The sequence below is a fragment of the Brienomyrus brachyistius genome, chromosome 23 (genome assembly GCF_023856365.1).
Source record: "Brienomyrus brachyistius isolate T26 chromosome 23, BBRACH_0.4, whole genome shotgun sequence".
NCBI classification, from domain to species: Eukaryota; Metazoa; Chordata; class Actinopteri; order Osteoglossiformes; family Mormyridae; genus Brienomyrus; species Brienomyrus brachyistius.
Window position 1 is genome coordinate 19,170,236 of NC_064555.1, and position 68,284 is coordinate 19,238,519.

The 68,284-nt window shown below is 46.9% G+C and overlaps 2 protein-coding genes across 4 annotated transcripts; both read right to left on the bottom strand.

Annotated features, from left to right (window-relative positions):
• Positions 1–6,714: 6,714 nt before the first annotated feature.
• Positions 6,715–15,162, bottom strand: LOC125719188 (palmitoyltransferase ZDHHC18-B-like). Of its 2 annotated transcripts, XR_007385033.1 has the most exons (11): positions 13,902–15,162; positions 13,302–13,462; positions 12,930–13,079; positions 11,958–12,095; positions 11,294–11,345; positions 10,699–10,801; positions 10,470–10,582; positions 10,128–10,236; positions 9,583–9,633; positions 8,068–8,241; positions 6,715–7,986 (listed from the first exon to the last, which is right to left on the bottom strand). XR_007385033.1 is itself a non-coding variant. In XM_048993742.1 (10 exons), the coding sequence occupies exons 1-9, from the start codon at positions 14,132–14,134 to the stop codon at positions 9,592–9,594; spliced, it is 1,101 nt and encodes a 366-aa protein (XP_048849699.1). In that variant the 5' UTR covers positions 14,135–15,162; the 3' UTR covers positions 6,715–8,241; positions 9,583–9,591. The 2 variants fall into 2 exon arrangements, 1 of the variants encoding a protein (XP_048849699.1); XM_048993742.1 differs by having other exon boundaries at positions 6,715–8,241.
• A 2,737-nt stretch (positions 15,163–17,899) lies between these two features.
• Positions 17,900–50,578, bottom strand: LOC125719020 (AT-rich interactive domain-containing protein 1A-like). 2 transcript variants are annotated; one of them, XM_048993430.1, is made up of 20 exons: positions 49,321–50,578; positions 36,809–37,027; positions 36,250–36,690; positions 35,418–35,534; positions 27,700–27,940; positions 27,422–27,511; positions 27,108–27,263; positions 26,563–26,938; positions 25,816–25,958; positions 25,631–25,731; positions 25,335–25,544; positions 24,965–25,169; positions 23,946–24,078; positions 23,693–23,868; positions 23,208–23,349; positions 22,918–23,040; positions 22,679–22,778; positions 21,771–22,581; positions 21,140–21,270; positions 17,900–21,063 (listed from the first exon to the last, which is right to left on the bottom strand). In XM_048993430.1, exons 1-20 carry the CDS (start codon positions 50,245–50,247, stop codon positions 19,234–19,236), a joined length of 6,672 nt encoding a protein of 2,223 aa, XP_048849387.1. In that variant the 5' UTR covers positions 50,248–50,578; the 3' UTR covers positions 17,900–19,233. The 2 variants fall into 2 exon arrangements, with proteins under 2 accessions (XP_048849387.1, XP_048849386.1); XM_048993429.1 differs by having other exon boundaries at positions 22,918–23,043.
• Positions 50,579–68,284: the final 17,706 nt, after the last annotated feature.

The window sequence follows — 68,284 nt, forward strand, 5'->3', positions numbered from 1 at the left end:
AATCGTCCTAACTGGTCCTCTATTCTGGTGCCCCTGCAGCTGTGTGTATAAAACAGACCAATTAACCAAAAGCCACGAGAACCTGGTGAATAGGTGAAAGTATACAAGGTATCTCTCAGGAGCTGCTCGTGTTTGCATCTGGTGGATCCCAGAATGTATCCCATTATCACAACTGCTTATCCAAAACAGGATTGCAGTTGGGTCATTCTTTCCTACAGCAATGCGTGTTGTGAACATGCTGGGGAAAATAGCAAAAACCTTCTGCTTAGCCTAATGTTATGGCACAGTACACTGGCCTTAGCTGAACTGTTTCTTTCATTAATGCAATCATTTGGACAGCAAGTCATCTCAGTTGTTGTTTGGTGTTAGCAACACTCACTAACTACCAAAGAAATCTAATACCTGCAAGACTGTATGCTTCGAAAACCAAAGTATTTTATCCTTGTCCTAAGGGGCTACCTGTAAAGCCTTCAATTAGGTCTGGCAGAGGAACAAGCCTCATAACCTGACCATGGTGTGAATTGCAATGCGTTCTCGTAAGTTTAAGGAAACGAGACAAACATCCGTAAGGTTTCATTTCTCTATACTGATTACAGATACTGGAACAAAGGGAATTTTATCATGTGTCATCTACACCTGAAAGTCAGAAAACAAATCTGTCTCCCCACTGTCCCACAAAAGCACATCTGTAAGGTTATTTTGAGTCCCAGTGATATGAGGGACTGTGGGGGTGGGAGCTATAGATTTAACACCATGGTCATTGAACAGCATGCGCCCTAAGGGCTCGGGTGAGAGCCTGAGGCCGATGTGTGAGCATCATGCTCTGAGGGCCACGCAGAAACCTTTATCCTCACCCCCACTGCAATAACAGACAGTGCTACGCTGGGCCAGCATGCAGCACCAGGCCCAGCAGGAAGCAGCAGTGCTGCAGGGAAAAGCCCAGCTGCAGACAAGCTCATAAAGCTGGCATATGCTGCGACAGTAGCTGGCCCTTGACCTTTCTGGATGCCCTTTTCCCCACCGGATCCCAGATGTTACAGCATCTGGCTGCTGGCTGCCACTCTAACTTCCAAGCTGTTGCTAAACCCTGGCTGGGGCAGGGCACGTGCTATTATCAATCTGATGTCACCTGGAGGAGACTCTCGCGGGGGCAATGACACAGAACTCTTGGGTTCATGTCCATGTTCTCCCAACACTAACCGTTAGCCGCAAGCTAAAGGAACATTCGACTGAGATGTGCATCGGCACTGCGGCAGCACAACATGAAGCAGCCTATTTGCCAATATGTAATTTCCCTCTGCGACACTTAATGCTGTTTGTTTACAACTTCCCACGGCAGTGTTAAAAAGGTGCCACTGTTTGTTCCTTGATGCCCATCGAACGCAGCCACCGTGCAGTGACGCAGTCAGCATGCCCCGCTGCATTCCTCATTCCGTGTCTATGGCACCTCTTCCATAACAGTGCCAGACGTACAGAAGTACTTTTTTTGTTGGAATACAGTACTTGTGCATTATTTATATGAGTGATGCTTTTCAGTGAGTGAGGTAAGGTATTTTCCACAAAAATACTGAGTACCTTGATATATACTGTACTAACCAAATGTCTAGCAGGTTTTGGTTACATCTTTTAGACACGTCTAAACAGTGTACAGCTGTGTCTGCAGCTGCTGTGAGTTTAAAGTCCAGATTATGACTGACCTGAGACAAATTAGTTATCTGGTGATGCTGCCTTGTGACCACAGTGGCACGATGTGTCGCGTGTTTCCTCCACAACAGGGAGTGAAAGCAGATGCTATGGAAATGTGGCGCATAAATGGAGAAAAACAATGAATTTGGCCTGAAAAACAGTGCAAAGACAACAAGAGTGACAGTCACCAGGGCAAAGGCAGCAAAGAACATTCAAGCTAACTGGAAAAGTTCTTTTGCCTGAGACCAGGAAATATACATGTCAGGTGTCACCTGCCGAAATTTAAGTCTTATTGGCGTAAACAGAAAAAGCAAAGAAGAAACAAGATAGTTTTCTGGGAAAAACCCAACCTGCATGTCGGTGTGCTATTGAAGTGCAAGTATGCGAACTGGTCTGGCAGCACTTCCGACTGATGGGAAATGTTTGCTTTTTCTAACAAGCCATTTGCACAACGTGCAAACCCTGCAGTCTTCGCCGTGAGTAGGAATCCTGTGAAACAGGCCTGACCAAGTGCACGATGTATGAGATCAACTCTGCAGGAATTCACCGTTCCCACAAAAGCATCCAATAATAATCACATGACATAATCATACTACATTTTAAATATAACGTCAGTTTATCTTTCTCATGCGATGGCAGTGATGTAAAAGCAGGCATCCCACCCAGTGGGGAAGGGGCTGTAAGGGCCATTGGAGTGCAGTGGGGGGGTGTCTGAAACAAGGTCCTGCTTTCTACAGGTAAGGATGTATTTGCACTCATTTCTGATGTTCAGCTCATGTGTTCCTAAGTGCTTTTTTAGGTGCTGTGTTGTGCAGTGGTACACGAAGCTGCCATTCACCCCAACACACACACTACTCTCTACCACAGGGGGCACATTAGACAGCTGCCCCCACCTCCCGAAGTTAGCTATCTACATATCACTACACAATTCATAATAATAACTTGTTGTTAAAAGAACAATAAAAATAATCCAGCAGACTGATGTCCTTTCTGACTGGTCAACATATGACTGTATGGCCCACTGAGTACTTAGTATTCATCTTCATCAGCATATGTGTAGCTTCTGAACTCCGGCCCTGTCAAGTGGGCACACACTGCAGCATTTACCTGTAACACTGGTCTACTGACACACATTTAATTATTGTTCTGATAAGATGTAGCACTGGTCCAGTTGAAATACTTTGTTGAAAAGTACAACTGTATCCCCCCACCCCCCACCCCTCTCTAAAGCTGGCATGTAAACTCAGCACCCCGCTGACTGCCACTCAAATTGCCCCCCACAATCACAGCCAAGAAATGGGACCCAGATGTGTGGGCCAAGCAGGAGCCCTATTACCCTCATTTACTGCATCCCAGCATTTGAAGTAAAAGCGCAGGCCTTTGAAGCTACCCCTATATCCCAACTTGTGCCTCATGTTTCCATGGAGATCACTGGCCTCCTATATTCTACGTTCGTAGGATACGTTAAAAGCTGATAGGTGACCATGGAGCTACCTGGATAATCTCTGCTTGTGGTGCTGCTGGGACAGCAGAGTCACCTGCTGGGAGCCACACGGTCCCACAGACGCTGACGCTGCACGTTCCACTCAGGAATCAGAGGCTCATGGTTCCCATCTCTCTGACTCCGTTCAACGGGGAACGACAGGAGCACAGTGGTTCAGAAGCATTTTAAAATGAATTTGAGGAAGCACTTCTTTACACAGCGTGTAGAGTATGGAATAGTCTTCCTGCTAGTGTAGCCTCCACCATTGTCACTCAACCATGTTTTTGTAATTCCTATGACATTATGAGTCAGCTGGTTGCAGGTCTACCAAGGAGCCAAAAATGTTAATCTATAATTACCGAAGACAAGAAATGAGACCAGCACACTTTCGATAACTGCTAGAGGGCCGGTATAAATGGGCCCAACGCGTGAGGGCTTTGGGAGGGGAGTGTAATTTGTGGGTGAGAGAGTGGTGGGGAAGTAATTAATAGCAAATGTCTTAATCATGCTAACTTATACTTGGGTTGAGGTTGCAGAAATCAGGCCAAAGAGAAAGTCAATAGAGATTAATGGGGTGAGAGAGGATATCACCAGGAATAGACAGGATACAGATTGTGTCCCGCAGTCCTGTCTGTTCCCTAGTCTCACGGTACAGACACACAGATACAGAGCATGACCACAGAAGTCAATGTCCTACTGCCCAAAATCACTGGGAGGACCGATAAGGAGCGACGTGCTGCAGCAGTGTGGAGCCACGGGAGCAGCTGTGTTTCCGCACTGGGTAATACACATATGACTTCACTTAATGACAGGGTGATTCAGGGCCTCTGCCCAGCCAGCCACTGTCAGCCTTTCCATCTACACGCCACCCTGGCTGCTGCTGACTCTTTACAAGAGGAGGGGAAACCCTCCAGCAATCTGCTTGAAAATTGGGGGAGTGGGGCAACAGACAGTAAGCGGAACAGACAGTCCTTCGTGTGGGTAGGAACAAATATCACTCTCAGCAGTGCCTCCTACTGGCAGGGCAGCATATTTCTGCAATAAGTGCCAGGTTTGCAGAATAACAGCCTCAAAGGCTGGTAGCTTGGCAGGCCTGCTGAGGGGGAAGGATCAGGCAGTAGGCAGAATGCTCAGGCAGCAAAGTGCATCTCACCAGTGGATCTGACATAATCCTGAAACCTAAAGCCAGCAGCACTGGGTCTGAAGTTACTGTGATCTTGGCTGCCAAGCTTCCATGGGCAATCAGCTCTGTTTTGAAGTTTCCTACGACCTTTGCTATCAGGCATCAACGAATGTAACACATTTAATGTACCTTCTGAGCTGCTGTGTCATCATTATGGATCTCAGTTTGGAAGTTTCTATGCAGGCAAAATACTGGTCTATGTGAGGGGCCAGAAAAAGCTGCAGGCATCCAGGGATGGGCGGGGTTCCCCCTCCACAGGCATCCTGGGATGAGCAGGGTTCCCCCTCCACAGGCATCCAGGAGTGGGGCGGGGTTACTCCTCCACAGGCATCCTGAATGGGCGGGGTTCCCCCTCCACAGGCATCCTGGGATGAGCAGGGTTCCCCCTCCACAGGCATCCAGGAGTGGGGCGGGGTTACTCCTCCACAGGCATCCTGAATGGGCGGGGTTCCCCCTCCACAGCATCCTGGGATGAGCAGGGTTCCCCCTCCACAGGCATCCAGGAGTGGGGCGGGGTTACTCCTCCACAGGCATCCTGAATGGGCGGGGTTCCCCCTCCACAGGCATCCTGGGATGAGCAGGGTTCCCCCTCCACAGGCATCCAGGAGTGGGGCGGGGTTACTCCTCCACAGGCATCCTGAATGGGCGGGGTTCCCCCTCCACAGGCATCCTGGGATGAGCGGGGTTCCCCCTCCACAGGCATCCAGGAGTGGGGCGGGGTTACTCCTCCACAGGCATCCTGAATGGGCGGGGTTCCCCCTCCACAGGCATCCTGGGATGAGCAGGGTTCCCCCTCCACAGGCATCCAGGAGTGGGGCGGGGTTACTCCTCCACAGGCATCCTGAATGGGCGGGGTTCCCCCTCCACAGGCATCCTGGGATGGGCAGGGTTCCCTCTCCACAGGCATCCCCTTGGAAAATGCTGATACTTTAACTCCTCAGGAACTTTACTTAGCAGTTAAATCTATTGATATTTTCCAAGGCAGAACCTCCTCTAGCCTCAGATTCATTAAACATATTATTTGCCAAAAAGATCACAGCAGAATTAAATCTGGCAGGGTCTATGGATTATGGAAATACAAACCAATATTAACACACAGTATAAGCGTAGTTTCTGTTCCTTCTTACTAAAGATACATTTTGCACAGAATTTATTGTGAAGAGGACCATAGCTTCTATGCAACTGGTTATGCCCTGTGGTTCTGTGCATGCCTGGGGGGGGGGGCACCCTGTGGTTCTGCCTTACATGAGAGGACACTCAGAGACTGTAACACTCTGTAACTTGTTGTGGCTTAGAGGTCACCAACCTTTTTGAAACTGAGAACTACTTCACAGGTACTGAGCCATACGAAAGGCTACCAGTTTGATACACTCTTATTAAATAACAAATTTGCTCAGTATAATAAACATGTTTTAAATGCTTTTTTTTAGGATATTGTCATTTTCAAATCTATATAAATGCAAGTGTGATTAAGGTAGAATAGCAACAGAATAAAATGAACTTTTAGACGCTGCTCACTGGTGAGTTGTGCTGTTTTTAGAACAGGTCAGTGGGCGACTCATGTGCTGCTTGGGGGCAACCTGGTGCCTGCAGGCACCATACTGGTGACCCCTGCTCTGGCTTAAGTGAGAGAACAGTCAGAGACTGCAATGCTCATATCCTCCTGTGCCGTTTCACTTATTTGCTTTATTCTGAATCCTTGGCAATACCAAGGCCCTTCGCAGAGGCTCTTTCCTGCAGTCAGTGCAGTACTTTAGTAGGGCTGCTTTTCATTCGAATATTGACTTGATCTTTTTTTTTCCACAAAGACTGAATATTTCTGAAATCAAATATCCCGCAAAGCAACCCTCATATCATCCTAATCCTGTAAAACAATATTTAAGATGAAACAGCCAAGCAGATGATTTAAGTAAATAGTTTGGGATCCTTCTGTTAGTTCATTTTCCTGGTGACTGAATGTGCAGGAATATTCTCTGAGAGCTAAGATGCCACTTTACTGCCCTCTACTGGAAATCAAAACTATCACCACACCAGAAGCAAACCTTGAGTATTAATTGAATATCACTATTGCAGGAAAGCTAAACAAAACCATAACCTAACGTAGTCCTATTTTTGTCAGACTGATATGAAAAGATTGTTTAACAACCCGGCTGGTAAGCGATGTGGCACTCAGGTACCCAGACAACGTCGTGCTTTGCCTGTTTGGTCTAAGATTGGTTCTCAAAATAGTAGCAGTATTGCAGTTAATGAGTCTGAAAGGTCTGGAACAGCAAACAATGTCCACAAATGTCCAACTAGCCTCCCTGATTCCAGAGGTTTGTTTTTGCTAATGTGGGCAAAGATGACAACACTGGGAGCTAGATAAGCAAAAGAATATCATGTTCGTTTGTTTATTTAACACTGGAATTAACAAGCCCTTAGGAAACAAAAAGGAAATTAACAACAAGCACTAGCAAGTTTAGTCAATCCTGCTCACCAGTTTTCACAATGGATTTTGGGAACAATTTTTCAACACATCTGCTAACAAGAACCTCCAAAGAGCCGGAAGAGGTGAGCCTACAGTCCGGCCTCATACTGAATAGGTATGTGCGGGGCCACCTCTCCAGCACCGACGTTATGGTACCACGGTCCGTGACATGGATGTAAGGGCTTCTGGGGTGAAGGCGACCAGTGTTACCTGGTTTACATGGTTCTGTGCAAGTTCTGCAGTTGGCAACAAAAAGTAAGAGGAACACTCACTGGCAGAAGAAAACTGGTTGTATCAATCATTCATTCATTCATTCACTCAGGTTACACAAAGTCTGCATGAGGAACCAAACCTGCCAAACATACAGGGAACCTGCAAAGACCGCAATAAGACTTTGCACCCACATTATGGCAAATAGCCTTGTAATAAATATCAAGTATTACAATCCCTGTTTCCTTGTTTTCAAAAGGCAAACTAGGCCCAGTGAGGGACCCGGATCCCAGAGATAGGTCCAAATGCAAAGCACTGAAGGGTCAAGGGAAGGTAGATGTTGCAAGAGGTCCACCAGGGAAGCTGCAGCCGGGATAACGTCACCATGAGAAAGGCTGGGCTGCCCTTTCACTGCTATTTTATCACATGAGCTAGTAGGCCAGACAGATACCTGACCTTCCATGGAGGATGTCAGATCTCAGCTGGATTTCTAAAAGCTCTACAGCTCAGGACACCACAGAACAAATAATCCGCTCTTCTCCTGTGCTCTTGTTGATTATGGCCAATAATTTATCACAATCCCTGATGTGATTCAAGGGGTGTGAACAGATCCTTTGATGAGAATCCTTGTTTTACCTCGATTCACAGACCATAAATGTGGTTCAGATGGTAATCAAGTCTGTCCTTTCCGTCCTGGAAGTGACTGTAATGCTGAACCATCCAGTCCTGGAGATCTGGTGAGTTGGTAACTTTCCAAAATAAAGCATTGCAGCTTGCAAAAGACTCTGCTCATTTCCACCTGCTCACTGACTCCGGGTGCTGGTTTGGGCCTGCTTGCTGGGTTATTGCTGGGAGGATGGGGCCCAAAAGCACTTGGAGGTCCAGATCGGAGATGAGCTGTTCTTGTCCGGAGATGAGTCAAAGCTAACATGACACGTCCCTTTAGTAGAACAAGGTCTGAGACACAAAGACAGGGCTTTAGAGAGCCACAGTTCAGGTCATGGGCACTGCGAAAATGCCCCGTGTTCCCCCACTCACATGCTGGTCCCGTTCCAAAAGTGTGCAATCTGTATTTTGGCAATATCTGCTGTCCATTATGCAAGTAATCCTGAGAAGATTCCCACATTCGAAAGGAGCACCCAGGGTCTCCACCTTGGGCTGAGGGTGCTGGAGGGAGCAGCAGGTATACCACAGAGTGCAGCAAACACGGGTCTTTAAGAAGAGGAAAAAAAATAACACACACGTACAGTCATAAATGTTTAATCGGCAGCAACACTTAACAGGTTCTCAGGGAACATGCAGGGTATAAAGTAACACCATCTTAAACAGAATGGTTGTGCAGTAACTGGCACCAACGGTTCTACTGAACCGCACAGAGGAGCTGGCAGGTCGTTACCGCAAACTGCAAGACGAAGTTGCTGCTCTGTGAAGGTGACCAGGTCACTACTGCCAATCACAGCAGCTGCTGGGGGAGCTGTCAAACTGGGGGCTAAATTTCTACATCATTTAAATCAGGTTTCTCCCCAAAATATAAACGCCCTTATAATTAACCAAAACACCGCCAAAAGAAATTCTGAACAAAACCATACCCCTCCCCCCAAAAAAACTGGATTTAAGGAAGACAGGAAACAAACATTTAATTTTGTGCAAAAACTAATCTTTGCCTCAAACAGGAATATGAACACCTATGTAAAACATTTACTTTTAATGGTACATGCACTGAAACTTGTGAATGCCAAGAAGAAAAGGTGACAGACTCGCTAAGGATTTCTAAGCTGGCCATGACCCTGCAGTCAACAAGAACTGCACAGGCGGCAGCAGAATGTCACGTCTCACCACTGCCGATATATCGGCATCTTGAATGAAAGCTGGTTTCTCATTTCTCTGTGGTTTATTGTTTTACTTTGAAGGACACCCACATGAAGGTACTGCAAAACGATTTCCATTTGTAGACCACTGTTAGGGTCTGTGGACTGAAATACTTTAAAACGGAACTTTTCCTCTGCCACCAAACACAGGTGTACCGCGAACTCCCGATTTCGGCTCCGTATTTCAGCCATACCTGAGCAACGCTGACAAAGCATCACTAACAGGGCCAAAAGCGTGACCAAACCAAGCTGTCGGTCACCACCACCTGATTGGTCGAAAAGCACGGAGGTACCGGTGTTCTGCGCATGAATTGTCTGAAGGAAAGACTGTATATTCTATACAGTTTTCATTGTTACTAGTATCACACATTGTGATGTATTAATGAATTCCGAATCATTCTGAACTTCTGAATTTCCAGCCTCATACCTAAAAAAGTACCATAGAACAGTTGAACAGAATGGATTTGTAATGCAAATTTACACACGCTAACTATTCTCAAGAATATGCTAGTGGATAACTGCAGTGGAAAACCGAAACAAGCTGGACTCTAGTGCTGTAACTAGTGTCTCTTCACCGTACGGCTCGGTTTCTGTATGTCAGTGGGAAGGTGCCATTAGTGGGGCCTGCTGAGGTAGCAATAAGTCAAGTCATGCTGGTTTACTCTAAGTTACTCAAGGCTCTTACCTGCTGAACTCATCCAGTGCAAGATACAGCAAAATCCTGACAACTGTCCTCCTGTTGGAGGGTGACAGGTTAGTCCTTAATGCAAGATCAGCACAGACAGCTGCCCCTGGAGTTCCTACAAGTGTTTTTCCAAATTAATTTAGACATAACTCAATATATATGCTTTCTAAAGTCTTCAGATCTGAAGTACAGGCAATGAAGTTACCATTTGAATTTAATATCAGCAATTTAAACAGTCTGACTGAAAACATTTACTACTAACCTAACATTCAACATTAGCCTGAAATAAGATCATTTCACAGTGAAAGAGCAGAGATGTACTCTACACCTGAAAACGTCATGGAGTGAAGACCTGGGAGAAGGTGTGAGAGTGAGTAAATTAGAGACAGGAGTGGAGGAAGATAGAGTTACAAAGAGAGACAGGGACACAGAGGGAGAGAGCGAAAGAAACACACGGTTAAGCAGTTATGTGACGCAGCAGGCAGGCTGAGAAAAGGAGAGCAGATGAGGGACATTCTAATGAGGAGAAGGAAGTCACACCTTACCATACTGATGTCGGTTTTGGCTCCAAAGCCAAGGAGCTCAATCTCTGGGGGGGCAGGAGCTGCTGCAGGTGAATCCTCTGCAGGCAGTAACCCCCTCCTGTCAATCAAGCTGCGGCAGCCATAAAACACAAGAGCAGGGCAACCTTAGGGGGAGGGAGCATCACTTCCTCCTGGGGGCACAAGCAGACAGACGCGCGCCACCCCCATCTGCTTTGGAGGACTACATCCAGAGCTGGCACCCATATTAACTGCTCTGCAAAAGAGCTGCTGGCGTAACCATACAAACTGGATAGGAAGCACATGGCTGAAGGGGGCACAGCAGCTGAAGAGAGCGACCATCACCTGGGAGGAATGGGCCCGCAGAGCACGGCACAGCAGTTGGTGAAGATGCTATTGTAGCTGTAGGGATTCCCAGCACTCTGGAGTCCACTGTTCCCTGACCAGGATCCTTTTATCTGCATGTGGGAACCAGACATGCACAAATGGAGAAAGGCAGACACATGCGAGTGCCAGGTGTGCTGAATCAGAAGCACCAAATATTACACATCTTGGGATATCTGGTAATACTCACATCTTCATTGGTGGTGAGATTAGAGGCCACAAGGTAGGTATGGAACCCTGAAAGGCCCAGAATAGACCAGACAGAGAAGAAGCACACAACCAGCTCCAGGGCAGTAGAGCAGAAGGCATTAAGGACTGTGGAATGCTTTGGCATCACCATCATCATCAACCACCATTTAGACCAGTTTTACGTATATATGCATGCAAGCACGGTGGCTCAGAGATTAGCACTGTGGCCATCACACATCCAGCTATGTGTGTATAAAAATATGACAGACCTCACGATGTGATTAAAAACCTGGTTATATTGACCTTGTGGGGACATTTTTTCCAGTCCCCACAAAGGGAAACCCAATTTAATAAAAATCTATGGCTGTAATTAATGACATCAAAAGTCTTATTTTGTTTGGTTCCTTATGGTTAAGGTTAGGGCTGGGTAGGGGTTAAGATTGCCAAAGTTAGGGTTAAGTCCATGGATGGAAGGCCCCCACAAAGATTTGACAGTAAACATGAGTGTGTGTGTTTGTCTGTCTGTAAGGTGTGGACTGCCATCCTGCCTCAGGCCCCAGGCAGCAACTGGCACAAACTGTGGGTATGAAGGATATCTGGCTGGGCTCTCCTGGAGGGCAGAGATCACACCTTTTCCACCCTGGGAACCTGAGGCAGGAAGATGCACGTTAGTCACGAAACTCTGAAAGACAGTGGGGCATCATGTGGAGCTGGGTGGCTAATAAATGATCATGCAGCTGGGCTCACATTAGAAGGGGCATCTAGAATATGTCAGCACTGTGCAGAACGCCTACATAGGCACTCTGTGGAAACTTGGCCAAAAAGGTCTACTGGTACCCCAGAGAACACCTGCCTCTGAAGGCTACTCCTTATTGCCTCTGTAATAATTAGATCTTCACTGAAGGCTGAGAGCAGTAATTAAACAGCTTCTTTAGGGAAACCTCCTAGGACTCCAGCAGGAATCCCAGCAGCCACTGGGCCTGGCAGCATCCGCACATCATTCATAATGCAGAGCCCTGAGCTGGCACACAGGCCGCTGGCTGCCAGGAACAACAGTTATCAGTGTCACTCCTAAGTGCAGCAGGAAAGACAGTGAAAGAGGACGACTCTTCAAATAAGCCCAGCCAGCAGAGCCGCTGGACCTGGACTGGCTGAACCAGCACGAAACAGCACCCAAAAGATTCCCAAAGTGGGCTCACGATAGCAAAACAAGGCATATAAGCAGAGGACCGAAGAACCAGAGTGAAAGCGGATACTTACGCAAGGCCAGGTGTGTGGTCACACAGCCGAGGACGAAGGCCGTTAGGAAGGACAGCGACACGATGAAGGTGTAGAAGAAGCGGTAGTTCCGCCGGCCAACACAGTTTCCCACCCAGGGACAGTGATGGTCAAACCGCTCTGGGCCGAGAAAAGGTCAGAGACACTACCAATAGTGACCCACTTCACCTAATAATATTAAGCACTTGAATATAGGATACAAATAGGGTTAAAAAACAGATTCTTGTGACAGGAAATTATGAGAACGCTGCTTTGAGTTTGTTTATCATCCTTCAGAGCTGAGAGAGAAAAAAGACTACGCCAAAGAAAATTAGATGCTGTCAGAATGACTAGTGTATTCCCCGAACAACCAATCATCCCCCCGACCACACCTAATCCCCAATCCTTAATCAACCCCCAACCTCTACAGACTCTACCCACCTCTCCAAAAAAAATCATCATTAAAGTCCAACTTTGAGTGCCTTGTTTCAGTGTACTCGGGATTGCCAGATCCGTGTCTGTGCCTGTCCTTTCACGTGCCACCACTAAGTGACACTGCTTCAGTGTTGGTATGATGCGTTTCAAAACGAAAAACACATAGATTTTTATCCATATGATGTTCAATGTCAAGTGTCAAGTCAACCATCCCTTTACTGCCACTAAATCGGCATTGCTTCAGTTTTGAGGGATTTGCCTCAAAATGAAATATGTTCCAGACCTTATCCAATACAAAGGTCTGGTGAAGGTTGAAGAAAAGATCTGCCAAATACATTGAGTCAAAATCAAGAGTCTGCAGAGGCAGACCAGTCTTAAAATTGCCCAGGAAGACAATAACATAGCTACCCAACAAATGTGCAAGAAAGCAAAATCAGTACAGAGCAAAATATGTGGCGTGGAAAGAAATACTGGCAGAGGTGAGGGTACACTATCAAAGCTTTTACAGTAAGAAGATTCCCAAACCACTCCCCTCCTCACCCACACAGTTGTCACACAGGCTGCAGTGAGAGGTCCGTGGAGGCCGGAACATCTTGCAGGTGAAGCAGTACTTCAGCTTGACCACCTGCTGGTTGATGAGAACCTCCCGAACTCGAGGTGGTGGACGGTAACTGGAGGAACTGGAATTGTCTATAGATACAAGACAAAAAAAAAGGAGAGAAGTCAGGTCAAGAAAGGAAGGGAGACGGGTTCAGAAAGCGAACAGCAGAGCTACTCAAATAAACCATGTCTGAATCCCTCCCAAGGTAATTCATAACCAATGCAACTGACCAACACCCAGACTCTGCACTACAGCTGTGTAGATCTGTCCACCTGAGCAGGGAAAGAAAGGATTTCCGATAAGGTGCTCACCTATCTGCTTCTCGATGTCGGCTGCCTCGTCCGGCGTGGCCCTGGGAAGGATGCCGGGGTCACTGAAGCTGGTCTGGAGGAGGGAGATGACCACAAAGGTGAAGAGAACTCCTCCAATCACAGGGATGCAGCTGGTCACGTGCTTCACCAGGAAGGGGCAGCTGGGGGCGGGGCCAAGAGGGAAGACGCTTGATTCGAGAGCCATCTAATGTTGCTCTAAATGAATGAATGCACACTTGCCGGTACAGCTTTGCTGGCACTCCTTAACCCGCATACAAAAGCAGCTACTTCAAAAGCTAATGTGTTCAAAAAGCTTTACAGGTCGAGTCTGGTTTTGGTTCTAAAGGGAAACACACTGGGCGCCATAGTTACCTCCAGGTATTAATACAAAATACTTGAGCGTTTAGTTTGAAAGATCAAAACCCCGTATAACAGGATGAGCACATACTTAGTTTGGTATTTTACTAGTCGCCCTCACACTATGTGTATGCAGGTACCAGCAGCCGAGGTGAAGCACGTTACTCCCGGACCGGCACTGGCCCCAGATTAACGACGGAATGAAAGCGAGCCGAATGAGCGCGTGGTAATGGCAGCACTTACTCAAAGATGAAGAACAAGCTACTAGTGAATAGGATAAGGAGAAGCGTCAAGGGGAGGACGCCACTCTGCCGGGCGATCATGATACGGCCGTCGCAGAAAAAGCGGTTCTTTCCCGGGAAAACTTCCCATTTCCTGCGGACTCGTTTCGGTTTCTTCTCGGCGCATTGAGTCGGCGGTGGTGTCGGTGTCGACAGGGCTTGCGGGTCGATTTGCCGATATTCGCAGTTTTTCATCGTCTAAATATATTTGTTTGTCCCAGTCAAGTGCGCTTAGTCGCTCACACACGCGCCGCTGGATGCTGGACGTCCGCAGATCGGCTAAAGCGCAGCACGCTCAGTTTCCGAAGTTACTCATTTATTGATCAAAAGAAACTACATCTAGGTCCCAAGCCAGACGGGACTGGTTCTCACAATTAATACTGATCGTTAAGGTAAACACGGATAATAGCAATGACGTGTCCAGGCTACATGAAGCAATTAACCAGTTTAACTAGCTGCAGAGGCAGTTGTAACCAAATGATTACGCTTTCTGAAAACCTATCTGCATTAACAAAGCCTATTTATTTAAAAAATAAAGTCTGGTAACGTGAGTCGTTACCATGTCTACGTATAAAGTCATTGAGGAAATTGCTAGCTCACGCTACCCGGCCCCAGAGCAGCCTCAGCTTTGTTTACTAGCCAGCGGGCTGCCGGTTCCGGGAGGCGCCGGTTGGATTGGTCACCTTACTCCTCATTAGAGGGACACCCACAGCGACCCGATAACATCTCCCACCTCGAACGGCTGCCTAAGCCCTACCGGAACACATATATCCTGAATAATGTGGTGAATCAGCACAAAAACAAACATAAGTCCTGCCTAACAAAACGAACAGGTCTGCGGTTATTCGCCTGACTGCAGAAGCAGCTAACATCCAGCTAGTTTCCCACTACAGCATAGCCAGCCTGCTAGCTAGTATCGTTCGATGATTCCAGATCATATAGGTAGTAAATGTGCTCCACTGCGATCATTTAGCTTCCCCACTAAGTACTCTCTGCACATACGTAAGCAGTATCTAGCTGGATCGTTTTCTGCCCTGGCTGTATTTATTTAAAAAAAACAGCAAAATACTAGCTAGTTAACTAGCTGGCCTTCACAATTGTTGGTGAGGTCTTTGTGAAAACCTCCAAGGGACAATGCACTCCTTAACACAGCCGGTGGCTCAATGCAGGTTCTATGCCGTCCAGGCTCCTTGGTGATTCGCTGCCGAAATAGGAGCAGTGATTTACGACAGCCACATCTCGTTTACGGCGTGTAGTGTGCCGTTCCGATTCTGATTGGATCTTCGGGAGATGAGCGTGCTGATGACGACGACCATGACGTGTGTCTTTGGGGGCCAAAGAGGTAGGAGGCAAACCTGTGCCAATGAATGAGCTGTACGATTTATTATTGTAGAATCGAACTTTATGGATATATATTATTCTTCCTAAGCTTGTCATCAATTTTAAATTTAATTTGAGAAAATCCCTGTAGAAATATTCTTTAGCGCTTTTCCACTGTACCAATTAAGTACCATACTTTCGGTACTTTCCCTTTTTCATTGACTTCTGGTCGAGTACCGAAAGTGCCAAACCAGCTGCGGTACTTCGGTGCTTTGGGGTGAAACTTGAAACACTACCTTTAAGTGATCAGTTTTTGCGATATATCATGTTCATGAGACATTGGCACAGTATTGCATATTTAAAATTCAGGTGTTAGCGATATTTTGTCTAATGCAGACTTGAGGGAATGTAAGAATCTTATCGCCGTTACACTACAAAAAGCTTATTTCTAGCCTCTCCAGGTTTTTCGTTCCACATAACTTTATGAATCAGTACCAGTAGTTGTCAATGAGTGAAATCTCCCTCTCAGCAACCTTCGTGTGAGAATAGTCATTGAGCCTCACCAGATCACGCATGGCATTTCACAATGAAGTTCTAGTTGCTCTTTGTTGAACGCCCTTAAAATAACATCATTCTGAAAAGGGTTTAATAGCCCTATAACTTCAGAAAATGGAACCGTGAGCAAGTCAGTCTTCACAGCAATTAAATAACATATGCCCGTCTTCCAAATATGATCACAGGCAATCATTTTAAATGAATTGTCATAGGGCAGGACGGTGTTGCAGTGGTTAGCCCTGTCGCCTCACGCCTCTGGGACCTGGGTTCAAGTCTCTGCCATAGTTCCATTAGTGTGGATTTTGCATGTTCTCCTTGTGTCATCGTGGGGTTTCCCCTCCATGCTCCAAAAGCATGCTGAGGCTAGTTGGAGTTACCAAATTGCCCGTGTATGTGTAAGTGACTGGTATGTGTGTGCCCTGTAATGTGTTGGCCCCACATCCTGGGTTGTTCCCTACCTTGCACCTGTATCTTGCAGGATAGGTTCCAGACTCCTGTGACCCTCAACAGGACACTGAAAATGGATGAATCGTAATAAATGAAGATGTGATTAATAATGTGTATTTTGTACAGTGTGCATTGAAAGTAACATCAACTTGATTTTTATCAGTGTAGTGACACGTGGCCCTGTCACTGCTACACAACATAATACTCACTATGCTGCTGTACATAAAAAAACTGCAGCCTCAGAAAACATTCAGAGCACAACAACAAATGGTTTTCGGTAATGCAATAATCTATGCGATGCATTGACCTTCAAATACTGTATTTGCAGTATTTAAATCTTCGTTACGACTTGTCCTGCAATCGCATTAATGTCACACGACGATATAAACATTAATTTTCAAAATTGCAATTACAGAAATAAGTTTACTAACCACATTTGCCAAAAACTCCCGTTAGCAATTTACAAAAATGAAACCGTACAGTTGCACGGTTGCAGCTCGGCTTTTGCGAACGTGGCCCCTGTCTACCCACGGCACGTTACGTAAATATTTGTAGCGACGCACCGCTAGATGTCAGTGTAACGCAAGCTGAAGCTGGGATTATTGTAATTTTACAGCTAAAATCGTTAACGTATATTAATAATAAGCCCCCTCCAAGCAACTGCTGGACCCCATATTCACACATCTTTAGACATTATGCTCCAACTGCTGAGAAATCCATACGTGACATTTAAATTAAGTTTATATCCCAGATCCACTGGTTGCCACAGTTTTTGCATTTGTGTAAAATAGTAAGGCTAAACCATTTTACAATATCCAAATAAAATATATGTAAAAAAGTGCTGTGTACAACACGTTTCAGGACAGTTATTAGACTTCAATAACATGAATCTGTTATTGATTTGGAGCATGGTAAAATCGCTTTGAATACAACATATCCAGTATTAAAATATAAATGAAGATACGGCGCACCATCTCTGTATGCAATAACGGGCGAAAGCAGTTTTCAGGACGTTTACTATAAAAAGGTGAACTGCATGGCTGTTTTCTAACCTTGACAGAATGAGGCTGCGTGTGATTTTGATGACGTCGAAAGGCATTTTAATTTTTGTCCCATACTTAAGTGTGGGCAAGTTATATTATAAATGAAATGCTAACTGACTTAGTAAGGTTTTTTGATTTTAGGTTATTTAGAAAACAGTTTATGACACACTTCTTCATTAAACAGGATTCTTATCTGCATTACAAAAAAATTATCAGGGCACTTTTCAGGCGAATGTAACTTTCAGTCACTGAATAACCTAACGTGGAGCTCTGGTACATCGAAAGGTCGTGTAAATAATATTTTTAGAAATTGTGGAGATGTCTGAATTTGACTTCTGATATAATTTTCTCTCTACTAATCCTACAGAGCTACAGCAGCAAGCACTATGCCCTTTATCAAATCATTTGATGTAGAAATCCCTAAGCAACACTTAAAACTACAATTACGACCAGAACCTTTCTAACCAATCACTTCAATACAGTAAGTTCTAACAAACCATCCAAATGAAGATACAAGTGAGAGCTGCTAACCCATCAGCGAGATTCCACTGCACATCCTGATATCAAATTAATAAAACATCACAAACGTCTTACGAAGATTTAATGTACATTTATTCTTAACACGTGGAACATATAGTATAAAGATTTCATACTGAATAAATGATATTCATTAAGCCAAAAAGGAAAAAGGAATTTACATCAAGTTTTTAGCTACATCATCTGTAATACAAATATGCAGAATTTATCTCACTGGGTGGGGGGGATTGTGTTTCTTAATAATGAGCTGAAACCTTTTCCTTGTGTCTGGAGAGGAACTAAAAGGTGTTGAGCCTCGTCGCCCAGAGGAAGCAGCTGGCTATGGGACAGCGGTCCACCCGCTGGGCACTGGGGGGATGGGCAGGGCCCAAGTTAGCACATGGCAGGGCGGGATGCAAGGCTTTGACTTATGTGCAACCTTTTTTATTCATCAAAAGGAAAAAAAAAGGGGGAGAAGAGTTTCAGAAAGTGAGAAAAAGCGAGAGTGTAATGTACAACAATGTATATACACTGCAGCCTGGACTGCATCTAAAGTTTGAAAACCAGTCCTAAAGAGGTGTTTTTCTTTTAATAAGGGACAGTTCATACAGTTGAGGGATGAAGAGTAGAGGTCAGGGTGTTGTAGGTTCACAATACTTTGGGGGGAGGAAAGCCTTGTTCTCTCATCAACGTTAACTAAAAACATTTTTTTTTTAAAACTACAGTTCTGTCTTGGAGCCAATGTTTCTCAGTGTCGAACAGTGTTATTACAGTATGCTTACACTTGTGTGGGTGTACAGTACAGAAATGTCTTACAGTCTTCTGTACAGGCCTCCCATTCAACCACATCTGCTCTCAACCCATTACCTGGATTCTGAGGGGCAGAATATAGATCTTACAAGTTTCAGAATTCATACCACAACAAAGTCCAGGAATCAGTTCTGCCTCCATTAATGAACCTTAAATCCCCCCCCCCCCCATGACCCCTGCAGGAGTGCCTGCAGGAGTTATCCCCCAAATTCACTGTAAACGAGACAGCAACTTTGGTAACAGTTTGGTTTTTGCAGGTTTTATTTATGTATTTTATTAAAAATGTCCTTCCTAATAGGCAGCTCGCTCCCCAAAGCCAACATTACTGGTTCCAAGTCGATTGCTTAAACCATGAGACAGTAATAATCTTCCCTGTTCTAAATATCCAGGTCTGAATCCACAGCTACTTTGTGACATCCTTCCTTTAGTGAGAAGCGGGGACAGAGAGATCAATGGAATTTGAGGTGTTTTGCATAAATAATAATACATGGAAAAAAATAAAGCCAGTTCTGCTCATAGCCGTCTCCGTTCACACATGACAGTAAAAGTGGGGGGGTGGGGGGAATGAGAGGGCTGAAGCCCCAGCTACCCCTTCCACTGGGGTCACGACTGGCCAATCAGAAAGAGCACGTCACAGATGACGTGTGACACCAGCGAGTTCATGAGCGGCGATACGGACAAGTCCAGCAGCCGCGACTCGTACAGCGTGAACTCAGAGCGGTTCTCCTCGAGCCGGGCCATGGCGTGCAGGGCTCGTGCCGCCCGCCGCATCATGTCCACACTGCTAGGCTCAAAGGGGGCGCCCTGGCTCTGGAGCAGTGCGCCAGGGCTCTGTTGGAACTGCGCCGCTGCCAGGCTGTCCTCCAGGAAGCCCAGCAGGTTTCCCACGCTGCCCTTCTGCACGGCGATGGCGCGTGCCGCCAGGCTGTCTCCCTGTGCCAGGTTGGCCAGGAGCACGACGGCCATTTCACGGCACACAGGCACCTTGCGCTCACCCACCAGCCGCACCAGCGAGCCGTAGAGTTTCTCCAACCGGCTGAAGGGCGGCGTAGCCAGAATGAGGTCGACGTTGTTGTCCTGGATGCTGAGCTTGCTGAGGGTCTCAAGGACCAGTCTCTGGGGGGAGAGCGAGCCATTCATGCCTAGAGTGGGGAAGGGGTCCTGGGCCTCGGCCGATGGGCACACGGCCCAGTGGAGCAGGCCATCCAGCAGAGGCAGGCAGATGCTCTCTGGGTAGACTGAGAGGTCCAGCTGGCCGGAGATGTTGGCCAGTGTGACCAGGCAGTTCTCACGCAGCAGCTCTAGGCAGTCCCACCACCACTGGTCCAGCTTGGGGTGGGCTCCGTCCTCCCCGTCCTCGTCCTTCTCGTAGGTGAGCGGCGCCTGCCTGCGCTCAGGGTGCCGGTGGTGCAGCAGCAGCAGGCGACCCAGCATGAGCAGCAGCCCCGGGTGCCGGGACATCTCCAGGTCGTTGCTGGGTACGAAGGACAGGCTGCGCAGCACATTGGAGACGCAGACACAGCGGCGGGCCAGCGCATCCTGCCAGTCCACCAGTGTCACCAGTGGCTCCTCGTCCCGGCTGTGTGGCTCATCCTCCAAGATAGTGATGTGACTCTGCTTCTGCTGGACTGAGCCCGTACTCAGGAGGAACTTATCGTTCTCCTGGTTCCGGTGGGCCTCAGAGCCGGCCCGGGAGGACAGCATGTCGTCCACCGTGGCTGTGGTGCTGGCTCCAGCCCCTATGGGGCTTGGCTTGGTGGACTCTGAGTACGTAGCCTCCTTGGGATCCATTACAGCTTCTGCCACAGGGGGTTTGTTCTTGGCCACTGTGGGGGTGGGGGGCCGCCTGGAGGAGTGCAGTAGGTCACCACGGCTCTCGAAGTGGGTCTGGATATGTGCTGTGGTGTCGCCACCGCCCGCACTCCAGTGCACCAGCCCACTGTTGAACTGCTGGCATCGGCCCAGCTTGCCAGACCGCGCCACCATAAAGGGATTCTTCTTGCGTACCAACTTGATAGGAAACTTGTCAAATTTGCTTGCTTGCTTTGGCTTCTCCGGAGGACTGGAAGGTCCTAAGGAAGATGCTGTTGAGCCAGGCTCCTTTGCAGAAGGCCCTTCCTCCATGGCCTCCTCACCCTGCAACCTCTCATCTTTCTCCTGCTTGACATCCCCTGGCTGCTGCCTCCCAGCTGCCTCGTCATCCTTCTCCTCCTCCTCCTCCTCCTCATCATCATCTTCTTCGCCCTCATCCTCCAGGTTGCCCAGCTCCAGCTCCTCAGTCACATCCTCCTCAGAGCCCTCGTGGTCCAGGGCATCAGGGTCTAGGAGGGTGCGCTGCCCAGGATCACCCACCTCATACTCTCTCAGGATGTCAAAAATCTCGATGAGGCAGCGTCGGAAGTACTCCACTACCAGCTCCAGGAATCCGGGGAGCTGGGAGCAGGACAAGATCAGAGGTCAGTCATTCGCATGACATAGACACACGCACTCGAGAGGCTCCAGAACGCACCTGGTTGAGATTAAAGGTAGCAATGCTGCTGTCATCATACAGGAGGATGTTGATGGTGTCCAAGGCCCAGGTACTCTCAGCTAGCAAGCCAGATTTCAGTGACATCATGATTCTCCATGCCTCTGGGGTCCCTGCACACAACAGTCAGCAATCAGAAGCTGGCAATTTTATCATGACAATCAGCACAACCACCAGTTAGTTGTTGATGAACTCGGCTGGCTACAAGACCACATGTCAGGATCAAGTATTAGGATGGGGTGTTGGGGCCGAGTATGGGGACAGTGTATCAGGACCGAGTATATAGACGGCATATTGGGACCGAGTATTGGAAGTAAGTATGAAGACCGAGTATTAAGATGGCATATCAGGATCGAGTATTGGATGCGAGAATCAAGACACAGTATTCGGACCGCATATCATGACGGTGTATCAGAAGCAAGTACTGGGAAGGTGTATCGGGACCAAATATATGTATTGGGACTGAATACTGGGACGATGTATCAGAAGGGCACATCAGCACTGACTATTAGGATGCCGTATCGGGACAGAGTATTAAGACAACATATTGGGACTGAGCATGGGGACAGCATATCAGAACGGTGCATCAGGATGGAGTATCGGGACGGCGTACCGATGTCCTTCATGGTGAGACGCCGGCGGGGCTTGAGGACGGGCTGGGTGGCCTCCACTGAGCCAGAAGGGAAAGAGACATCACGGCGAATGAGGGGGGGAGGCCCCGTTGCCTGGGAGAGGTGTGAGGCAGGGACCGGAGGACCAGCCTTCTGCATCTTAATGCCTGAGTGCATGTAGGGGGACTTGCTCGGGGAGGTCCTGCTCTCCACAGAGCGGGGCATGGGAGCGGGACTGGACACTTGCGGAATGTGGTTCTGCATGGGCTGCGCTGGCGGGTAGCTGGGCTGCATGGGCCGGGTCATGGGGGGGCCATACGGGGCTGGCCGCGGGCCACCATGGCTGGGCCACTGAGTCTCGTGGTTCACCCGCTGATCAGAGGGCATCATCTCCTCGGAGCGGTTCAGGCCATGGTAGCCAGGTCCCGGCCCAGGGGCAGTAGGACCTTGGCGGTTGGGGAAGCCGGGGTAGCCCATCTCGCCACGCCCCTGCCACATTGCCCCCTGAGGGCCATCTGGGGCAGAGGGCATGGGGCTGCCCATCATCTGTGGCGGCATGGGAGGCTGGGAGTTGGGCCCGGTACTGGGCTGAACCCGGTCCCGGCCAAACGGGAAGGGGAACTGGGCCTGTGGGCCGGAGGGCCGGCGCTCTGAGCCTGGGTACGAGTTATACTGGTTGTACATGTCAGGCTGGCTGGAAGGGGCTGGCGCCTGGGGACCCTGCTGCTGACTGCTGAAGGGAGTGCTGTACATGTCGCCGTCGTGGCGCTTGGCTGGCGGGCCATAGCCACCATCCACCGGTCGCTTGTAGCCCTGCACAAATGCACATGCGCAAAGACAGCCAGTTAACATGCGAGCACAGCAAACAGCACTGGAGCTCCAGGCCAACGGTGGAAGCAGCCTCACTCACCGGCTGCTGCTGCTGTGGATACATTCCCTGCTGCTGGTTGGGGTAAGAGCCACCAGGAGGTGGTCCTTGGCTAGGATACTGATTACCATAGGAATCATGCCTGCAAGGAAAGGCAACAACTTTGCTTAACCAAGGCACACTTGCGTTATCGTCCTGTCAGACAAACCTCGGCAGCTCGTGCCAGACACAGGCATAGTGCACATGAGCCTCCTGACTGTAGAGTAGCAGCCATCACTGACCTCTGCTGCTGCGGGGGGCAGCGGCTTGGAGAGTACATGCCCGCCTCAGTGTTGGAGGGCATCATGTTTGGCTGCGGTGCTCCCGGTCCAATGGGGCCATCTGGGCCAATCCCAGGGTCCTGTCTACTTAGGAACCCAGAACAAGGGCATGGTCTCATCAGCATGCCGTATCCACGGACAACACCTGCAGCCGCATCTCATACAGACGCACGGGCACGGACGCAGACACGCATGCACAGACGCAGATGCACGCAGGCATAGACACAAACAGGCACATACACAGTACCCACCTGCGATCGTAGCCGGGACCATAGGGATACTGTTGTCTCTGGTTCATCGGCACACCGCCCATGGCCCCTGGAGGCCCCCGGCCATACTGCTCGCCCATGCTGCCGCTGGGGCCCTGCCCAGAGCCCATGAACTGTTCCCCGGCTGTAGGGACACACAGGCACTCGCTCTGTCACTGGCAGCTCTGCCACCCATCCCACACGGTCATCTGAGCAGCCTCTACTTTAACACAGGGGGAACTATGGTGGTGCAGTTCATTGGACTGGGGACAATTTCATCCAAAGCACAACAGAAAGCAGCACCGACCTAAAGCTAGATGATTTTCTTTTTTAAAAAAAAGCTATTTAGGTGGAGTACTTAAGTACCTACAAAATTCAAACCTGCAGCCTTTAGGTCAGCATTTGGAGTTTATTACACCATGTGTGCACCCCAGGAGCCATAGTGGTGGGCTGCCACACCCCAAAATCACATGTAGGGAGGCCCTCACCTTTGCGCATAGCACCAAAGGGGTCCTTGTTGGGCTCGTAGGGGCCCATGCGACTCATCATGTCTGGGGTACCCATGCCAGGCTGGTAGCCCGAGTTGGGGGTCATGGAGTTCCTTCTTGAAAAAGCAGGGTCTCCGCCATCTGCAAAGGGGTCTTGAAGATTCACTGGCGTGCTCCTGTGGAGGGGCAGAGAGATAGTCAGTGCTGAACAGCAGGCTGCCAGTAGGGGGCGACTGTGCAGTATAGGGCTCACCTGACTCCAGGCATGGGGGCTATCTGACTGTGTGGGGTGGAGGCCGGAGTCGGGGGTTTGAGGTCTCCCCCTTCGGCCATGGAACTGCTGGTGGACTGTGGAGTCTGAGGACCCTGCAGTGAACCGGACCCGGCTGCAGAGGGGCAATAAAAGCACATACAAGTCAAGCAGCACGCAGGCACTACGCGCACCCTCCCCCCCCCCAGACAGGCACTGCCCGCACCCCCCAAGCAGGCCCTACGCGCACCCCCCAGGCAACCACACAGCTCACATGCTGCTCTGCTCATTCTGCATACGGCAGCACTGCAGGGCCACTAGCAGGCAGCTGTATTCACACCAACACAGACACCCCGCCCCCTTCACCGGGGGGGTGTGGCTTGGAGATAAGGTTAGCTTACACGCAGTGGCTCTGCTTCCATTCATCGTTTACAGAGTGAAAAACAGCCCAGTCAGCTGTGCAGCCTTGTGTGTTGTGCCCCCAGCTGACCCCCCACGGGAGTTAAGTATCCAGAATAAAACCACAAGTGCTGCCAGGGTGCCAGGGGCATCCTGGGTGTGTGTGTGTGTGTGGGGGGGGGGGGGGGGGGGGGAATTGCACTGAGGCTGAAAACTAAGTCGGCCTTGCAAGCTCTGCAAATGGTGCTCTCTAGTCACAGACACCCACTGGCAGTCCCCTTTCACACAAAGACCGTGGAGGCAAACAGTACTTGAATGCACATGCCGTGAGACGGTGCAAAAGCACTGGGATGGAAGGCAGCCTGGAGGCAGCAGGCCGTGGGACTCTGCTAATGCATCCCGTAACACCTCAGGGAAATTCCTCTAACAGTGTCAGCAGTGCCACTACTAATGCCAGAGAAAATAGCCCACAGAAAGTGAGAGAGAGCATTATGCTACACCATCACTATCGCCGTCTGTAGGTGCTGTCAATTCATTTACACCATTTTCTCATGGTTTGTCTTAAGGTTTTGCTGTTGACACCGTGGACAGGGCTACAGCTGGACACTGGGCTTCACACCCACCGGGGGAGGGGGGCTGGATCTTGGCCTGGTTCTTTTTGGTGTCCGTGGTGAAGATGTCTGGAGGTGGGTCCTCGCCACGTTCCACTTTGCACTCGAAGGCGTACAGACACTGGATGTACTGCTTCTTCAGTGAGCTGGCGGCGCTGCTGGACGTGCCCACGTTCAGGTTGGTGGCCAGCTCCCGCCACTTCTTGTTCTTATTGACCTGCAAGAGAGTGTTAATGTCAGCAAGTCAATAAGACCAGGGGACAAAGACAAGCCACTTGAGCAACTCGATAGTCACACAGTCTGGCTAGAGCAGACTCCTATAAAATGCAGAGTGACTGTATGCCAGTCAGTGTGAGGCCCCCGCATGGAGACGAACACCCACCTGTGTGAGGCCGCCGATCTCCTTCACAGAGACATAGAGGCGGAACAGGTCAAGCGGTTTGCGGCCCACAGCAGGCAGGTTGTTCATGCCCATGGCCTTCTCCTCGGTGAATGCCAAGTACCGGTCCACCCACACCTTGCGCTCCGGTTCAGGACCCAGCTCATACAAGCGAGTGATTTTCTCATTGGTGGTCGTGGAAGAGCTCGATTTCTAAGACAAATAGAGAGGGTGTGCATGAAGGCAGGGTATGAACTTGGCATGACCTCCGGCGGCACCTGCTCAGTCAGAGGGCTCACCTTCTTAGAGTCACTTTTTGGGGTCCCATCCACTTTGCTGTTCATCTTCTGAGCTGGGTTGAGTTTGACATCCATCCCAAACTCTGGGCTGGGAGCCATGCCTGAGGGCAAAGACACGCATGCATTTATGGGTACAGGGAGCAGAGGCACGCAAGGCCTTGGAGTCAGCAGGGGGCAGTACTCACCAGCAGCATTGGCAGTCATGTTGCCGCCCATAGGGTAGGGGCTGCCCTGCGGATTCATCATGGCGGGCATGCTGTTCATCGCTGGTGCATAAGGGGAACCAGCACTCATCACACCCTGAGGCATGCTGGGGTAGCCTGGTGGTCTGGGGAGAAGGGCATGCTTTGTCAGCACTCCTGGGACATCATGGCGTCTGATAGCTTACAGGTCACATGTTTGAGGCGCTCACCCAGTTATACAGCTAGACATTATTATTGAGCCAAATCAGAGAGTAACACTGCCTCTTCATAAAAGAGCAGTTCAGCTGATATAAGTACTATTTGAATAGTTAGCCCCACCCTGCCCTGCCTCACCTCATTGTAACTTGCCCTGCCTTGCTCTGCCCCATCCTCTCTTTCTCCCAGTTCGCTTCAGCGTGCACTGCCCCACCTCACTGTATCTTGTACTGCCTCGCTCTGCCCCACTCTATCCTCCCTTGCCCCCAACTCGCTTCAGTGTGCCCTGCCCCGCCTCACTCTACACCGTCTTCTCTGCCTACAACTGCACCCAAGGGTCCTGCTGAATTACACTGCATCTGTGTCTCACTGCCAGCTGTAGGGTCAGCCTACAATAGAGAAACAGCCAATCACATGAAGGCTACCTCACAGTCCCCCAAGGGGCCTCCTGCCCCCCCCCCTCCCCTCCCGCTTAAAGCTCCTTCCCATTGGCACCGGGCTCACGTGGCCTCCTGACTGGGTGGACAGGCTCACCTGCTGTGTATGGAGTTGGTGTTGGTGTGCTGCATGCCCGCAGCTTCCTGAGGCTTCCTGTTCAGGTTGCCGGGGGGAGGACACATCCCTGAGCCCACCTGGGAAGGCATGCTGCCCATGTTGGGACCCATGTTTGGACCCATGTTGGGACCCATGCTGGGGCCCATGTTGGGGCCCATGTTGGGGCCCATACTAGGCCCCATGCTGGGGCCGTAGGGACGGGCCCCCATCTGTCCCGGAGCCATCCTTCCGGGGGGCATGCCAGCATATGGAGGCCCTCCTCCTGGCCCCGGCATGGGGCTCATGGAGCCAGCCGCCATGCCAGGGCCCTGGTAGTTAGAGTTGGGCATGCCACTATAGCCAGTCTGCCGGTATGCTGCCAGGAGGGGACCCCACAGAAAAGTCAGGATACACACGGGATACACACAGGATGCACACAGCTCACGCATGTAGACAAAGCACTGGGGCTGCTCTTATCAGGCCTGGGACCATAATACATAGACAAGAAGAGAGGCGATAGAGACCTGAGCAGGCCTAGGACTCACCTTGCGGCCCATACTGGCCACCCTGAGGCCCGTAGCTGTTCTGTTGATAAGGCCCCATCCCAGCATGCATCTGTGCACCCGAGGACTGACGGGGTGATAAGGCAGAGCCAGGCTGGGGGGAGCCATATGGAGCCATCTGTGGGTTCCTCATGAACACTGGGAAGGAAGGCAGAGATGGATAAGCTTCAAGGTGCCATACCTATCCAGCTGAGCACTAAGTATGTTGTCACTGAGGCATACCCGAACGAATCAGGCACAAAGAGTGGCCAAGAGGATAATGAGAATATACGGAACAAGAAGTGAAACTTCATCACCTCTGTCCTGGCCCATGGTCGATTGGTTCATGGAGGGATGCAGGATTCCATCAGACTGAACACTTGGAGGGCGTGGGGGCATCTGGTTCCCTGGGCAACAGCAGAGTCAGAATCACTCACTCAAGCAGGCAGGCTGTTAAGGGGCTGTGTGTGTCTGTGTTATTATAGGGACGGTACCAGCTGAACTGCTGTGGAGCAAGTGTGCAGTCGGGCAGACAGCCCGTTATGGGGCTGCATATGTCTGCATCTGCGCAGCTATTAGGGAGGGGGGGGCCTACCTGGCACAGCAGCTGGGGACAGTGGGCCAGACCGGGACGGAGTGGTACTGGCGGGGGAGCCCACAGGAGATGGCGAGGGCCCACGGATTCCGGGAAGGTGGGGGGAGGTATGGGGGGAGAAGGGAGATTGGGCCGGGTTGCTCTGCTCGCCCTGGCTGCTGGACACCCCCGAGGTGCTGACGCCAGGGCTCAGGGCCCCCTCGGCACCCGTGGGTAGGTCGTCAATGGAGCCAGACAGGTCCTGGGGGAGAGGAGAGGAGAGTACAGGCCCGGAGCTCAGTAGGAGCAGGGGAGTGTGGGAGAGCCCAAGCAAAGACTGGAACTTAGCCCAGCAATGCAAGGATGCGCGAACTCAGGTCCAGTCTGCATACTGCAGGAGATGCTGCCCTTTGGTGATCAAACAAAGGTGCCACTTCTTTTGAATCCTGACGAAGAAAAAGATTCAAAAGCCTTAGAAAGTCCTCAGTTATATTCCAGGCAAATAAAAAGACAATGAAAGTTCACATGTGGCAGACGTTGCCAGTGCACTCCAGCGTGCAAACAGCCTGAAGGTGTGAACACTTTTCTTACCAGCGATGTGTTTGCTCATGGGTACAAGCGAGTATGTGTGTCTGACGGAGTGCGTGTGCATGTGTTTACCAACCCGGCCTCGCGTATTTCCCATGCAATTCTCAGAACAGAAAAGGTTCATCTGACCGTCAGAGCGAGAGCTGGAAACGGGGCTGCTGGAAGGAATCCAAGCATTTCCCATGGAATGCTCTCACAGGGAGGCTCCCGGTTCCACTGCTATTTCTGGGACGTGACCCGAGTGTGGATCCCCAGAGGGAGAGGCACGGGGAGGACACAGAGGAAAGGCGAAGGTGCCGCGAGTGATGCCTACAGCGGCAGGGCCAAGCCACCTGGAGAGTGCTATATACGGAGGAGAGCTGTGGCCAGTAATGAGGATAGGGTCAAGATCGAGGTTGTGGCATGACAGCAGGACACACGAGCATAAGACAGGAGCACAAAGGAAGCACTGGGACGACAGCAGAGGGGGCTGTCAGTGGAGAAGCAGCTGGCTAGAGGCGGTCATCGAAGCATTGGCCAGCCCCGATCATACCAAGCTAGGAGGTAGATCATGGCCCTCACAAGTGGCACGTGCTGGGGGAGAGGAAAGAGCAGGAATTTGTGTCATGGTACGTCTTCAGCTTAGCAACCTGTGCAAAGATGCATTAACAGAGAAGGTAGTAGAGGGGTAAGTGCTGTCAGGCTCTAACAGCAAACCTGGGGCATGAGCCAGCCTGCAGAGATGGATGCAGACACCACCACAAGCACCACGAAGGGGCGTGAGCCAGCCTGCCAGGACAGGTGGAGATTCCGCCCTAAGCACCATCACGGGGCGTAAGCCAGCCTGCCAGGACAGGTGGAGATTCCGCCCTAAGCACCATCACGGGGCGTAAGCCAGCCTGCCAGGACAGGTGGAGATTCCGCCCTAAGCACCATGACGGGGCGTGAGCCAGCCTGCCAGGACAGGTGGAGATTCCGCCCCAAGTACCATGACGGGGCGTGAGCCAGCCTGCCAGGACAGGTGGAGATTCCGCCCCAAGTACCATGACGGGGCGTGAGCCAGGCTGCCAGGACAGGTGGAGATTCCGCCCCAAGTACCATGACGGGGCGTGAGCCAGCCTGCCAGGACAGGTGGAGATTCTGCCCTAAGCACCAAGACAGGGTCTGAGCCAGCCTGCCAGGACAGGTGGAGATTCCGCCCCAAGTACCATGACGGGGCGTGAGCCAGCCTGCCAGGACAGGTGGAGATTCCGCCCCAAGTACCATGACGGGGCGTGAGCCAGCCTGCGGAGATGCAGACGCCACTCCAAGCACTATGACGAAGCCTGAGCCAGCCTGCCAGGACGTGCGGAGACGCCACCCCATGATGCACGAAAGGCGTGAACCAGCCTGCTGAGATGGATGCAGACGCCACTCCAAGCACTATGACGGAGCCTAAGCCAGCCTGCCTGGACGAATGGAAATGCTACCCCAAGTACCATGATGAGGCGTGAGTCAGTCTGCCAGGATGGACGGAGACGCCACCCCAAGCAACATGACAGGCCGTGAGCCAATCAATCTCCACACTGGCATTACCTCAGACTTTTTTTCCACTCCCTTCACATGCTCTGCCCCCAATCTACTGCACCATCATAGCGAAGCAAAAGGCAGCATCCAAAGAGTGCAACCCGGCCCAGTCTACATTCTCCCCCCATAATTCCCCTTACCCGCCCCACATCCACAGGCCCTCTGCTTAGTCACCAACATGACCATAAGATGGCACTCTCAGCCTGCTGAAGGAAAGAGAGGCAGACTGAGCATGAGCAATGGAAGAAGCAGCCCCAGCACTTTGGCCCCACGGCCCCCGTGCGCCTCGGCCTCCTTACTATCCTACAGCAGCACAGAGCAACACCTCCTTGTCTGTGCCAGGTCCAGCATTCCTCGGTACTAACCTATACTGACTGCTACGGTATCTTTAGTCAGGCATTTTGCAAGAAACAGTCTAAGGCTACAAAGACAAGCAAACCATTAAGCTCTGGGCCTCACAGGCCGTTACTCATTACAAACTTTCCACAGTCATCTTCAGTGATAGCTAGGAACAAACTAGCCAAGATAGGACAGAAAAGAAAGAGAATGGTGACGCACAGGCCACTGAATGACAGAAGCAGCTCTCAGTCAGTAAATACCATCCTGGGAAACAAGTCACTTCAAACCAACACCAATAACAATCTCTAGAAGAAACACTGTGCCTCGGTCTACAGACTAGGACCTCCACCCTTCCAGACACAGGGTGCCTCTCCTCACATCTCCCCTGGGACAAAAGCCCCCTCTGCTGGCAGGGGCCTGATTCCCACACAAGTTTGCACCCAAATGCAAGTCTGCCTGGCAGAATGGGAGCTGCAACTGACAAGAAGAAACCACAATAGCCCAGGGGCCCCCGCTGACCCCCAGCACCTACTCCCAGATCTAAGAGCCCCCATGATCCCCAGGGCCAGCTCGCAGCTCCTGGGCCCCCTGCTGATCCCCAGGGCCAGCTCGCAGCTCCTGGGCCCATCACTGCTCCAGAGGCATACATGGACCCAGAGTGCTGTGTAACAGCTGTGCTGCTTCACCTCCCCAGAGGCCGCTTGGGTTAGGAGCCGCGTCGGAGCAGGCAGCTCACATACTTTATAGATCACAGCACATCAGAAGCACCGCAGCCAGATTTCATTTAAACTGTACAGCAATTAACAAACTCGACTTAATGAGCCAAACACAAACTTAAGTGCCACTTGATGAATAATTCAGGCATGAACATTGATTAAAATGATGACACTTAACATCGTACCAGTCTGCGAAGGCAGCTCAAAACAATCCGTTTACTCTGTGATTGTACGGGGAGCCACTTTCAGAGTGTCAGAGCAACAGGCGGAGGGAGGCCAGCACCAGATGGGTACAGGCAGCCGGGGGGGGGGGGGGGCGTGCTGATGGGCACACCGAATCCCAGCACACACATACAAAAGGATGTGTATGATAGTTATGATTAAGGTTAGGGCTGGGTAAGGATTAAAGTTAAAGTCATAGCTACGATTAGGGTTCTTCCCAGAGAAATGAAAGGAATTTCCCCACAAAGATATGAATACGTGTGTGTGTGTGTGTGTGTGTGTGTGTGTGTGTGCACCCACACCAGAGAGACACACAGTCCTCAAGGGTCAAGCATTGCTGATTTTCCAGCCTTCCTGTACCCATGAGCTAGGTGTGAAGCATCTGTGACCAATCAGCATCAGTAATTATTAAACTAACTACCTGGGAGAACTGAAAACATGGCCTGGATTTGGAATTGAGGGTCAGATTTGAAGTGCCCTGTTCCAAAGCAGCAACCGGGGGAGGGGTGGAGGAGGAGGAGGCGGGGCCAGGAGCAACTGACCCCTCCCGCAGAAAACACACACTCCAATGCAGGAAGCACATAGCCTAGAACAGCAGCAGTGCAGACAGCAAGTGCTGCGACCACACAGATGGCTGTGTGGCACGCTGACATGTGAGCAGGCCCTGCCCGTCACCAAGAGGTGAAACCTCACGGAAAATCAGCCACAGTCCCACAGCTGAGCTCAAAAAGCCTCTACCTGCACACGGCAAAAGCAGCCTGAAAAAAAATTACTCATGAAAAAATTTGTTCCCCCTGTCAAAAAAATACTAAAGTTCTGCGAAATACAAGAATAAGATGACAAAAAGTATATTAGATTATCAGTCAATAAATAGTAAGTGTCTCTGAAGAGCCTTCAGGTTCCACAGCAGGATACCAAACTTCCAAAGCTCAGTGCCACAGCTGTGCTGCACACTCTTATATACAGTGGTACATTGGAACATGAACTTGATTCGTTCCAGAAGGCTGGACGAGCTGCAATTTGGTCAAGTACCAAGACGAATTTCCCCAAAATAAATAATGTAAATTAATTTAATCCGTTCCAGACCTCTAAATGATTGCCTATTTAAACTTACCTACCTACCTAATGATAAAAAGCATTAACTATCAATATGAAACTAATACACACATTAAAAAGCACACCTACAAAAGCGATAAACATGAAATAATGACAATCCCATACTCCGAAGCGAGAGCAGACACGCATACCACCTTCAAGTCTTGCTATAATTTCCTTTTTAAGTTAGCAACTCTCGATACTCTCACATTCCTCTTTGGTTTGCTGCTAAATTACTTTCTTTGGGGCCATGATTCCTGTATCACTAAATGTGATGTAGATTAAGCAAAAAAAAAAAATCTCACCGAACAGAGGATCACAGCCCTCGCATGTCGAGCTCGGTTAAAGAGGTACCACGAGACTGAGAACGATTCATAGGCACCAGCATCCCATTATAGGACCTTTGTTTCAGCCCATCGGAGACGCGTCTCCATCTGTTTCAGCAGGTCTGTTTTGTTTTGTCAGGTTCTGAGTTTAGATCTTACTCAAGTTCCAAGACAGACGTCATGACAACAATGTGAAAGATAGTGAATGGTCAAAAGTAGTTTCACTTAATTAAAAACAACAATTGACACGCATCGAACCTATTCTTAAAATTACAGGACTGCTGGCATTACTTTATAATAATGATTTTGGCCAAAGCCTAGCTATCGGCCCTGGAGTCGGCGCCTTAATTTAACATCATCATCTCATCAGTGCTTGTTGCATATGCTCAGAAAATAGATAAATCAGAAAACTTAATGTCTGTTTTAAAATGCGTACAGCCGCTCTCAACAAACACAAACATTTCTTTTGCATGTAATTATTAAAATAATCAGCTTACATGTTTCTTCATGCCATCTTATCTGTAGACACGCCCATGAGCTCAAGCTGCTATTGATATGCCAACGAGTCCATTCAAGGCAGATATAAGCCATATGCAGAAACACCGATCGGGAATGAGAGAACAGCAAGTGAAATCAGGCCGTTTTTATTTGCTATTTTTACAATGGCATGCTCTCTTTTTCCACCAAAGAAGCGCGGCAACAAGTTCAATCATTTCTCGACAGCGGTGATGAAATTAATTCATCCTCCAATGAAGACTGTGGCAGTGAAGATGACTGTTTTAAAACAACAATGTTAAATACTGGCACAAAACAAGCTGATTGTTCTTAATCATGCTAAAATAGTTCTTGATTTCTCCATTCTGCTATACTTACCCTTCCTATTGCTTTCAACACACAGATAAACCAGTTACACGTGTTTTGGTCTTGTTTTACACTGACATTCGGCACTAGACAGGCCCATTGACAGGCTGATTTGAGGTAAGGGGAGTTTCCCCAGGTGAATGTCATTCATATTCATGACCGCAGCTGTTTGCCCAGGTACAGACAATTGAACAGAAATGGTGACACACTTAAGTTATAGCTCTCTGTTTATTAAACTAAAAGGAATTTGTGAATGACTTGCAGGCAGGTGCTGTGCACTGAATGCACTTTAGTTAGCATTTTACTCTCATTGCTATTGGGACATTCTGAATGCTCAGAATAAAGAAATTTTTGTTAAATATTTGTCCTTTTTTACCTTTGTGGAATCTAAATGAGGAATCGATAACAACCGGAATCAATAAGTAAAACTGAAAGTGAATCGGAATCAATAACATTCAAATGACACCTGACCCTAGTTAAACACGTTCAAGTTCCAAAGTTCTACTGTATATATTCTTATACACTACACACACAATTTACAAATCACACAAAAGAGAAAAGCACTGCATTCAGAAATGCATCCAATAAAACAAAATAGAAAAAAATGGAAGACAGCTTTAATATTAACTATTGGTTCAAAGTTACAGCCAGAGAACTAGCATCCTGCTTCTTTGGTAAACTTTCAAAATAAAACTTTAATTTCCTTTGATACCCTGAATCTTAAATAACCAGAACATAATTCATTCAGACTGTTTATATCAGCATCTTCCATCATTTGGCTAAATCTAAACAGCTGCACAGTTATGAAGTCCCATCGGTTTCACCAAAAGATGGCAAGAGTGTGAGCGAGCCAACTTCATAACCATGACTATGAGCTTTCAAGCTGTTACCATCTTGCGTAGATGTAATATATCCCAGACCACTAATTCACCACAGTTTCATTGTCAAATGAACAGCTCCATAAGCCCCTGTGCTGTGATACAGGATAAGGATGATTGATCACTTAAATCTCCATGGCACAAGTTTATAGAGCCCTGGGTGCAGGAGATGAGAGTCAGCATCGTATGGCGATTTTCCACTGGCATACAGGAACCACGCCACACTCAAGCTGTACTGTGAAAAGACACTAGTTGGAGGACGGTTCCAGCTCACATGGTTTTCCCACTGCAGACTCAATAAAGGCGTTGCCGAGTTTGGAGAGCAACAGTGAGATAAAACCAAAGAGACTGCTGTTCACACTGTCACTATCAAGATTTACCGTGTGCTCATTTCTGCTAGAAAATTGGTAAGAATCACTATGTTATGTTAGCATCACAAATTAGCAGAATTATGATTAGCTTGCACAAATTTACATTAGGATTCCATTTATATTCCACATGTATGGTACTTTTTCAAGAAGGAGGTTTCAAATTTTCAAATTCCAAGGTATTGGGAATACATCAATACATAGCAATGTGGAATACTACGAATAATGAATAGTATATGCCCTTTTTCTTTCAGATAATCTAAGTATATCGACGCAGAACACCAGTATCACCATGCATTTCGACCAATCAGATGTTGGTGATGCAATCCGCTCGATTTAGTCATGTTTTCGGCTCTGCCAGTAAGCTGGGCCATGTCAGCGTGGGTACAGCTCGCATAATTTACAGTAGAGAACGTCTCTTAGTGGTACGGCTGGGTTCTTCGTGGTAGTAGAAAGGCACCATCAGTCAAGGCAGGTAAGTTAGTACATACTGCCTCCCTGGTACCAGGGCAGAGCCCATAGGTGCACGCACACCTTACAGTGCAGCTTCAGATGGCCAGGGGGCAATAAACAAGCTGGGGGAGGGGGGGCAATCTAGCCATCGGTGTCGACAGCTTGCTCACTCACAGGTCCATTTTCAGAGAGAAGTGAACACCGGGATAAATTTTAACAGGAAAAATTAAATGACGTGCCATTTAAAGGCAACACCTCTGTCATGGATTAGGGCGGCGTCAGGCTGGAGGGTGAGAGGCCAAAGGCCGTTCTGCGGCGTGCTTGGCGAGGCTACATGTGGACACTCACCGGAAGGCTGGAGGGCCGTCCAGGCAACCCGTCCTCTGGGCCACTCTTGCTCGATGCCATGGCCTGGCTATTGGTCGGCGTGCTGGACTGTGAAGTGAACGAGTCCTGGGACAGCTCCTGCAGGGGGGGAGGGGGTACACACATCATCATTGGGCACCTCTGTGTGTCTCGGTGTTTGTCTGACCGTCTCCCCCACCCCCCAAATCCAACTCACACTCCCCCATCCGTCTCTCTCCCAGTCTCTCCCGTCTGCCTGTCTCACTCCCAGTCTCTCCCGTCTGCCTGTCTCACTCCCAGTCTCTCCCGTCTGCCTGTCTCTCTCCCGTCTGCCTGTCTCTCTCCCAGTCTCTCCCGTCTGCCTGTCTCACTCCCAGTCTCTCCCGTCTGCCTGTCTCACTCCCAGTCTCTCCCGTCTGCCTGTCTCACTCCCAGTCTCTCCCGTCTGCCTGTCTCTCTCCCAGTCTCTCCCGTCTGCCTGTCTCTCTCCCAGTCTCTCCCGTCTGCCTGTCTCACTCCCAGTCTCTCCCGTCTGCCTGTCTCACTCCCAGTCTCTCCCGTCTGCCTGTCTCACTCCCAGTCTCTCCCGTCTGCCTGTCTCTCTCCCAGTCTCTCCCGTCTGCCTGTCTCTCTCCCAGTCTCTCCCGTCTGCCTGTCTCTCTCCCAGTCTCTCCACCTGCATTGACTTACAATTTTGTGAAGTGACGGCTTCCAGGGCGCTGCACTCCTATAGGCTGCTTCTTCAGCCAGATATGTCCTCATTACCATTTAGCAGGCATTTAACCTGAAGTACCCTCTATAGAACACTATCCCTTATGAGACAATGTGGTTTTACCTGAGGAGGAGGGGGGAAGCGCTGAAACGAAGACTGCTGCTGTTGGAGAGGGGGAGTCTGCGAGTAGGGGGCTGGTTGGGCCTGTGGAGGCTGAGAGTGTCCCGGCGGCTGCTGGGACTGTGGGGGTTGAGCTGCCGCTTGCACCGGGGGCTGCTGAGAAGGTGGCTGCTGTTGCTGCTGCTGCTGCTGCTGCTGCTGCTGCTGCTGTGGATATCCTGCCTGACCCTGGGCGCCTGGAGGAGCCTGGGAGCCCGGCTGTGGAGGTGGCTGTCCCGGGGCCACCTGCTGGTGGCCGTAGGGAGGCTGACTCTGGCCGTAGGCTGGCTGGCCCTGAGACTGCACGTAGGGGGAACCAGGTTGGCCGTGCTGCCCATAGGGTCCCTGCTGCTGGCCCTGCTGGCTGTAGTAAGAGGCAGGGTTCTGCTGTCCGTAGGGACCCATCTGCATGGGGACACGACACAGACTCAGGCCATGCCCATCAACAGCCCCACCCTCCACACAGAGAGGGTGAGAAATGAGGAGGCACATAAATATTGAGGGTAAGAGGCAGGGGTACTACCTGCTGGCCGTAAGGCATGCCAGCCATGCCCCCAGGGGTGCGACCCTGCATGCCCATAGGGTATCTCTGAGGGGCAGGCGGGCCGTAGCCTTGACCGGGGTAAGGCACCCCCTGTTGCTGACCAGGAGAGGGGCCCTGCTGGGGCTGCTGTGAGTAGGGGTTGGCAGCTCCATAGGGCTGGCCCCGCATCTTCGCCATGGGATCCATGGGGCTGGGGGGCTGTGGGGCAAGAGGAGAGGTGCAGCGTTAGACAGGGACAGACGACGATGACGGTTGGGTCACCGCTAGTATTCCTGCTCTCAGGGGGATCTGTCACACAGGGGAATTTTTAAAATGACGGGTCTCACTGAGAGGCTGCAAGACCTAGTCTGCTGTGACACAGCAGCACCCAGCACAGCAATGGGCGGCATGGTGACACAGCAAGAGGTGACCGGGCAAGAGGCGAGAGGCAACATGGTAGCACGCAAACGTGCAGACACCAGGCCTATGCACAGGCGAGTGGCAGGCAGACGCTAGCACAGAAGGACCAATTGGGTTTCCCACAATGCTCAACGGGACATGCCAGAGAGACACCTGGCCAAAGTGATGACCGCCTTACAAGTGTGCAGTGGCCCCCAACGTCTGGGTTCCTAAATGAATGAGCCATGTGCACGTGCCATATTGGGTCCAGGCCACTCTTTATGGATCAGACACAAGGAACAGAATATCAAAGATGGCAGCACTAAAGTTACAGCTCCAAAAGAGGGGGGGGGGGCAGGGAGCCCAAAGACAGACTCACTCGTCTTGTAAATGTGCGACAGGCAGGACGGAGGAAGAGGAAAGGTGCAAACGCAGGTGAGGAGGGGAGCTGCCTTGGCTAGCAGCAAAGCAGAGAGACGCTTCTTTACTTCCCACAGCGACTTTTCTGCCTTTTTTTTTTTTTAAACCTCACTTAGAGTTAGTTGATTACTCAGCTATTTATAGCTCATGAAACGGCGGCCAGTCTGATGAATTCTAACGCTTCCCAGCTGCACAGCCGCTAGAGGCCGATCCAGACGGTCGCTTGTTTCTCCGCACAGGCGCCCTGGCACAGGAGGAGGCTTGTAGGCACTGGGGGTAGGGGGAACCTTACTTCAGGCGGAGGGATGCCAAAGGTCTCAGAGGAAAGCTAGTCCATCCCAGGGTTTGGCTTCAGCCAGGCTCTGCTGCTCAGGGCGGATCGACAGCGAGCATGGGACTAAGCCCAGCCCCAGTTCTGCCATTGCCCACCCCCATCCGGGGCTTTCCAGCTAGTCACGACATTGTGTGAAGTGTGTCGCCGGCAGCTTCTACCTGCAGGCCAACTTCTCGGTGCTCCAGAGCACTTTCTCCAAGAGAACTTGGAGAAATGATGAGGCTCCGTGGATAGCTGAAGAGGCTCAGCATGACACAGGAAGCAGGAAGAACAACTGCCAGACCATGAGGCAGCAGAGCTTGCACTACACTGCCAGTATGCGCGCAAAACTGAGGCAAGGTGAGCAGGCCGAAACCTGCAGGTGACAGAGCCCCACCCTCCCGAGCAGATCGTATGCACTGAACTCTCAGGAGAGGCACCCCCACACTCTCATTCCTCTCTCACTTGCTCAGGGATCGGTGGATGGGAATAGACTCTTCAATGGCCAAATAGCAAACAATTAAAGGTAATTAGCACATGGCTAATTTGCATATAGAGAAGCCATATCAGCCATTGGTGGGGGGGGGGGGGGGGGTCCATCATCTCCCTGTGCCTGGAACAGATCAGAAGCAACCACTGCTAGTATGATCCAGCACATGCCAGCCAATGAGGACGGGAGACATGGAAGTTGGATTTGCTGCATAAAATATTTTACGTTTAAACAGCCATCTTATGGCCATTTCCAATATTACTAACACTGCCAAAAAACAAGACCAGGTGATGGACTTTCAGTTTCATCTAATCATAAAACAAGGAAAATGGTTTACGTCTACGCTGTAATACATATTGGTTCAATATTTCTGACTAACTAACTAACTAACTAAACTGAACACTAAACCTTTCAACCTTCTTGACAAACTTACCCAAAAGCAAATAACAAACAAAAAAAAAAAAAAAAAAAAAAAAAAAAAAAAAAAAAAACCTCATTGGTTTCTGTATTACATACCTGTAGAGACGGACTAGGATCACAGCACCTAACTTCTATGTTGCTGATCAGGCACAGTGCCCCTTCTTGGCTGCACCGTTAGGACAGCCCTGTGGTGAGTGACACCTTAACAGCCTGAACTCCCGGCCCTACAAGCCCTCAATGACTCTGCATCTCTAGGCGGAGTCTTGCGGTGCCAAACCTTAACCTAGACACGAGATAAGGACCTAAAGACTGAAAGCAAATAGGACAGCGCTTATGTCATTGTGACAATGAATTTGCAGTTCCGATAGTTTACAAAAGCGAAGACCTCAAAAAAGCAAATATTGGGAAGCTTTTTGTTTAGTTTAAAGAGAATTTATCAGTGACACTTTTGCAATGGGTTGTACAAATGCTGAAGTTCTCTTGTCATGTTCAAGTTACTTCATTTTAACACTAATCATGGTTCATTCACCCCCTCAACCACCCACGCTGTACTAGCTCACCCATCACAGTAATAGGACTACTAGCCTGAGCATTACTGAATGCGACCAGTTTGCGCCTTCATTTCCCGTCATGGATTAATAAGTTTGTGCAAAATAACATGCAAAATAATGTGTTACTTCAGAGATTGAGGTATTTGAGGAACACCGTACAAAACACTTCAAAATATCTACGAACATGCACACCATTTAGAGCACATCAGACCAGTGCAGTCTTAATGTCGTGTTTAATTAGTTCTCAATGACATCTGCTGGCCTAGGCCACACCCATCTCTGTGACAGCCAATTGCAGACTACCCCAGAGGAAGCGCGGCATGACTGGGTCCTAACGTCGCACAGCACGTGTTGGTCTGACAGTGTGTGCTCAGAATGGCAGCAGACAGCTGAGCCAGAGCAGCAAATTGCCATGTTAATCCTACTTTCTCTTCAAAACAAAGTTCAATGAAAGGGATTACCATGACTCTCCAGGCTTGGCCTAAATGAAAGACTCACCGTGTGAAATTTACACACATGCCAGGGCCACTTCCCATAGGCTCAGGCAGGTCGAACGAATCACCCAGTCACCCTCTCTCTCTGTCACACACACACGCACGCGCACACACACACACACACCTCTGGGCAAAGCTGGCATGGTCACATTATACCATGATGCTCAGGCAAGTAGCAACAGCAAAGAAGAGAAAGATTATATTCATCTCTAATATTAATAATGAAAGTAATGAAAGAGGGACACAACATGTAAGATTTCCCCATATTCCTTGCCGATAGTAACACAAGATTAGAAAATGAGGAGGAGAAGTGCTGCAACTGATCATGCAAAAGTTAGACCTGTTAGTGGTGCAAATTTTGACAGATACTGGAAAATCATACTTTAGTCTAATATCGCCAAAATTTACAAACGAGAAGAGGCCATTCTGCCCCTCAAGCTGGTCTGGGGAGAACTTAACTAATAGCTCAGAGTTCTTAAAATCTTATGTAGTTCTGATTTAAAGCAACCCAGGGTTTTAGCTTGTGCTACACTAGTAGGAAGACTATTCCAAACTCTAACTACACGCGGTGTAAAGAAGTGTTTTCTCAAATTCGTTTTAAAATGTTCTCCCGCCAATTTCCACATATGGCCACAAGTTCTTGTATTTAAACTAATACTGGAGTAAATATCCGGGAGAACAGCATCCCGACCTGTTAGAATCTTATATACCTGGATCATGTCCCCCCCTTAGTCTCCTTTGCTTGAGGCTGAACAGATTCAGCTCAGCTAACGTGTCCTCTTAAGACATTCCTATAAAACCAGGAATCATTCTTGTAGTCCTACGTTGAACCCTTTCTAAGGCAGCAATGTCCTTTTTAAAGCATGGTAACCAGACCTGCACACAATTTTATAGGTGGGGTCTTACCAAGGAATTCTATAATATTAGCATCACCTCCCTTGACTTAAACCCCACACACCTAGAAATGTAAACAAACATCCTATTGGCATTTTTAATAGGTTCCCCACACTGGTGAGAGTGGGACATGGATCAACATACACACCGAGTTCCTTCTGATAATCAGCTACCTTTATTTCAGTGGAACCCATAAAATATCTGTACTTTATGCTTCTGCTTGGATTGTATTTGTCTATAATAAATTTCACCTGCCAGGTAACAGTCCAGTCACTAATTAAAGCAAGATCCCGCTGTAGGCTCCGTGCTGCTAGTTCAGTATCTGCTACACCACCCACCTTGGTGTCGTCTGCAAATTTAACCAGTATTTTTTTTCTCAGTTATATATATATATATATATATATATATATATATATAGTGTGTGTCTGTGTGTCTGTGTGTGTGTAACAATGTCAATACTGTTTATGTAAATTAGAAACAAGTGATCCTATAATTGGACCCTGCGGTACCCCACTATGAATGCAGGCCCACTGTGTTCACCAGTTTTCAATCCAAGCAGCTACAGTTCCTTTGAGCTCAAGCAGGCCTTCTGGAAATCTAAGTAGATCACATCATATGCCTTTTTGTGGTCAATTTGTCTTGTAGCTTCCTCAAAGAACTCAAGTAGATTAGCTAAACTGGATCTACCTCTCCTAAATCCATGTTAGCTATCCCTCAGAATGTTACCTGAATCCAGGTAATCTACCATTTTCTCTTGGATTATAGCTGACATTTCTTTTCAACTAATTGGCCAACAGTTTGCTGGATTACTTGTATCCCTTTTTTGAATATGGGCGTTATATTAGCACGCTTTCAATCAGAAGGTACCACACCACCAGATTAACTTTACTATTTCTGAAATCTTTAAGGTCAGCAAATAACATCCCTCATCTCTTAAAACTACAGGTAAGATGCCATCGGGTCCCTGCCATTCATGTATTTATTTTGAGCTTAGCTAGGCTTTGCAATACATAAGCTTCAGTTATACATATATTAGACATAGACAACGCTGAATTAGTATATAATAGGAGTCGGTATGTCACGTCATTTACAGTGAATACCCATGCAAAACAATTAATAATCTCATTAACAATATGAATTTCATTTTCAATTTTAAGACCTGTAATATGCTGCAGATTTATTGATTTCAGCTTTTAGAGCTCTTTCGGAGTTAAAAGTATTGATACTTATAACCAGCTAACCACTGAGCCACTTGCTGAAGTTCCAGTTATTTATTCTGTGGAAAACAAAAGATCAATCTGTGGGCCAGTACTTTGAGACCTCTTATAGGTGTTGTATGAGCAACAAAAACCTTTGTATTCCACTACGGAAACAAGCTGATCGTGCAGTGCAATCATCTTCATTATTATAATAGTTATGGTCTTTAGGTCTGGTACTGCTAACTTTGAATACTGATAATGTTTAAGTATTGGGCGGCAATATCAGCCAAGACTGACACATCGGAATGATGTAGATATCTAGATTTTTACTGAATATAGCCCAGAACCAATATATTAAGTGATATATCATGCATCCTTAACTCTAGCTAGTAAAATGCAACAATTCCTTATGCACGGCCTGCTTGAGATGCTTGGGTGCAAATTTCTGTCTGGGCTTTAGACTGATACAGCAAAGGCAAGTCAGGGAGGCTGCTGTTACAATAAAGCTGAAGACCCAAAATCAACGTCTTCTGAATTAAACATTAGGACTGTCACTATCGATTATATCAATATTCGAGCAACCTACCAATTAATCTGGCAATTCCTCAAGTAATTACCTATATATAATATAATAAATATATGGCAACCAGTGCACGGCAGGAACCAGCAAAATATTGCAGTGGTATCACACACTTGGTATCACATACAGCCAATTTAGGCACTCCGGTTAAATTAAGTTACATGTTTATGGACAGTGGAAGGACCAGAGAATCTGACAAAAAAAAAAAAAAACCAGACACACAGGGTGAACATGCAAACTTCTCTCACTCACACACACACACACAAAGTATGACACTGTGCCACCCTCAATACTAGGCTTGTACAAAGTGCAATGTTAATATTGACATGGCATTTAATGAACATGCATCAGTCACATCACAAAGACAGTGATAGTCTTCACTTCAAACTAACTGGGTTCACTTCAAACCAATTTTAACACATAACTATATAATATTTTTTGGCAGCATAACATACTATATAAGATGATGTGGCCAAGTGATGAGGCCAGAACCTTTTTAGTAGTGATTATTCTGCCATAGATAAATTAGGCAAAATGATTGAAGTCAAAGTGATGAGAAAGACAGGCTACATGACACATATTTATGGCTAACCTCATATTAATGGGTGAGTCCGTAGAACCTAAAATGTCTTCTTTTAAGATGCAGTTGCGCTGCAGTTATGCTGTGGTGCTTTTAAGGGAGCTTTCCACCACACCAAGTACCGTACTTTTGGTACTTTCACTTTTCCAGTACCAAAAGTGCCAAACCAGCCAGAGTACTTCATTGGTGCTTTGGGGTGGGAATGCCTCAAACACAATCCAAATGCTGCCTTGAAAGCAACTGCAAACTCTTATATATATTTTTTTTAATAAAGGATCTGGAACAGGATCTGGTCCGAAGAACAAAATCAGGATGGCATGACAAGAAATTAAAAAATATTTTGTTTAATATACTAGGAAAGCAGGCATATAGTGTGATGTGTGATGTCCTAGCGATGTGATTTTGTTGTAATAAATATTTATGAAACAAAAAAAAGGAGTTCATAAATTTCTCACAAACCCGTCTTCGAGTGATTTAAACAGCAGGGATGAAATGATTATGATAGTTTCTGAGAGCACATGCAGCACTCATGCAAAAGCAGTGGAGGTAAACTTTAAGCTGATTTTTAAACATATATTACATAATCTATAAAAGGAATAATTAAAATTCTAAAGCTTACTTTTTTTCTACGACAGAGTTAGGGAGTAAAAATTTAGTCGACTTTTAACCTGCTGCACTATAATGTCCATACGCAGAACTGAAAGTAAGAAAAAGCCTGATCTTAATCTATCTTACTATCAATTTGAGCTGCATGTGCATAACATGCGATGTTAGTATTAATATCAGACATCGTCCAGACATATCACAGCCATTTTTCAAATTCATTACAAAATGCCCTCACACTGTGACGGCACCAGTATCAGTTTTTACAGCAGTAGAAAGCCAGCAACTTGAAGCACCGTACATTTGGTAGTGCCGAAAGTGTGGTACATGGTGCGGTGGAAAAGCGTCCAAAGTTCTACTTTGCAAAACTGTCAGACCACTGAATTTTCATTCGCTTTTAAGACTGTGTTGTGGCTTCAACACAACTGGCACTTTTGATCTTTATTTGAACCCTCACCCGATAGGCGCCATATTCTTCATGACATATTGCCGTATAAATCGAGAAGGGAAATTAATTGATGCTTTTTAATAATCACATTTAATCGAGTAATTGTGACAGCTGTATTAAACGATTATTTTTCTGCAGCAATTGCACAGGGTACTTCCTACAGTACTATGATAGCAAGTGTGCTGATAAGTGACCAGGTACAACAGAGCCTAATCATTTGACAGCGCCCCCTACTGCAAGGCCAAAAAAAGATCTACAACACCATCCACAAACATCATAGACAAAAGAAAAACACAGCCAGAAAACACTCTCTTCAATTCTTCGGTTTCCTCCTAATTATAAAGTAAAAACAAACACACCCCAACATCCTCTTGCACCGCTTAACAATGCTTATTTACCATTCTATATTCACAAACGACCATTTCAATGACACGTATGACAGCTATGGTATGTTTCACCATAAACTGCATCACAGGAGTATGGATGACCACAGGAGCCAACCTGACCCCTCAGTCCAAAACTAAAAGTAGGGAGCCCAGGAGGGTTGTGGACTCCATCAGCCCTGATCAGAAAGTATCACAGTGTAAGACGAACGCAAATGGGCCTCAAAAGGTCAGGGGACTGGAGGAGCTTGCCGCTTATTACACTTTTACCCCCAAAGGTCTCTGGCAACCATCATACACAGAAAATGATCAGATATTCCTCCACAGGAACAGGTACAGAAAAACACAGAGGGCTCAGAACCCTTATCCTTCCAAAAGTTGCTGGTCTAGCCAAACACAATCCAAAAATGATCAGAGAAAAGATCACTGTGGGGCACCAATCGAGTGGGAACAGCAGGCTCCAACAGCCCAAGTGCAAGCACCAGCACAGGGAGCCGAGCTCACCTCAAATATCTCCAAAGGAGGGCCGGAACAGCAACCTCACATCAGGGAGTGTTAGGATCGATTTATGCTTGACGCTTGCAACTCGTCATGGCCACCACGTGTCATCTGCGTTGGTTCTACATGTCATCCTTGAACCTACGCAAGGAACTGATGCTACACATACTCGAGATGCAGTACCACCAAAAATCTTGGAGGAAATATGGTCACCTTTTGTCTCAGGAGTGTCTGTTTATATGGTACACTTAGTATTAAAGAAAATCCATTTTTTTTAGAAATGAGTGGTTGGAAAATATTCAAAACATAAAATGCTTTGAGACAAAAGGAAAATAAATATTATGGACATTATTGTGTGCCTCTATGTACCATGTCATCAGAATTTAGCAGTTTAAGTTTCTTCTGCTTCCAAATTCAATCTGAGCTAAGAAAGCAGGGTACCAAGTATAGTGAAGCAAGGACATTCTTACTTGCTTATATTCATAAGCAATTTTTCAATTGATTAAATTTGGCAAGAGCGTGGTGGTTTGCATTTTGCTAAAAAGATTTATATTGTTATAGGAAACAAAACATCACAAGCACTGCAATTTTAATAACCGTTCAGTTTCAAGATTACAAAAATGTGAAGCATATAGAATATAAAGTTTACCACCGCTACTTTTGCATGAGCTCTGCGTCAGTCCTTCTCAATTTCATCCTTGCTCTTTAAATTACTCATAGACGTGTTTGTGGGAAATTGATTTTGAACTCATTTTTGCTTTAGAAATATAGCAATATTTATCACAAAAAATAAATTTTTGTTCACTGATATCATGCAGCCATAATACTAAATACAAAATACTAACTACTACAAGATATCTCAATACATAATGTAACATTCAACCTGAGGTAGTAAAGTGATGTGTGCCAAAGAGAAGTACCAATACGATGTGGAGAGAGGTAGGATATAGAGAATGCTGAAGGTATTACAAAATTAGCACAGCAATGCGGAGACAGTGAGTGTAAAACATTTCATACTACAACCTCATACAAACTAGTAAGACTAGAAACAAAGGAACCAACCAAGATGATTTTCTTGCATTGCCCCTGGTGAATACAACTTCTAATCCTTCAGTTTGACATAAACTACACATGCAAGTATGAACAGCAGCATTGCTTGCGTAGTGGCAACACGTGTAAACCAGCCGGGAAAACGGACGAGAGTGCGCTCAACTGGAGACAAGTACAACTGAAGTATATGATTCCCAAACAGGTACCAATAATTTTTTACAGGTAACGTTTGAATCTGAGGAATACTGCGGTTATGCACTCGCAGTAAAACAAACCTCAGGGTGTTACCTGCTGAACAAAACTGACAGCTGGCTGACACCTTAGTTGCATCTAAATAACTGAGGTATAACAGACTCAAAGAAATAAGCCTTGTGCTGAGATCAGGACTAACAACTTTACAGTCACTTCTGTGCCAGGGATACAACTGTTCCGGGATCAGTCCCATGCATGGCATCTGATGGTTACCACCCAAGCGGACTCTTGTTTTGATCACCTTAGAATAAGACTGAAATCACATGTGTCAGCAAAAACTGCTTGTTTCTATCGGTGCAAAGTAGCCAATACAAATTAAGACAGGACAATACATGATTAACCAATTAAAATTCTGCTTTCGATTTTACAAAAGGTCAGATAAAACAAAACTTCTAGCAATAATTCTTTTTCCAAATTTTTTGCCTTTGAAATATCCCACATAAAGCATTTCGGATAATTAACATTCTACTTATTTAAATCACACAAGTCAATCAATTAACAGGAAGCACAAAGGGCATTTCACCACAACCATGCCCAAGAACAGTACTGTGCTGGGATCCGTGACCTATACCAGTTGGAAAATCAGACTGAACGTTTAATACCTGTAAGAAACAGGTCCCCATAGTTCACTTGTGATCATTAAAAGCACTGAAGTCTAAACTGCCCAGACAGACACCCATATGCAGATTACACAGCAACACTGCAAAAGCAAATCCTGGTCACATTCAGTGGGTAGCCAGATTTAACTTTAATAGGGAGTGCCTAAAGTGGAATTTCAGTACTGCCCCTAACAGAATATAGCACCCTTTTATGAAAGTCTTAACAGTAAGAAGACGGCATTAAGAACCGAGTACTGCAGAGTGCCGCCTTCTCCCAGCTCCATCGATGGCTTGGCTTGTGCAATGTGACTGAGCAGACAGACAGGTAGAAATAATTCAAGACAAAACTGACCAGGATTATTTGTGGTTATGAAGTTTATACAGAGAAACAACCTATTCTTCAAACAACTAATAAGACTGCATAGGTTTTACAGATTAAGCATATGACCAGAAGTTCCAAATGAACATGGTAACAAGTTAACTCTGTTCAGGGCACAACCCACAAACGCAGGACAGACTTAGAGCTCAGCCTACAATCCATGTCTCATCTATGCCACCCAGAGGCTGTGATGAGGGCCTCTGCCTGGGGAGCAACAGCATATAACGTTAGGGCAGTGCATTAGTGCCTCCTACAGAGCTGACAAGCACTTGCAAGTAGAGAGAGCAGCAGGTGCAGGGTGCCAGACTCCACAGCAATACCGGATCTGTGCCCTGCAGCAATCGGCTATAGGAAGCATCTCGGAGGGGCCACATCCAGTTGGGAAAGGCAGGCACCTGACCTTGTCTACGTCTGCATACAGATGTAGTTTCACGGAAATACTGTTATGAAATTTGGATGGCACAGGAATTAAACTCCATTTAAGATTAAAAATACATATACAACCAACACCACAGTCCAGACATTATGCGGTTCTCACATCTCAGGAGTTAAAACAAGCAGCCCTTCAAAAATAATTTCTATCGGCATCATATTGGTGGCCTACTACTAATCCTAATATAATTACACATATAACCACAAAACAATTCAAACATATCCAAAGTGGAAGCCAGGATTCAATAAAAAAAAAAAAACAAACACAATATCTGAGAAACACAACATATTCTATGAAGTCTCGAGCTCGATATGTCATCCAAATCAAAGTAATAGCTATGCAACATACTGAAAACTTGACATTTTCCATAGAGGTTTTCAATTAATCATATTTAAGACTTTGTTTTAACATGTTAAGAGGTAAAACGAAAAGTAAAAAGAAGAAGAATAAAATGTTGTGAAAATGCTTATTTGGGGATGCTCAGCGCGCATTTCTGCGACGGACACGACGACAGGAGCGAGAGACTCGGCTCGCCTGCGAGCCCGGAGCTCAGGACCGGCGGCGACGCGCCTCTTACGCGCGCCGTTCAAGTATAAGAGCTAATCAGGGATTGTTGCGGCATTACATCAGATGCAATTATAAATGGCCAAGAGCGCAGGGTGGGGAGCCAATCAGATCTCAGCTCGCGTGTCAACCTAAGACCAACTGTCTCCTGCCTTTGACAGAAGGATTTTACCTCCATAATTCAAATCCCAAAGCAAAGCGATCTGCACTCGCTGTAATGGCCGGCAATGTTTACCGGCCGCCTGAGCACACAACACTAGAAGCGAAATAAACGTGCCGGCTCGTCGAAAATAGGCAGTCTAATAAGAATAAGCAGCAGACGGCGTATATCTGCAGCTCCTCACCAAATAACACTATTTTGGCACTTTTTTCAGCAGACAGACACCCTTCACACACAGATCGCAAACGGCTCTCACATTCGTACAGGACCCGCAATGACTGCAATTTTTCCAAAGCTGGAGAAGACAGACACGCCGATATCAAACATACTGACAGAAATGATCAGATCGATGCGTGTAGCTAATCTACCAACAAATCTTACTCAGTTCACGGAATAAACACAAACGGTAACGTATTAGAACAGTAAAAGAGCCATAATGACAGCAGTCGAATGACGTTTGGAGCGCCTTTCTCTGCAGATAAACACACTCGGCAAAATCACCCCTTCTCACCCGTTTACCCCAGTAAAAGTACACTGCCCCACGCCCCACGACTACCCAACTTACGATATGCACCTCGGGAAATCAAACGGGTGACTTTTCGTGCAACATCAGGCCACCCTTACAAGACATAAGTACAGTAAACCGAGGTGCTGTTAGGAAAAGGCAAGAGGCAGCCATTTTAGAGAGGCTGTGTAGACAATGGCAGGTCCATAGCAATGTGTTGCACTCTACACCATTTAAACCGAGCCTCCAGAGCAGCGCGGCACAGGCTACGGGTGCCCAGGGCTCAACTGGGACCTACCTGATTTCGGTTCAGAGGCTGTCCGGAGTTTCCTGGACTAATAGGCGGTGGGTGATGGCTCCTTTGTTGCCAAGCCTGGTGGCCCCCACCACCATACTGACTGCTGCTTCCCATGTCTGGTGGTCCCTTGTTAGCCCCTTCCTGGTTGTTGTAGTCGCTCGGTAGGTAGCTCTGGTAGCCCCGCGAAGAGCTGGGCGAGGTCAGGAGCTGATTTAGGGTCGGGGTAGGAGTGGAGTTAGGCGGCTGGCTTCCCAAGTTATACCTCTGAGCGTTGTAGGAGGCAGCCATAGCAGTGGTTCCTCCCGCTGGCTGCTGCTGCTTGCCTGGCTGCCCCCCAGCCGCCGGGGGCTGGTTGCTTCTCGGGGAATTCATGGCGTAGCCGGGGCCTGGGTAGGGCGTCCGGTTCGGGAACTGGCTGTAGCTATTAAACTGATGGTTAGGGAAGCCGTGCTCATGAGAACTGGGCTGATACGAGTCCATCATATTGCCTGGCTGCACAGCCGGCCCCGCTGCCGCTGCCATGCCAGGGCTTTGTTGTCCGCCATGTTGATGAAAAGGGGGCCGGCTGTAGTGCTGGCTGTAACCGTAGGGAGATGGAGGAAAACCGCCCGGGTGATGGTGTCCCATCCCGGGATGGCTATTCCCGTCAGGTCCCACTGAATCATTCTGGTTATTATTATTGTTCAACCTGGACGGATTCCCGTTGCCGTTCTTCATCTCAGGATCCCCTCCTCCCCCCGCATTTCCAGCATCGGCCCCGTCCTGCAGATCCTTCTGACCCGGAGATCCGCTCTCTGATCCCGGTTCCTTATTTTCCTGCTGCTTTTCCCCCGGTACCGATTCCTCCAGCGGGTCCCGATCAGGCTTTTTTAGTTCGGAAGGCGGACTGCTGTTGAGAGTGGCGGCGCTAGCGACCTGAGCGGCCATGATATCCCTCTCTCTCCCTCTCTTTCACAGCGAGTTAGTCACAATCAGCCTCTCAGTAGCATTGAATACAAATACAATTATTTATACCAATGTTCCCGTGTCCCGGTTCATCCCCCCCCAACACCAGACAGAATCCGGGTTGGCCTACCGGTTCCGATTCGAATAAAAAGTTAATGGAAGAATATAAATAAAGATCCCGGGAAATAATTTAAGCGACACTGAATGTGGGGGGGCTTCTGTTACAGAGCGAGACTGAGGGCGAGAAACTGATCAAACCAGCACGAGGCTTCGCGAGACACAGCCATTTTACTGAGGCACGCGGAAAGATGCAAAACGCGGAACGGAGTGTGGAGACAGACCCGGAACGGGACGGGCTAGGCCTATTCTATATACATATATATTTAAATATATATTAATTACATTAGACTACGATAGTATTATTTATTACATATAGCCAAATGCCGTCGTTTTAAATCACATATAACAGAATAATCTTCTTACTGAAACCATGCAGTAACTCCTCATACTAGTAATATAGAAATAAAATACATCATACAATTATATATTTTTTTATTCATGGATTATATGTTCTATACATTCCACATTTAAAATATCGTGTGCCACGCGTTATAAGTCTTAGGCTTAATTTGTTATAGGCACAGTATGGCAAGGAATACACGCCAAATGCATATGGCAACAATATAAAAATGATAATGTAGACCAATATATCATGTGCTTGCTATAACGACATTCATCTTTTGGACTCTCAATTCAAATGTGTGAAGACTGACTCGGGACTACAGCGTCCCATCGCATGTATTGCGCGCAAACGAGAAGAATGTTATCAGCGAAGATGTGGAGCCAGGCAGGCATGGAATTACAGCCGGAGAGCGAGCGAGTGAGCGATGGTGAGAGAGAGAAAAAGACGGAGGATGGGGGATGGACTGAACCAGTCAGAGAGCAGGAAGTGAGCACGAAAAAAATAAAAGGCGAAGGAAAAAGCAGAATAAGTCACAGGGGCCGATTGAATCAAAATACTACTTCTAAGGAAAAACTATCCCCAGTCTTCGACATATTGATTATTGCTCCTTGGAAAGACCAATAGCTGTGCAGACGATGTAAAAAGCCATTATACAATAATCTAATGGGAGTAAAATGCGCTCCATTCTTTCCCCTTCTCTCTGTGCGTCTCTCCCCACCCCCTCTACCCATTTTCTCTGCCTGCCTCTCTCCAGCAGCAGCTACACCGGTTGCAATAGCAGCACAGCTCCGCTCTCAGCGCATGGGGGATGGGCCGCACGGCCAAGCACAGCTGCCTTTTTCCGCTTTTTTACGATGCAGAGCTGCTGGTGCGCACCACACCTCACCTTGCCCAATAAACTGGAGAAGCTTCGCTAGTTCTCGACGTGATATGAACTTGGCGAAAGATGGTTTTGTGAATATTTAAAAGCAGCTGACAGTATGTGTTTGACTAGGGGGGAGGGAGGAGCTGGTTTCCTCTAAATGTGCAGTGCAGGATGAAGGCGTATGAAAGAGGGGGTTGGGCTTCTCATCCGAGGAACGATAATTTCATGATCAGGGCTCCTTTTCTAGTTTCATTCTATAACCATCTCTTCCCAGCCCACTTCAATATTAAGGCACTACGTTTTTTTTCCCAACCGGCAAGTTCGGTTTAAAGCCCCCTGATTAGAGAGCTTTGTACAATTACATTTGCAAATGCATGCCGGCAATCTGCTAGAGCAAAAGCAAAAAGGAGGAATAGTCACATGGACCTAAATACACTTTCCCCCAAGGGATTGAAACATAGAGATATAAACAATTTTTCATTTTATGAGGAGAAAAACAATGTCACAAGGAAATCAAAGTTAAAATAAAAGGGCTGAAGTAAAACCAGATATGTGGCACTGCAGTACAGAAATCAAGAACTAAGGGAAAAAAAAAATAAAAAATTTTTCGGTTGAATTATATTTTAACATTTTTAACCAGTTTTAATTTGGGCTATTTGAGAAGCCTGTGTGATGGGATTCAGTCACACCCTTTGTAATTCCGCGTATTTATACATCTAGATATTTTACGCTAGTATTTTAGGTTAGACAAATGATCCAGAATCCAAAATGCCTGTGTATGCAAGTGAGTATATGTATGTGCCCTGTGATTGGCTAGAACCGTTCCCTCAGCATGGTGCTCATAGTCCGTTACTGCAGGAAGAGGGATAATAATAATAATAATAATTTTTATTATTATTAGTCTCTGTCTTAATCAGAAAATGTAGGATCTCATTAAGGGAATGAAAGAGTAACAGGAAAGAGGGCGAAAGTGAAATAACAGACAATCCCCAATGGGCTTTACTAGAGAACATGTGCGCGCACACACACACACACACACACACACAAACACCATATACACATGTGTGTGTTTGCAGCCACGCAGGGCACACGATGCATAGTGCCTTGCAGTCCAGCTCCATGCTGGGTGTACAGTGACACCTGAGGAAAAGATTCTGTTGCATACAAAGAACCACCTTTTTGTTTTAGCCCATTAAACAGAATTTGGTCTTCAAGTCATTGTTTGCTTTATGTCAGTCTAGAAGTGAAGCCAAGAAAAGAAGATTCACATAAATGGTAATAAGAAAACTAACAAAACAGATGTAGTGTTCCACACTAGTCTAGTTGACATTTAGCCTGCTGAACTCCAGTGACCAGAGGTCTGGGGGAGGTCCCAGATGATGTGATGTCAGGATGCCCACCTCCTCATGCAGAAAGGCATAGAGAGTGGGCCAGGGATTCACTGTGAGCATCAGGTAGTACATCCATACTTATGGCCCTGGCACCTCCACACAAGCAGCCACCGGCTCCAGCGAGGGTAAGAGTTCAGTACAGGCTCCCATCTGACTTCCTCCTGGAGCACTGTGTGATCCGGAAATCCCCCTGAGAGATACTATGGCAGCGTTAACATGAGACATAGATGAGACGCTTCCTCATCTTGACAGTCAGAACTGGCAGATCCATAGAATAAACCTAACAGGCCACTCTTCGTTAGTGAGTCTACCCGCATGGGTCACTTCAGTATTATGGATTTTCCCCATATTCTAATCCATGAATTAATGGTCTCACTCTGTAAGAGATGGTACTTAATGCTCTTTTTGGTAGACGCTTGGATAGTGTAAGGAGATTGATGGACTGACTGCTGAAAAATCGCCAGAGTAGCAGACTCCAAAAATTCTGTATTAGCATGTTTGCCCATATTTAGCCGATATTTTGATTTTACAAAAGTAAACTTTTAGGGTCAGGTCTGTTTTTCCAATGCTGGGGTGCTTCGGTTTTCATACCTGTCAGTCCACTTAAATCTAATGGGTGGTGTGCAATCCAACCATAAGTCCATTATCCGTGAGCAAATAGATGACATGGACACACATCAGCATGTTTGGTAGCACTGTAAAGAGTGTGGAAGCATGTAAGAACCCATGAGAGCATGTAAGCATGTTTGGTAGCAATGCAAAGATTGTGATAGCATGGAAAAGCCCACGAAAGCATGTCAGCATATTTTGGAGCACTGAGATGAGTTTAGAAGCGTTTAAGAGCACGTGAGAGCATGTAAGCCTGTTTGGGCGTACTGAAATGACCGAGAAAGCATGGCATGTAAGAGCCCACAAGAGAACGTGTGCAAGTCTGGAAGCACTGAGATGATCATGAAAGCATGTAATAGATCATGAGAGCACATAAGCAAGATTGAGAGCATTGAAATGAGCATGAAAGTGTGTAAAACCCCAAGGGAGCATGTAAGCATGTTTGGGAGCACTGCGATGATCATGAAAGTGTGTAAGAGCCCGTGAGATCATGTAAGCAAGTTTGAGAGCAATGAGATGAATGTGAAAGTATGTAAGAGCCCAAGAGCATGTTTGAGAGCACTGATATGAGCGGGAAAGCGTGTAAAAGCCCAAGAGAGCAGGTAAGCATGTTTGGGAGGACTGAGATGAATGTGAAAGCGTGTAAAAGCCCAAGGGAGCAGGTAAGCATGTTTGGGAGGACTGAGATGAGCGGGAAACTGTGTAAGAGCCCAAGAGAGCAGGTTAGCATGTTTGGGAGGACTGAGATGAATGTGAAAGCGTGTAAAAGCCCAAGGGAGCAGGTAAGCATGTTTGGGAGGACTGAGATGAATGTGAAAGCGTGTAAAAGCCCAAGGGAGAAGGTAAGCATGTTTGGGAGGACTGAGATGAATGTGAAAGCGTGTAAAAGCCCAAGGGAGAAGGTAAGCATGTTTGGGAGGACTGAGATGAGCGGGAAACTGTGTAAGAGCCCAAGAGAGCAGGTTAGCATGTTTGGGAGAACTGAGATGAGTGTGAAAGTGTGTAAAAGCCCAAGGGAGCAGGTAAGCATGTTTGGGAGGACTGAGATGAATGTGAAAGCGTGTAAAAGCCCAAGGGAGAAGGTAAGCATGTTTGGAGGGACTGAGATGAGCGGGAAACTGTGTAAGAGCCCAAGAGAGCAGGTTAGCATGTTTGGGAGGACTGAGATGAGCGGGAAACTGTGTAAGAGCCCAAGAGAGCAGGTTAGCATGTTTGGGAGGACTGAGATGAGTGTGAAAGCGTGTAAAAGCCCAAGGGAGCAGGTAAGCATGTTTGGGAGGACTGAGATGAGTGTGAAAGCGTGTAAAAGCCCAAGGGAGCAGGTAAGCATGTTTGGGAGGACTGAGATGAGCGGGAAACTGTGTAAGAGCCCGTGAGTGCACCTGAAGAAGGGTGTGGCACTGACACAAGATCCAAAACGCGCTTTGGAGACTAGTTGCTGTGCCCTTGCAAAGATCACATTGTGAGATTGGGAAACACAACCTGAAATAAAGAGTAAGGAAACATGGAATAATGCAGTAGAGTTTGAGCAGGAGGAGGGTATACAGAGTGGAACAGGGAATGATAAAGTGGTACAGGGGAGTAGAGTCAAACAAGGGAATACACACAGTGACTGTGGGAAGGGAGAGAAAGGGGCAAAAACAGGTGTGGCAGCTTGACAAGACCTCTGTGCGGAAGCCCACAGGCTATGGGAAGAGCATGTTTCCATTGGTCAACCCCCACATGCAGGCCAGCCAGCAGCTGGTCTGCCCCCTCTGCCCCCCCCCCAGCTCACAGTGGCACACTTCACGATGAGCCCCCTGCCCCCCTGCATGGTGTCGACACACCCCCCACGAGCCAGGCCTGAAAGCACAGCCTGGACCTGCTTTTGTCGGGACCCTGTGGGGGGGCCTGGCCCACGGTTGGGGGTTTCACAGGGCTTTTGTCCATGGTGGATTACAGGTCTAGGGCTCCAAAAGGTGGTGGGGGGATGCATTGACATGTTGATGAAGGAGACTGGGGGCTGCGGCTGCCCCGTGGCACAATGTAAACACAGAAATCACAGCCACACACCCTGCAGCTCCACTAGTCTGCAGCAGGTGGTGTAGTAGTGAAAGAGTTGGATGTGTGAAAAAAAACCTCCTTGGGCTAGGAACCCAAACAATGTGCTCTGGGGCCACAGTTTAATTTCCCCTCACTACATATTCAGCCATTTAAAGTAGGCAAAAATGAGCTTTGTATGAAGTAATTTAACATAAATGGAGCTGGAAACAGCCTATCACATGCCTGCTGTGAAAGTCTTATTAGTGATTAGATATAGGAAGCCACACACACATTCGTTACAGACGTGGCTTTGGCCTTGAGCCAAAACCTCAGAATTAGGATAACATTTCCCATTGGAATTGAACATTTAGACCAGAACCTCAGGCCAGACTGTTGTGGAGGGTCACAACCCAGCCTTTGGCACCCGACACACACTGCGATCATTCTGGCAGCCGGCAGAGGACCCATGCGGAGTCTGGAGCAGGACACTTCCTCTCTCTGGGTGGCATGACAGGACTACAGAGCACAACACAGATTAGCACATGTGGCATTTTCAAAACACCAGTGGCACATGCAGGAAGCACCATGGAATGTAATCCCTTGCATGAAAAGACTGTTTACATTGTAACTATTTTCCAGTCTTGTGCTTTACAGCTATGAATTGAGCTGGTGGAAAAGGTCATATCAAGAGGAAAAAATACTGATGCTGTTACACTGTTATTAATGGCCAAAAATTCAGCTTATCGCCCAGAAACATAAAGTAAATAGATATACAGATGGAGTGGGTTGCATTAAACAGCTATGCCTATATTTATGTAAAAAAGAAGATGACAGTTGCCGCTGTCTTGCCACTCTGCAATTACAGTTGACGATCACTTCTGTCCTGTAGCACTTTAGCATAGATGATTTAGCATAGATTTAGCACTGAGCATAGATGCCTTTGTCATGTAAGTATGTAAAAACAGGTAAAAACACATTTGTTTTGTTGAGCTTTTAGAAAAGGTGATTGTTACCTCTGTCTTTTAAGCCTATAAGAACATGTGACAATGATATCTACCTCATAGCTCTTTAGGACTGGGTGGCAGGCAGCTATGCCATGTAATGTTTGATGAGTATTAGTACTGATGGAGCATCCCTCCTGTGTGCAAACTGCAGAAGAAAAGGGAGAGCAATCAGGAGCCCTGGCATGGACTAAGAGTGCATGCAGCTCAGGACTAACAGCGAGCTAATCGTAGAGGAGCACAGACTCCAGACACGGCTGGCCTCCCTCTCGCTGCCTCCCCCTTTTCCCCAGGAGCAACCAGGAAAAGATGGCCTGGATCTTGATGAGCTGGGAGGAGCATGTGCGCAGCTGCTCCTACCACCCTGAATTTGCCAGGACATCTTCCATCAGGGATCTTTCAAACTCGGAAATGCCACTTATTTCAAGGCTTGGAAATTGTAACAAAATCCCTGACCGACGTAAGATGCCAACAACAGGCCCTGTCCCGCAAGTGGGTCAGCAGGAACATGAAGCTGCAGTGAATTTACTACCAACACTACAGACCTTGGGGAAATCAGGCAAGCCTTCTATAAACTGGCAACCCTCTGCTATGACATTTCTCTCTACTCAATAACCTGCCTGTTAAAAAACATTCATCATGTACATGTTGTGAATATTGAAACGAAAGAGGAACAATTATGTAAACTAGCGAATGTTGGCCAGTGTGTGCTCGGAGCCAGTGAATGCTGAGATGTGTGAACTGTGGGGGCTGAAACTGCTAGAGCACACAAGCGCAGCCGTGTCTTACACAGGACACAACAAAATACACAGCCCACTCACTAACCAGCCTCTCCGAAAATATATTAACAATACCTCACTGACACACACACACACACACACACACGCCACAAACAGCACTATGGGAAGCTGCTCACTGGAAACAGAAGATTTTGTCTGGCTGGAGAGTGCTACAATGACCATAAATTTCCTGTTTCCCGTTACATGATGTCAGACACATCTGTAAGCAAGCATCTTTGTTATAGTAAATGTTGCAGCATAAAAACAATAATTCTGAATGCTTGGTTTGAGCTTTCGGGTAAAATTTAGGATTTACTCTCAGTAATTGTTAGAGGGTACCCAGTAACCCAGGACAGCTATGCTCGTAATATGAATAAAATGATGTGTGTGCGCCCTGCAGTAAACACCCATCCATGGTGTATACCTGCCTGTGCCCTGCCCCTGTGCTGTCTGCCGTCGGCACCCATCCATGGTGTATACCTGCCTGTGCCCTGCCCCTGTGCTGTCTGCCGTCGGCACCCATCCATGGTGTATACCTGCCTGTGCCCTGCCCCTGTGCTGTCTGCCGTCGGCACCCATCCATGGTGTATACCTGCCTGTGCCCTGCCCCTGTGCTCTCTGCCATCGGCTCTAACTCCATTCTGTGGGGTGCAAAGTTAAACATAGCTGGCCCATTGAGTAGAATTATCTTGAGCAAAAAGACTCTTCTTAGTTAGAAATTGTAGTAGACTGCAAATGAAAAATACATTTCAGTCTGTACTGGCCTAGCTCAAATATATTCACAAGGTCAGAAATAAATTATTGGGCTAATGTTTCATTTACAAAATATTAATCGAATACCACTGCTTCATTGAATGAAATGTATATTGAAAAACTATAAAAACATTCTTCTACAACACCCGATGAGTACCTGGTGACACAAACAATAGCATGTGATATCATAATGACACAGCTAAAAGTGGTTTCACGGTTCATTCTGGTTAAAGAACACCAACAACTCAGCCAACTGTCACCACGTATTAGTACAAAATAGACATTTGGTTGTTTGCTGGGAGCGTCTGAAGATTTACTGCCAGTTTGACATGTCTGTATAAAGAAAAAACCCAGACAGGAGAACCAGTGCAGTCCTTAGCGTGACAAATGGGACTTTTGACTCCTTGATTTAGTGGTTCTTGTGAAATGAGTAATTCTGGTGAATGACTGTACTCGGCCCATTAGTTATAGGTCCCTGTAAAATAATCTAATTCATGTTTGGTAAAATGGTTTCTTCCACTCTTTACATTGGATATCACTTCTCTTAAAACAGCTGAACTCTACAACCTGTCCTTCGGTAAAATTTTCTACGAAATCCCAAACCTACCTACAAGCCTAATCATAAGGCTAAATGTTCCACATGCTCTTTTCAATGATCTCCGCTCAATAGCCGCATTTTATTTACTTTTCGGCATGGGTCAGTTCGCTGCATCAGAATCAGCACTGTCCAAAAGTCCCTACATCCACTTCACACCCACCCAACTCTTGTCTTGTGAGTGGCAGCAAAAGAAACCAGCGAGATGAACCCCAAGATATCAAAACTAGGGACTGATAAGAGAACTGAAACCTGGACATGGTGAAGACCATACATTCAAAAATAAAAAGCCTATTTACATTTAATGCTGAGAACAAGGACAAGTAATGTTTTGGTCTCAAAAGACAGACATGGATACCATCAGTAAATCCACTTGATTTACTACATCATTAAATACAATGTCTGTTAATAGGAGGACAAGAGAAACCTCAGTCAAGGTAAAAACATGAGGAGGACTGTAACACGCCCACATATGGCGAGCACTATATAACACAGCCCGCGTAACGGCAGTAAGCGACAGGCGTTCACTGCGCCTCCGCTCCGCCAGTAGTAAAGGGGTCTGTCTCGCGGGTAGGCTACGCGAGCTCCTCCTCCCTGGGGAAAGTGGCCCATATCTGGATTCAATGCTCTAAAAACTGTGAAAATACCCCGTATAAGCAAGCAGTAAGCGCACTAAATAAATACGATATCCAGCTTTAAATTTACTTCAAGTGTCAATGACATAAAATGCGACAAATCCCCTCTTACTTGGGTTTTAAAGAGTTTTAATGTTGGCTGAAATGGAAATCCAGTCCACGTTTTCCTTGTGCCTTTCGCTCCAATTTACTGTGTGTATGCTTTCAGAGACGCACCACACAGCGGCAACCTTACGAATCCTTCCACTGTTCACTTGTGTGTGTATGTGATTATGTTTTTCTAACAAGAAAACCACACAGTTTTCAAGCTGCAGACGATACACTTAACTTTATTAAAATATTTTTTGATTCGCACTTTACCGTCTACGTGTGCAGAAACGTAATATTCGTCCAAAGAGCTGTTTTAAATAACTTGCGCACTATTTTGCATCGCTGTCCTGTCTTTTTCTCTCACACATACAATGCATTCCTGTGTCGCTCCGCGTGTGATAGGGCGGCCTGCCCGCTGTTCTTGTAAACTCCCGCCTTTAGCGATGGAGGGTGAGGGGAGGTTTAAAAAGAAAGGAAAAGCCCTCAAAACTGTTTTTCAGTAGGATTTTTTAAAAAGACAAATACACTTAACTGCAATTTTTAAGATATAAAATAATTTGTTTGCATTTTGAAATTTAATCATAAATGAGTACCATCTATAAATGTATGTATTGTGGCGATTAAAATATGACTGCCTATAGATTGAGGCGACTTTGGTGTCCTTTATTGCAGCATCAAATTTAAAATAAATGAAAATACTACTTTTAGGGAATATATCAGAATATGTACATAAAACTAATATTTACATTGTAGAATCAATTCACTAACACCTGTGTCTTTACTGTGGTATTTTGGTACAACTATGTATGAAGTGACACATTGATATTCATGCACAATCCATCTTCCTCTATACACCTTCTACTGACAGCAAATGTGTTTTTATTATTATTCACTGATTCACTGTGGTTTTCCGTTTGTCATGGTGAAATAGTTCACTGGACAGAACAAGGACATCTGCACATGTACATCAACAACAGCATATCTCATCAAACACTTGAAAATGTATCTGTTCTTTCGTCTCTGATGATTCATGCCTCATTGAGTGTCTTTAAAGTGCTTGGCTCTTGAACCTAAAACCTCATGGAACTGTGATTGTATGGGAATATTTTGTCAAAACTGTTTTGATTTTGCCTTTCATTGCCCTGCATTTTTACTCTGTAGTCATATGCATAAACAAGTAAGATGTCAGTTAATTGGAACTGAAGGTTGGTTGTAAGTTGATGGTTATCTTAATTACCGATGTTTTTTTTTTTTTTAATGAATCACTCTTTCTGGATTTCTCCACAGGGTCTGTTCATTGAGAAAAACCTAGTTACTGTGGTTAGTGGGCTCTGTTTGTTAATTTATTTGACTGCTGATTTTGTGGCCTTTTTTTTACCACACAGAACATTCTTGCCATTGAAGAATGCCTCAAATGCTATTAGACTTGTCTTATTGTCCTATACTCAAATACAGTGGAAGGAAATCCTAGACTGTAGAAGTAGTCATTCAATAATGTGTTTTAAATAAAAAAGCGAGAAAATGGACTGAACACCTCACCCAGTCCCAAAGATTCTCACTGACGATTTCCTATCCAACCAGAGCTGGATTGCCCATATCTTAAAGGGGTTTCCTGAACATAATAACATAAGCTGTCAATTAATTTTGAGGCCACTGCTGTTGAGCATTAGGGGTCGGAGCCACAAACCCTTTATTCGTGGGGGATGACTGACACTACCACAGCTGGAGTTCCATGAAAAACGAGATTCCACCGTCCTTAAGTGACAGTTTATGCTCTCTGATTTGGTTTGGGGTGCAATTGCCAGGCAACAAAACTGCTCTAAGCTTGAATAAAACAGCCATCTGTTTCAAGCTTGGCAAAACTACATTAATTTCACATCATTCTGAAATTCACAAACTGGGTGAAAATGTTATGGTTCTTGACAACTGGATCCAGTTTATTTAATATCATACTTATTTAATCCTTTTTAATTGCAGGCGCAACACGGAAAGCCATTTAATGCTACCAGAATGTGTGTACAGCTGTGCAACTAAATCTGAGCTCAAGCCAGGCTTCCAGTCACTCTTTAGAGAGACATTACACATGCAAATATTATTATTTACATGAAACAAACAAACACACAGGAAAAAAATAACTGTATCTGCCATGTTATAGTCAGTAATCCAAATATAACACAGCTAATGAAGTTTAAAAAAACTGTAAAAACTCTTATGAAGTTTTTAAACTCTGAAATGAATGGACCTGTGATTAGACTCAAGAAACAGATATAGAATGATAAATCCAGGTAAAAACAAGGATAAATGTAAGGGTTAATGAAAAGTTAGGATGTGGCATGGTGGCCCAGCAGTTAGCCTCACCCCTGTGGGACCAGAGTTCGAGTCTTTACCGTGGAGTTTGCATGTTCTCCCCCGTGTCATCGTGGAGTTTCCTTTGGGTACTCTGGTTTCCCCCCGCAGTCCATAAACATGCTGAGGATAACTGGAGTTACCAAATTGTCCATGTATGCCTGTGAGTGTGCCCTGTGATGGGTTGGTGCCTCATCCTGGCTTGCGTCCATAGGCTCTGAACCCCCCTATGACCCTGAAAATGAGAGGTGATTACAGAAAATGGATGGATGGATGGATGAATGGATGAAAAGTCATTTTATTGTCATCCTTTCACCAATCAACAGCAAAGACTTTCTTCGGTGTTTGTACTGAATGAAGCCTGCATGCAGCGATGTCGGAAGGGCATAAATACTCTGGCATATTCAGGGGGCCCAGCACCTTACAGGGGCCACAGTAGGGGCATGGCTACCCTGGCATATTCAGGGGGCCCAGCACCTTACAGGGGCCACAGTAGGGGCATGGATACCCTGGCATATTCAGGGGCCCCAGCAACTTACAGGGCCCCTTGGGTACATATTCTGTTATATATAAAATATGGCACTAGGGGGTGGGGGCAGGGGAGTGAGCAAGCTGGTATTTTTTCTGGGGGGGCAGATTTTCTATGTACAATCCTGCCTGCATGTTAATGTTGGTCTTGGGGTGTCAGGGGTCAATGGGACAGGTGTTCAACACAGCATTCACAAAGACGTAAATCTAATTACTGTTAGTTTACTTAATATTAGATTTGGTTAGAGTTAGTTAGATTTAGTTAATTAATTAGAGCTAGTTTAGTTAATATTAGAATATTAAATTTAATGATCCGGCCGTAAGAAAAGATTGATCTTCACTCATTTATTGCATTTACTGATTATACTGGAATGTATCACAAAACCACAAAACTTATTTTATCTTTGTTCTGTAATGCCTCTGGTCCCAAGACCTACAGTCTGCCTTGAGTTATGGGTTGAAGACACTTCCTACAAATACCTTCTGTTTGAAATCCATTGCAGCTCTTCCTTTTTAACCTCCTACATAAACACCATCCATATAGGCTCATTGCATAATACACTTTCACACAAGCCACTCCCATGTAGACTCATGACACATTGACTCATTGCAGTTCAAGCTCTTCCAACACCGATACCTTCCATTCAAACCCCATTTCAGATCCAGGCAATATGGGGCTCTTTCCTTTCCAACAAGGGGAGTTGGTTAGTCATAGAAACACACTCTAGGCCGGCACTTGTGGGTTGAATGCGATGCCTGGAAATGGTGATGACCATGCGGAGTTGCGATGTGAGAACAATCAACAGCATAGGTGTTTTTCATAGACTCAACCATTTGCGTGTGTTTATGAGGATGCAGAGCCTAAGGCTGTAGCTAAACATAATAATTAATAAAATGCATTGCTATACGGTAATAGAGATTTCTCACATAACAAATATAAAATGCCATTTAAATTTGATATTTGTCATAATAGCTACCAGTGCATCTTATCTCTTAGTAAATAAACTCGGCATTGAGGAATTAAAGTGCTGAAATTGGAACCGATTTGAAGATATATTCAGCATCTATATGTATTCAATATCAACATCTTTCTGTCTTTTCCAAAACACAGTTTTCCTGGCTTACACGCATGGGAGAGGCTGCTCTGTTTTCTTTGGACATTAAAGCATGTTATCCTGCCTCGTTATCCTAATCATACGTGTAACAGCATCATATGTGTGCTGGGAAGAGCATTGTGGCTATATTGGGTTCTGGTGTCTGTTATGGCTCTTTTCGTGTTATTAACCAAACTATTTCTGTTATAAATTGCTTTACTTGCAAAATTGCAAGCTCCCATTTCTATCCATCAGCAATCACATGTCATGAAAAGACCTCTTGTATAACAGCAATTAAAGGATATGAAGATGGAACTAGCAGTTGAGTCCTGGGCACCACAAAGGCCTCTCAGTGCTGCCACCTAGTGACCATAGAATGAAGCGCACAAGGTTAGGTATAAGCAGGTCTGCTGCATACTGGTATGGAAGGGTTAAAGTGGGCCGGAACGATCCGGAACCGAGTTCCAGCACCTTTCTCTAACAAATAAATAAATAAATTTTGATAAGCACTTTCATACATAATAATGTCAAACGAGTTTATTTTACTTGTGCTGCAACCCGGCATTCCTTCAAGCTCATGCAATCAAAATACTCAACAAATGAGAATGAAGTGTCCCCCCACAGCCCCGCCCCCACACCCAACACACGCTCTTTTTCTGATCTCATCCCTTCCCTTCAGTGGGCTCATGCATGCAGATCAACTTGTGATCGCAGTACTAGTTAACTACAGAGGGGGAGCAAATGTAAAATGAGTTGAGTTTTTTTCTGAAGTGGTAGGTAATTTCTAATTGAAAATTTCAACAGAGCTCAACAAATATCAAATACACAACCTGTTTTATGTGGAACTTCGAAATCTATCTTGCCAGCTAGCAGTACGGTAGCTGACACTTTGGTCAGCACTTCAGGTAGCTTAGCTAGAGTGACATTAGGTTCCACTTAGAGGTGAAGCTAGCACAGGGAGAGGAGTGTGACTATTGATGACTGTCAGGAATCCCCTACAAGGGCCCTCCTGTCCTGGCCTGTCTATGCGCCCTCTCAGAGCAAACAGAGGGTGATTTTAGCTCCACCACTGATCCTGCTGCTAGTATGATGCTGTGTCCACACTGCTACATTTTAGTTTTTAAAACGCATATAGGGCTATGTCTGAATTCAGGAGCTGCATCCTTCTAAGGCTGCATTCAATGACTGGATGCGTCACAGCGATGAAACAAGGCTGTGCCATTTCGCGGGCTCATTCAAATGCGGTCCAGAAATGCATCTTCCTTTTCCTAATTTGCAAAGCATGTACCTGATGAAACCTTCTCAGCCCACCAGCAAACTCTATTTTTAAATAAAAACGTGGCATTGTGGATGTAGCCTGAGTCATTTTGGGAGTTTTTTTTTTTAAAGGTGAGTTTTTCCCTGTTGCATCACAACACCGGATAGGATTCTCTCATCTGCTAAATCCCACTTTAACTCCTGCTCATATGTATGTCATGAATTGAGAAAGAACATCAAGGGAACATACCAGAAAGGTATTTGGTCTGCACCAAAAAATGTGACACTTGTAGTATATATATTTATAATGTGTTTTCGATTTGGCCCCTGTAAGGTGCAGGTTTTCTGTGCATGTGTCTGTGTGTTTACGTGTGCGTGAGGGACAGTAAGTGTGTTTATCTGATACAGCTGCTAGTCAACAGCCAGTAGCTGTCCTCCTGTCTGCCTCTACTAAGTCTACCTGACCCAAATGCCAAGTCAGAATGGATTGCAGACTGCCAACGTGATAGCTGCAGACACCCATGTGTAGTATTTTGTATAACAGTAATAACAATAATACCATCCTGTGGCATAATCAGGACATTTTCTCACCTTAATTAAAACAATGGTGAGAGGCACCAAGAAAACGTGGCAAGCAGGGAACAACCCTGAAAGTATGAATTTCAGCATCAGGCGAGCTCACATACTGACAGATGTCTAGGCTGCTGCAGAGGCATTGTGCTATTTACATATTTGGTCCTGAACAGGACTGGATCAAGAATAATGCAACACAGCTTCTCCTGGGAATTTGTATCTGCACCCTTCAGGTTAGACAACCCATATGCTTACTGCTGCTTCAAGATTTCGCGAGTGTTATGGAGGTTCAGGCCGCTGAGTTCAAGGAGAGCATGTCATTTTTGGTAATGAACTCTTTTCCAGTTTGGGAAAGGTCACCCAAGAAGCTAATATCACCATGTAATTGTTTAACATATATATGATATTGCTGGGGGGGGGGGACGGCATGGTGGTGCAGTGGTTAGCACTGTTGCCTCTCACCTATGGGACTCGGGTTCGAGTCTCCGCCTGGGTCACATGTGTATAGAGTTTGCATGTTCTCCCCATGTCGTCGTGGGGTTTCCTCCAGGTACTCCGGTTTCCCCCCCCAGTCCAAAAACATGCTGAGGCTAATTGGAGTTGCTAAATTGCCCGTAGGTGTGCATGTGTGAGTGAATGTGTGTGTGCCCTGTGATGGGCTGGCCCCCCATCCTGGGTTGTTCCCTGCCTTGTGCCCATTGCTTCCGGGATAGGCTCCGGACCCCCGCGACCCAGCAGGATAAGCGGTTTGGAAAATGGATGGATGGATGATATTGCTGGGATCCTGATCCTTCTGTATCAATAGGGAATGTTTTCTTTGCTGGCAGTGGCTAAATTTCAGCATAAAAAGACATCGCTGTACATGTATGTCTGCATACATATATGAGTAAATCCATTCATTTTCTAACCATATTTCATTTGTTATAGAGTGAATTTACGTTTAATAAATACAGCACATCTAGGGTTGTTCAGTGAGATGCACTGTCATCTTACAGCTCCAAGGATGGGGATGAGAATCCCACCTCCTGTATGTGCAGAGTTTCACCTTCCACCCCATGTGGCACCATTTCCTCTCACGCTCCAAACACATGCAATTAGATTAACTGCTGTCTGTAAGTTGCCAGGTTTTGCTATAGAAATAAGTCATAGTCTTTTCAGAAGTTTTAGTGATGAACTACATCAGTATGTCTCTGTTTTAGCTGCTAGCAGGAATGCAGCTGGTGTTTCTGCCACTGGGAATCTTATGTCTTCTGTTTTGCTTTTTTTGTTGTAACAGTATGTAATCATAATCCATCTGTGGTTTTGACACCTGATACAGGAATATACTTCATATGCACCCTGTTCAATGAATGGATAGAAATTTTTCATGTTATTCCATTGCCACACAGTGTCTTCACGAGGAAGTACACATAAAATAAATAGGGCTAGGCAACGTTAATACATTCACTCTGCCAATTCCAGGCTATGTACAGAGCTGCAAAAAGAATAAGTTAACATTGTTTTTTAAGAAGCAGATGGTGCTGTACGAGCTGCCCTATCAATGTGCGAGCTGCCATATCAGTGTGACGTATCAGTGTACAAGCTGCCGTACCACTGCAGCTGTATCAGTGTACGAGCTGCCCTATCAGTGTACGAGCTGCCATATCAGTGCTGCCGTATCAGTGTACAAACTGCCGTATCACTGCAGCCGTATCAGTGTACGAGCTGCCATATCACTGCAGATTTATCACTGTGCAAGCTGCCCTATCAGTGTACAAGCTGCCGTATCAGTGCTGTCATATTAGCGTACGAGCTGCATATGTCAGTGTACAAGCTGCCGTATCAGTGCTGCTGTATCAGTCAAGAAGGTCTAGCTGCAGACACCTGTAGAGTGGAGCTCCACAGGAAACACGTGGTCTTTAAGGACGTAAAGTGGAGCTCCAGTTAGGGATAGGGTTAAAGTTAAGGTTAGGGTTTATTCGCTGACTTGAGATCACGTGTTTCCTGTAGAGGTGACGTATATCCGATAGAGCTCCATTCTACAGGCGTCTGCAGCCGGACCCTTCTCGTATCAGTGTATGTGCTGCCGTATCAGTGCTGCTGTATCAGTGTACGAACTGCTGTATCAAGGCTGCCATATGAGTGTACAAGCTGCTGTAACAGTGCTGCTGTATCAGTGTACAGGCCACTGTATTGGTGTCCCTGGCTTTGCTCATGCTGATATCTGACTGTCTGTCCATTCCCTCCATACTCCCTCTCTCTCTCCCTTCCTCACCCTGAATTAAGTGAATGGACTCATCCTTCATCACGTTGTTCTGTCTCTGGGGCTGCAAGGAACACATCAGGATTTATTTGCTCTGACAATGAGCTACTCAGACTAATTTACAATTAATATGATTGACATTTTCATTTTGTCACACTCTGGGGTGCCCCAGCCCATGCTGCCGCCTGCGTGCTATTGGTGGAACTTGGCTGTAATCACTGACAGGCCCATTAAAAATGACGCCATACAATTATCACACTAATTCAGGGGGCTCTTTTTAATTTCGCGGCATAAAATTGCCAATCTTCAAAGTGTGATCAGCTGCAGCTTCGCTCCAGAACCAAAGTGAAATCAGTTAATAAGGAGGCATGTTTGATGACCTTCTAAAGGTTCAGCTCCAGACCCAACACACATGGCGCTGTCAAAGGGCTGAGTGGTCTGCCATCTCCTCTCACTTCTCCTGGGTGAGTCCTGACAGAGCACTAAAACAGCTTCTTCCCATATCCTATCTGAAATAAAATTTTGCCTAAATGTGGTGATCCAGGTGTGGGATTCGCCAAAGTGAGTGGGACAGGTGGAAAATTTATACTTGTTACCCCAAAATCCGAATTGCTAGAAGTGATCAATCCTCTCTGCCAATATCCAGAAACCCTGTTATACGCAGGTGAAATACATGCCGATCCTCCATCACCTTGGGTTTTAACAACAGCCAGGTATCAGTCCTGTCACGCGCAGTGGATAAGACCTCATGCTGGGCTGCTTTATGGCTGAGAGGC

Coding starts and splice junctions, on each gene's coding strand:
- LOC125719020 (XM_048993429.1), bottom strand. CDS start 50,247: ATGGCCGCTCAGGTCGCTAGCGCCGCCACTCTCAACAGCAGTCCGCCT. Junction 25,959..26,562: donor ACCAACTCCATACACAGCAG/GTGAGCCTGTCC, acceptor CCTTCTCCCCAG/ACCACCAGGCTACCCCAGCA. Junction 22,779..22,917: donor TGCCCCCCGCAGCAGCAGAG/GTCAGTGATGGC, acceptor CTTTCCTTGCAG/GCATGATTCCTATGGTAATC.
- LOC125719188 (XM_048993742.1), bottom strand. CDS start 14,134: ATGAAAAACTGCGAATATCGGCAAATCGACCCGCAAGCCCTGTCGACA. Junction 13,463..13,901: donor AGCTTGTTCTTCATCTTTGA/GTAAGTGCTGCC, acceptor CCCCGCCCCCAG/CTGCCCCTTCCTGGTGAAGC. Junction 11,346..11,957: donor GACCACACACCTGGCCTTGC/GTAAGTATCCGC, acceptor TTCCTGCCTCAG/GTTCCCAGGGTGGAAAAGGT.